We start from the raw sequence: 54,407 nt of genomic DNA on the forward strand, positions 1-54,407 counted from the left end.
CATAAATGTCATTATGCTAAAGACGTATTCAAATGAACAAAAAACTCAATACTCGAGTTTTTCGGCGTGTTTGCAAATAGGTTAGTAGAAATGTGTATTAAAAGATCAAATTTACAAACGGCCTTTTCTTTAACAATATCTAGGTTAATATCAAGAGATATTTATTAAAAAGAATTGAAATAAAGTAAAATCACTGCAAGAAATTATACGTTTGGAAAATACATCCTTTTACAGAAAAGTATTATATCTATCTACTTTTCCCCGTCGGATTCACTTTTATGGCGTGGTTTGTCTGTATTCAGTGCTCGTAAAACTTTAGGATTGTAGCATTTAGGATCTGATACCATACGCATGAACAAGTTTCGTCGGATACGTGCTCTCTGAAGATTGCTACGTTGCTGATCAAAAATTATTTCATCATCGAAGTCGGGAAACACGTCATCAAATTCTCCATTGTTTTCTACCTCTTCTGGTCTGTCATTTTTCTCTGCTTCAATGTTAGATTCGATAGACGCTCGTTGATCAAGCAGTTCAGAGGCTTCTTGAGAAATAATTCGCCAAGCATATTCAATATCTGACTCCATTGCATCTTGTGCACATACACAGAATCGAATGACGTAGTTTTCATTAATCAAAGCAGGAACTGTGTATAACCGGGCACTTTCATTGATCATTCTGCATAACTTTTGGGTCAGAGAGTTTGGTCCCTACAGTTAAAAGTAATGATAAATAAGGTTCAAGCATATATTAGAAAAAGTGAATTGCATAATATTTTCCAAATTATTTCTTTTTCAATTAGTCGCAAATTTAAATTTGACTAAATTGTAGGACGAATGAGGTGAGGTAGTAACCGGCAGGAGCTTATATATGCTATCTGAAACGAAACGTTACACGATCCAATCAAAAGCTATTCATTGAAAATAGAAAAGACGACATCTAGATAAAGAATTACAATATAATATATTTGTAAAGTTCGTTTTCATTGAAGAACGCCACGCATTTTAGGGCATCACTTCTACGAGTGATGGTCATAAAACGTACGCACAAACGGAGAAGTAGTGTAAAATGTATATTTATGTGTTATCCCCAACTGCTCTAGAATGGGGATACCTGCATGTATTCTATTTGGAGATTTGGCTTTCACTGTCACTGTAAACACGTCTCGAATGACCCCAATTTACGACCTTCAAATCTTCAACTGATGACCGTGACTCCTCAAATACAATGTTGCTACAGTTGTAGTTTTGTTCAGCAATTCTGTTCATTATTTTTTTATGTAGGGAGAAGAGGGGTTCGTGTATGGTATACATAATATCAAATAGATCAATACACAAGAATCGTTAATTATTTATCTCAATAATTAAATGAATATTGTACTGAGATTTGAAAGATATGGTTACTATGCCTTAATAATGCTGAAGGCAAAATAAATATCACATGCTTAATTTGTCTGATTATATATATTTAGTCTGATGAAATTACTATTCGGTATTGAAAATATCTTTACAGTCAAAAATGTATCCATCGTCAATAGAAAAATGTGAATCCGTACGAATGATCGTTCTGCTCTCCATACCACCATTTGTCATTTGTAACATATGTCTTATGAATTTAAAAAGTTGCGAGTAAAGTAATAGCAAACAAAAGATGTAAACAAGTAAGTAAACATCTAAGACTCATAAATTTGATTTTCTTTCATTTTTTAGGTAGTGGATAGTGTTAGCTGAATTTAGAATAATGGCCCAAAAAAATATCTGTCATCTAATTAAATTTGTTATGCATCAACAATGGCAATGGTTTTCTCAATTTTAATAGTCATGTCAAATAGAGGAAGATTAATATTTAATTCTAAAATGACAATTACTCATCCTGAACTATCCAAATCATATTTTCTCGCTGTTTTTTTCTGCAATTTTGCTTTTATTAATCATTAAAATGTTACTCAAGTTTAGTTCCATATTACCTTACCTTTAGTCTAAAGCACACCAATCCCATCGTTACCTTCCCCATCACTTCAAATCTCGCATCATTCTTTACGTATGTTTCAAAGAGCTTAGCGAGACGTATATGCTGAAAACATAAATACCACAAGACAGCTGAGCCAGTTTTCTACTACCGTGTTAATAAATCTCAGCTTCATGCAGCTTGAGGGAATTTGTAGTAGAACATCTTGAATTTATAAAGGGGCACTAGCTACTATCTAAAGTATATTTTTTTTTGTTCAATCATTAATGATAGTGAAATAAGGAAATAATAATTCGCTTTTAGCAGCTAGAATTGTTCATTTTTGTCAAATTAAGCAAAGAAACATTGATAATAAAACTGTTATAGGAAAGACTATAATATTGAAACATAGAACCAAAATTTGAAAGAACAACTTATAATTTATGGAACAACCGTGTATTTGAAAAAAATACTAGTCATGAGTAAAACCGGAAGTCCAAAATCTGGTATGGTGGAGTTGAAAACCGACCCAAAACAAATAACCTTTAAAGTAAATAAACAATCTGTATTGATATGGAGGCGTGTGCTCCTGTTGAGATATTATATTAAACTCGGGGAAAATGATAGCATTAAAGTCACTTGGTCGGACTACGATATTAAATTGAGAAAAATCCTTTTAAAGACGAAAAAGCTCCCTTTCAACCTGTGTACCCAATAACAAACCTGTCAAAATCAGTAACGCAGATAGCTGTTAAAGGGAAAAAACTTGTTACTATTACTCTTTATTACACAACATACAATTGCTTGGTACAAGGACAAGTAACACAGAAGTGGGTTGAAACTGAATTCAAACTAATAAGCGATAAAGTACAAGAGATTATGAAAAAAGGGGGAGGGGAGCCTGACCAACTAATAAATACTATGCCTCTAGAGAGTCCATTAAACGTTGATACCCAAGTCTATAAAATTGATCAAAAAGTATCAAATGATTTTAAAGAAAAGTCCAATCTGGTAGTTATTAGAAAAGAAGGAGAAAATAATGACAAACTTTCAACTTACAGTGACTTAGACACAGAACAAAAAGAGACAGAAATTGAACCAGAAGGTATGAATCAGAGCTTACCAGATAAAGATATTATTGAAGTTCTACATACTATAGAGAGTGACCACATTAGTCAAACAGTATCTTTAAAAAATGATGTCCAATCAGTGCAAATTGGAAATAACCAAATTCTAGAAATAACAAAACAATTTGACACTTAACTTGAATCACTAGAGAAAAGGGTTTTTGAATCAAGTAATGGGAAAATACTTGAAAGAATAAATAAATTGGAAGTAAAAGTTGATCAGCTTATTTTACTTTCTGAGAAAATAGAACACAGTTCATAGACAAAAACAATGTCAATACATGTAGTACAAATCATAAATATGATTGAAGTTCTACATACTATAGAGAGTGACCACATTAGTCAAACAGTATCTTTAAAAAATGATGTCCAATCAGTGCAAATTGGAAATAACAAAATTCTAGAAATAACAAAACAATTTGACACTAAACTTGAATCACTAGAGAAAAGGGTTTTTGAATCAAGTAATGGGAAAATACTTGAAAGAATAAATAAATTAGAAGTAAAAGTTGATCAGCTTATTTTACTTTCTGAGAAAATATAACACAACATAGACACAAATAATGTCAATACATGTAGTACAAATCATAAATGTGAAACTGACCATGATGACTGTGGTAAATTTATTGAAACACTGATTGAATTAACAACCAAAATTTCAGGCTTAGAAAGCAAATTTGAAAAAAATGACTTTGAAAATAAAGCTAAACAAGATATAGAAGATGAAACTGAGCCAAACATCCAGGTAAATGTAGACCTGCATAATAAATTTTGTATATTAGAAAATGAACCTGAAGAATCAGAACCAGGAAATAGTCATGTTTCTTACATAAGCAAGAAAACATTAACAAATAATGAAAATGAAAGTTCAAAGACAGAAGAAAGTAAAAAGAATGAAATATGTGACTTAAATGAAAAATACATCACAACTGACTTATGGATCATTGGATCTTCAGTTACGAAACACATAAATCCTAAAGTTATGTACAAAGACAAAAAAGTGATAGTTGCAACGCTTAAAGACAAAACAGTTGGTGGTGCAAAAAAACACGTAGAAAATGAGGGTATAAAAGCTACGGTAACCCTTTTTCAAATTGGTTCCAATGATTTGAACAAGAAAGTCCCAAGTGAAGTATTACAAGAAGTTGAAGACCTAGTTTATACATACCAAAAATGTATACCAACAACAAAAATTGTACTTTGTGAATTACTTCCTAGGTTCCAGAGGAACACAATCTGGAGAAAGATGTATGAAAAAAGGAGAGCAGAGTTCAACTTAGGATTAAAGGAAATAAGTGATCACTACAATTGTAGTTTTGTTACTTGTCCACACCTAAGAGAAGACGATATAATCGATGGAATTCATCCTTCTATCGAAATCGGTGTCCCAAAACTAGTACGATCATACAAAAAAGTTCTAAATAAAATGATGGGGCTGAAGGAGTATTTTGACAATTGGCCGAATAAATCTACTAATCAAAACTACCAAAACAGAAATAAACATGTAAATAAGCAAAGATACAATACAGATAGATATGGAGAACCTTACATGTATACAAGAGAACAAAGAAATAACTATAATTATGGAAAGAATGAACAGCAAAATAGCTATATGTACAGCCAGTCTGGACCCTCAAATCAGAATCACAATGAATATTGGCATGATAAAAGTAACATGCAGGAATCCTTCCATCATAAAGATGAAAATACTCCGGAAAAGCTTAAATGGGTTTTAACATCTCTAATGAAAGAATTGTACAACTAAATAGTTAGATATTTTATTTTATTATATGTTATAGCTACATAGAAATTAATGAAATTTAAACTCATTATTTAGTTTCTATTTTGGACTTGAAAATATAACAGAAAAATAAATAAAAATGTTATTGACCTCAGAATCATGTGAATTGGCAATAACTTTATCATCTAGTCATAATATGAACCATTATTAACTTACATGTTTATTTAGAATAAAGAGAAAAGTCTATGTTTCAAAGGTAATAATAAAATAAAACAACAACAAAGTAAAGCGCTATTTTTGGAATTACTTTAACTTCTTTAGCATTGTTTGAGATTTGATAAAAATGGAATTTATTTTCAATATATACATTTATATTATACACACACAAATTCCATATTAATTAAGGAATTTTAACAGGTCAAACCGTCTACGTATTTGTGTTTATATATCATATACACATGTAGATACATGTATATAAGGGAATGTGTATAGATACAAAATGCTTATCTTGATTTGGGTATATTATATATACCGGTACATATATATTTTAAAAATATATACTTTTTGTTATAAAGCATCTTAGAAAAAGATAAATATGTTCAAATTAAGTTTCATATGAGTTAATATACATGTACTTGAATGGGGAAATTTCTTGCATAATTAAATGTTTTATAAATAAATATGAACACAAAACAAATGTTTTCATCTATAGATTCTATTTCTATATCTAGCTGGAATGTTCATGGATTGGAACAGAACAACAGAGACCCTGATTTCTTGGAATTGATAAACCATGACATAAATATATTGATAGAAACTTGGAAAGGGGTAGAACCTGATGTCCAAATACCTGAATATAATTATTATTGTAAGCAAAGAACTAAAGCTAATAAAGCAAAAAGAAATAGTGGGGTATTATTGTTTACTATAAGAAAAAGTTTGAAAAAGGAATTACTTATCTAAAAAATGTAACCAAATCTCAGAATAGATTGTGGATGAAACTTGATAAGTCATTTTTTGGACTTCAAGATGATTTGTATATATGTGGCATATCTCATTCCACCAAAGAATTCCCCGCATTACAATAATGAATATGAAGGTTTGAAATCAGAAATAAGTTTCCTTTCTAGCAAAGGATTTTTTTTGTTAATGGGTGATTTTAACTCAAGAGTATCTAATTATTCTGATTTTGTAGCAAATGATGAAAACAACATAAATTTGACTCATATTTTACCAGATAACTACAAGTCAGATTTTCAACTGACTAGAAAAAGTCAAGATAAAATCATAAACCCACAAGGGAGGGATTTACTAGACCTCTGTGTTTCTGCCCAACTCCATATTCTAAACGGGAGATTTATTGGAGATTTGTTAGGAAATATGACATTTTTTAGCATGAAAGGATGCAGTGTAGTTGATTATGCAATAACTAATGAAAGTCTACTCTCCTCAGTGAATTATTTTATAGTTAAAACTCCATCATACTTTTCAGATTATAATCAAATTGTTACCCATTTAAAATGTGATGGAAGACTGCCAAATATAAATAATATTTATAAAAAAATAGATTTTGAATTCAAGTGGACAAACACTTCAAAACTCTTGCTTAAGAATGAGCTTAAAGAAAAATATATATATGAAGAATTAAACAATTTTCAACAAACAAACTTTGAAAATACTCAAGATGGACTGAACAGAGCTACAGACTTAATTTCAGACATTTATATAACTTTATCACATAAGTGTATGAGAAAAAGATAATTTAAAAAGAAAAGAAAAAGAATATCTAACTGGACAGTCTCAAAATGTTTTGCATTAAGAAGTACTTTTAATCTGTATAGTAAAAATTAAAGTTATCTCCCTTTGATCAATCTATAGGACTGAAATACTTCTTTTATTCTAAACAATTAAAAACAGTTTCTAAAGTTAAAAAAAGAGAATTTAAACTCAATGTTCTGAATAAACTAGACAACATGTCACCAAATGAAAGCAAGGAATTTTGGAAACTATTAAGAACAATAAAAATTAATAAGGACAAGAATGATGATAACATGCTAGATTTAAGTCAGTTTGCAGATCACTTTAAAAATCAGTGTAAACCTGAAAAAATAGATAAATTTTTTGAGAAAAGTATTTTTGAAGAATTATGCAAAACAGAGAAGTTGCTAACATCAAAAGAAAGTGACACACCAATAAATATATCTGAAATAAAAACACAAATTAAAAGATTAAAAAGTGGGAAAAGTTGTGGACCAGATAAAATATGTTATGAAATTATAAAACATAGTAGTTCTGTAATGTTAACAGCCATAGCTAAATATTTATACTTATATTATCTACCTCTCTATATCCTGAAAATTGGAAAAAATCATTTATAATTCCATTATTTAAAAGTGGGGATTATCTTGATCCTTCAAACTACATCTAGGAATTTCTCTGATGAGCTGTCTAAGTAAATTATTTAATATGGTTATAAATTGTAGATTACTTACTTTATTTGAAAATAATATATGTCACCATCAACTAGGCTTTAAGAAGAATAGTAGGACTTCAGATGGTGTCTTTATTGTAAAGACTGTTTAATAAATATATAAATTATAAAAAGAAAAAGATTTATGGTTGTTTTGTAGACCTAAAAAAGGCATTCGATTCAGTGTGGAGGTTAGGTCTTTTGTACAAAATAACAAAAAATGAGAAAATTGGTGAAAATTTTACAATTTGATAAAATATATGTATAAGAATACTGAAGCTTCAGTGAAATTAAAGGAGAATATATCTGAATATGTCTCTATTGATAGAGGAGTGAAACAAGGGGATTATATGAGTACAAACTTATTTAATCTTTATATAAATGATCTACCAGAAATATTTGATGAAAGTTGTAAACCAGTGACTCTGCAAAATATGTCAATGAACTGCCTTATGTTTGCAGATGACATTTTGTTATTATCTGAAACTCCTGAAGGTTTACAGAACTCTATAAATAAACTAAATTCTTATTGTAATAAGTGGCAGCTCACAATAAATAAACAAAAAACTAAAATAATGGTCTTTCAACAGAAAAACATTTTATATAATAAATATGATTTTTACTTAAATAGTGACAAACTAGAAAAAGTTTTAAAATATAAATATCTTGGAAATATAATTGAAGCATCTGGGAAATTGACTTCATCACACACTGAATTGGCTAAGAAAGGTACTAAAGTTTTGTTTTCTATTTTAAGTATCTTTCTCCTTTAGAAAATGTGTCTATAAAAGTATACAAAAAATTGTTCGAATCACTAGTTAAACCTATTCTTATGTATAACTCTGAAATTTGGTATATGGATTTTTATGAAAAAATAATAAGAGCTGAAAGAAGAGCTCAAATCAAAGACACTAGAACACACCCGCGAAATCGCGGGCATTTAGAGCGTGGTTTAAAGTATGTAAAGTGTTGTAGGAAGAATTTTGTAAAAGATTTATTGACTTGTGAATTTTAAGAAAAGTATCAGAAGTAATAGGTGCTTGGGGACAGGTAAATGTTTTTTTTATTAACCCTCCTTCTTTATTTCCCAAATTCCTATTTTTTTGTTTTCTTTTAATTTCATTATGAACATACATGTAATATATTAGGAATATTCAAGTCAGGGGCCTGTAATTCAGTGGTTGTCGTTTGTTTATGTGTTTTATATTTGTTTTTCGTTCATTTTTTGTAAATTAATAAGGCTGTTAGTATTTTCATTTGAATTGTTTTACATTGTCATTTCGGGGCCTTTTATATCAGACTATGCAGTGTCGGCTTTGCACATTGTTGAAGGCCGTAAGGTGATTTTTAAATGTTAATTTCGGTGTCATGTTGGTCTCTTGTGGAGTGCTGTCTCATTGGCATTCATACCTCATCTTCTTTTTTTGTAAAAAAACTTAATGACTGGAGAATTTCAGAAAAGGTATCAAAAGTCATAGGTAATTTGGGACAGGATAATTGTTTATCTAGCCCGGCTCCTTCTTTTTCCACAAAAGAAATCCTGTTTTTTTGTTAGTTCTCTATTAATTTTAATCTGAAAAACACCTGTTCCCGACGTCCCAAAAAGGTCCTGCTTCATTTACTACTATAAATAAAGTGTATTTTCTTTTAAATTCAATTCTCAGTTTTATAATCAATCCACGGCGGTCATTGCTATATTATACATACACTCTCTATTTAATAAACTCTGTGACGGCCGTGGATAGTAAACTTGAAAATGGTATTAGACAGAAAATACACTTTATTCCTAGTATATGTATTTGTTTCAAAGTATACAATAAACGCAAGCCGGAGGTCTAATCTGAATTAAAATTTCGTTCAATGACTGATATCAGACAGAACATACACTTTATTGGTAGTATTAGACTTGCTACATGTCCCTCCCTAATGTTTTTTCTTCTTTTTTTCAATTTTGCCCCTTTAATAGTTTCACTGCTATAACTAGGAGATTACAATTATACTGACATCTGCAGGAGGAAGCCTTTCTCCAAGGGCAATCAGTAGGCTAGCACTTATCAGTAAACATATAAATTAGTAAGAGAAAAATAATAGAAAGGGAATTGTAGCAAGTAGCAAGTCTATGGTAGTATATATGTATGTTAAAGTATACAGAAAACGCAAACCGGAAGTCTAATCTGACTTGAAATTTCGTCCAATGACGGAAACATATCCGGACGCCTTTTTTCTCGTTTTTCTCCCAAAATAACTCAATCTGGATAATCATATGAATGGATGACAAATGCGATTATGCACTGTACATATAGGACACAGAGGCATGAAAGTTAATTTATTGTGGAAAGAAGAGAAGCGACACCAAAAATGAGGTCTTCTCGTTTAAATGTATAGATGAGTAAATTTGATATTTTAGCAATGATTGATAGTAGCCAAGTAGAGAAGGCACATTTAAAATTTTGCAAATATATACTTGGGCTTAGTAAACAATCTGTCAATATAGCTGCAAGAGCAGAACTAGCTCAGTATCACATAGATGTCTTTATTAAAGTACAATCATTGAAGTACTTAGCAAGAATTTCTAGTGATGAAAATAACCCTTTATTATATGATGCCTTTTGTTTATCTAAATGGCTTAGCACTAATGGTATATTTTCATGGTTTTCATATGTAGAAAATATAGCCAATGTAAATAAATTAGACATAAATAAAATTCAGGATATAAACTATAAAAAAGAGAAGAGTTCATTCTCAAAAAATATTAAAAAAGCTTTGAAAATATTTTCTTTGAAAAATTAAAATTAACTAATGAAACCACTAAAATATTCTTGTACAGTAAAATAAAAACAAAATATGAAATAGACAAATACATTTCTAAAAATAGTTTTGAAAATAGAAAATTATTATGTAAAATGCGAATAAGTGACCATTTCTTGGAAATAGAGAGGGGTAGATATAAAAGAATTCAAAGAGAAAATAGAATATGTAAACATTGTAATATAAATGCGGTTGAAGATGAAACCCACTTTTTCTTAAAATATAAAATTAATAAATCTTTACGTAATCAGCTTGAAAAAAATATAAATAATATATGTCCAGAATACTTTAATTTTCTGAGGGGAGTGGACACAACGCCTGTATAAATATTACTGTTTATCACTTTATATATGATGTTTAATATGTTAATTTTTCTATTGTGTATATTGTATTGTATTGTTTGTATATGCCTTCAACCCCAGGGGTATAAATGTGCATTTCATTAATAAATAAATAGATAATGAATTATTCACTTTCAAGTGAATAACTCGACCTCATTTATCCGTATTCATGTGAACTTTGATATAACCCTTAAAAAGAGATAGAATAACGCATGCATTGTCCGTGCACGGTTTTTTAAAGCAAAAGAATGTCAACATTGAAAGTGAAACAAAGGTAAATAATTTGATTCACTGATTCGATCCACAAAAATGTCATTCTTATATAGGTAAAATCAATTATATACATATGATATATTCTAATCTATAATATGAAATTTAAGAGATCTATAAAAATAAAAATGCACGAGCTGCTTAATTTATTTATATCTATGTTTATGATGACATCGCTAATATAGTCATAGGAGGACAACTCGATATTTAATTAGATGGCGTCTAGACTAAATTCCACAGGAAACGAAGCTAAATATTTTTGGGACCACTTCCTGTAATAGTTTTAGACTTTTGATAGTTTAAACAAGAATGTGTCCATAGTACACAGATGCCCCACTCGCACTATCATTTTCTGTGTTCAGTGGACCGTGAAAATTGGGGTCAGAACTTTAATTTGGAATTAAAATTAGAAATATCATGTCATAGGGAACATGTGTACTAAGTTTCAAGTTGATGAAACTTTAACTTCATCAAAAACTACCTTGACCAAAAACTTTAACCTGAACTTAGCACTATCATTTTCTATGTTCAGTGGACCATGTAATTGGGGTCAAAACTATAATTTGGCATTAAAATTAGAAAGATCATATCATGGGGAACATGTGTACTAAGTTTCAAATTGATTGGACTTCAACTTCATCAAAAACTACCTCGACCAAAAACTTTAACCTAAAGCGGGACGAACGGACGCACAGACGAACGAACGAACGGAGGCACATACCAGAAAACATAATGCCCCTCTACTATCGTAGGTGGGGCATAAAAATGTTTTACATAGTTATAAAAAGAATATGAGAATTTGAGTCAAATCGATGAACATGAATTTGACAGCTAGTGCCCCTTTAAAACACTCACGATTGTTACATATACCAAGGGGTAGATGGGGTACACTAAACACGATAAATAAATGAAGGAAAACATGAGGCACGCATGTCGAACAAAAACGAGAAAACAAGAAATAAAGCGTCGAAAAACGAAAACACGTGAAATAAAAAGGCCGAAAACGTTTCACGAAAAAAACCTTTACCACCCTCATATATTAGTATGTTTGCATGTTTTGCTCATTTCTCGGTTGTAAGAGGTTTTGTAAAACCATAATTTCACATTTTGCGGTCAATAAACAAAAATACTTCGCAAACTCGCCGAATGAATTCATATCTTAATTTGTTTTCGGCTCAACTAGGTATAAAATCTTTGCCACAAGACCTTAATGGTAAACAACGAGCTGAATTGGAACTGACAGCCTTCTGTTTTAGCGGAACTTCCATGGCGGAGTAGAATCGCAAATTTTCAAAAATATCGTTTGTTTGACCAGATCAGGAATATAACATTATAATTGTTACTACTACCTAGCCGAAAGGTGGGTTTTCCTTTCATACCTCCGAAAGACAGTGTTTTCGGTCTAGAACGTACAAGGGGAACATGGTTCATGGTAACAGGAACAAAATATTTATGTCATCTCAAACGAATCGATAGATTGTGTAATAGTAGTAAAATCAAAATCAAAAATACATATAGTGTACCTTTCTTATGTAATGCTGTAAGCCTTCCACACCATATGTTCTGATAACAAACCATATCTTTAATGACCTGAACCGTCGGCTTAATGGTATACCCCAGTGCTGAAAATTCAAACGGAATACAGTCAAATTAAGCGGATAGAACATAAAGTATAAATTTTCCATTTATAGCATAATCAAAACGTCATTGATCTCAGACACTTTTGAACAGATTATACCAACCTTCCGCTATATATGACGGTTTGTCAAATTATTTCTTTTGATTAAAATGTTGAGTTGGAATGTGAACTGTTAGAATAGAGTACTAGTATACAACTTAAATAAATCCATTAACATCCGCACAAAAGGTATAATAAAATATAAGACAGAGTGAATGCGCATTTATTTGTTGGTCGAAAAAAAATATACACGAAGAGTAAATTAGACGATACAACAATAATAATAATAATTATTCTACTCTAATACCGTGGTTGCACTTTTTTTATGTGTACCCAGCTCTTAAGTTGACAAAAACCAGCAATTCAAAATTTAAAGAGATAAAAAGCAGAACATTCAGTATAATTAGTTAAGTACCGTAGCACATCGCAGAGAGGATGTGAGATCAGATTGTTTTCCCTCCGTTGACGAAGGTTTTCCCCCAGATAATAATCGACTATATCACCTCTCAGCTATGTCTTATTTATAAATTTTATTATAAGTATAAAAAAGTCATTTAGAAACCAGTACGTGACTGTGCAATCGATTGAGGTAATATATGTAAACGGAAGCATGTCTGATCATTCCCTTAATTCATTGAAATTTTGGTCAACAGGTGTTGTAGAAAATATAAAAATTGGCAAACATATGTGCATGGCAGCAGATGTAAAAGAGGGACGAAAGATACCAGAGGGACAGTCAAACTCATAAATCGAAAATAAACTGACAACGCCATGGCTAAAAATAAAAATAACAAAAAGACAAACAATAGTACACATGACACAACATAGAAAACTAAAGAATGAGCAACACGAACCCAACCAAAAACTAGGGGTGATCTCAGGTTCTCCGGGAAAATAAGCAGATCCTGCTCCACATGAGGCACTCGTCGTGTTGCTCATAATATAACAAATTCGGTAAATAGTCTTATTCGGTAGGTCACAATCATGAATGGAAAGAGGATTGTAGTTACAACGTAAGGAACATATCCGATTTCATCTGTGAAACGGTTATTCCATAACGGTCAACCAACTCGTGATAGAGTCCGTAAAATTTACGAAGGGATGATTTAAACTTCACCATTTGGAACTCTTGGTTTAATATATGTAGCTGCCATGTGAGTAGCAACCTTCTTTCAAGAAAATCATGATAGGAAATACAAGCACGGGAATATCGTATCAATTGGGAGATTTATACCCCGTATGAAGGTGCTGCTGGAATGTTACTACTTGGGAATAGAACGTTCACAATTGGAAAGCTGAAATCATCTCTTTTGTCGTATAGTTTTGTTTTCAACCGACCCTCATTGTCAATATTTAGATGTAAGTCATATGCTTATATGTTACAAATATACATTACCTAACTACAGATCAAATATAAAATTACCATTTTTTATTCATAAAAACAAGAAAACTTTGACGAGAATTATCTACCCTTGTCTTTCAAACGAATGGACGGAAGAAGTCGAACGGCTACTTAATTCAGTATGATGAATATTGTATGTCGAATACTGCTTAATGGATCATTAATTAATTGAATCAAACAAGTCCGTTACTTTAAAACTTATTAGAAGAAAAAAACCAATGTGTATTATACGAGTCAGAAATAATATCAATTTCTAATATGACGTGCTTTATGAATAAACCCATGCTCTAAATCCAATAAAAAAAATTGCACAAGCGTATATTGACTATTGCAGTATAATGCATTTTATCAAATTGGCATGCATTTAATTTATTTCATTAACTTAAAACACTTCCAAACTCTTAAATGATGCACATGTGGTTTCTAATTCATTTAATACGACTGTATAATGTGTTGCATTCCGAAATTGATATACTTGACCTAGATACGACAACCGTGCATGCTGGCTGTTCAAAAACTCCTCCCCGGTCTGCAAAAAACACAGTGCCAGCTGTTTGCTTCTTTACAAACAAAAAAGAGAGGCTCACTATCGCTCGGACAAAAATAATCACGAATATAATGTTCAAACTATAATAAAGTATAGCTTGCATAAATTATTTCTTAAATAGTTCTCACTTAGTTTTTTTTACAAATTATATATATAGTTTTTCATACATATTACTATCTAATAATACTAACAGGCAATAATAATTATGTATATTATAAAAACATAACATTTACTCTATAAATACACATGCAATCTTACCCGGAAATCCTCTGCTTTATCTTGAGAATAAAGGAATGTCTCTAACGTAAGATTGATAACAAATATTCACATCGTGTGATTGTTACATTGAAAAGGATGATACATATAGAATCTTACTTTGATACCAGTGGATTATCGGATTTATCCAATCTCGATAATAAAATCATCAATTTTACTATCGAGATTGGATAAATCAGATAATCCACGAGTAACTATGTAAGAATCTGTTTCCCTGTTTCCCCTTCGAGTGCCTTTCACATTCAACGAAATTGTCAATTTCATTAACACCTGTTAACATATTTTGATGCATCCAGTTAGCTAAAAAGGGTATTACCCTTTAAATCATCGAGTGATCTTTTGAGATCATTGGCAACCTTACGTTGATTAATATTTTATACAATAGGTAAGGATAAGGAAAGGGATACATTTCCATAGAATAAGAATTTCAGAGAAAAGCAAGACGTCCTAATCGAGTTTTGACCAATGAACAACTAAGATCAATCAAACCACACGTCGATTAAAAGAAATTTAATCATCAGGTCAGGAAAAGGATAAATCTAGTAAGAATTAGAGAAAAGCATTTATCGCACCGCTGATAAATAATGACGTTGTGATTGTTTTAACGCCTTCCCGTAGTAATCCCCTATGGATCCGTAGAGGGGTAGTAAATTTCAAATGGATTCATGATCACATCTACTGTTAATGATGACGTCATCTATTTATGTTGTTGTGTTTCATTGCTTAACTTTTCTACAAATTAAAACGCAGAAAAAAAGGTCCTGCGTTCGATACATTTGTTAAACGGTTCACTACTGACACACGCTTGACCATAAAGGGTGATTACATTCCATAGAAGATTAGGCCTTTGGCCTCATTGTTGATATAACTAACCCTATCGAACCATATAACTTATAATATTTGCCAATTGTGAATGTCCTCAAAACGTTAGAATTTCTGATCTGATAAATCAACTGATAGAATTTTATTATTGTGGACTAACCGATCAAGACATGGATTTCAACATTTTCTGTAACGGATTTTCTTTTAAATGTTTATGTTTCCAGAATGTGTGATCACGACATTAGATTCAGTTCTTTGTAATTTATATACAATCCCTTGAATTGATCTTTATATCATTACCGACTATTGACTCTGTAGACAGTAGTTAGTTTTTCGACAGGTTGCCTACTATGTGGTATACATTCTGGTAATCTGTCCAGAAAGGGCAAATAAAAGAAGTCAAATCAAGCTTATAATCGGTACAATTTGAAAACTAGAGGCTCTCAAGAGCCGGTATTGCTCACCTGACTCTACTTGGGTTTTTGACATCATATAAAAAGATATAAAATTTGGTTAAAAGTAACAACACAACCTCCTAAGGAAAGGAACATTCAGGCTATGTTTGATTTCATTCAAAAGCCCCCCACTGGCGGCTATCTTGGATGATGGATCGGCTACAAAGTAACAACACTTGGTCAGCACCTCATAAGGATCATTCATGTCATGTTTGGTTTCATTCCATTCAGTGGTTCTCTAAAATAAGTCATTTGTATGCATTTCTCATAGGGTCCTATGTTAAACTAAATCCCCTGCTGGTGGCCATCTTGGATGATGGATCGGCTACAAAGTAACAACACTTGGTCAGCACCTCATATGGGACATTCGTGCCATGTTTGGTTTCATTCCATTCAGTGGTTCTCTAAAATAAGTCATTAGTATGCATTTCTCATATGGTCATATGTTAAACTAAGTCCCCCGCTGGCGGCCATCTTGGATGATGGATCGGCTAGAAAGTAACAACACTTGGTCAACACCTCATTAGGAACATTCATGCCATGTTTGGTTTCATTCCATTTAGTGGTTCTCTAGAAGAAGTTCAAAATGTAAAAAGTTAACGACGACGACGCCGACGGACGACGACGACGGACGCCAAGTGGTGAGAAAAGCTCACTTGGCCCTTCGGGCCAGGTGAGCTAAATTCAGTTATCTGTTTTCGATTTTCTATACACGACAAAATCATTAGAAAATAATTATTATTTCCCAAAATTGCAACGATTGTCAATTTGAATATACTTGTTTAGTTGGTCTTACTTGACCAAAATACCAAAAAAACACAGAGTCAGTCGAATGCATATACATTATAAAATCCGGAGTCAATAGTCCGTAATATGAAAATGGTCTATTACGAACACAAGTGTGTAAGTCAACTCTTTTAAACAAGTACAAAATTATAAATCTTCATTTACACAGAAATGTTTGGACTACTGATTCATTTTTTTCTTCAGAAATTAAGAGTTTAAATATTTTTTTAAATATATATTCACCATCGTGTTTATGCTGCAAATACAGCGGGTCGACAGCCATTGATGACGTCAGAAGCTCTTTATTTCTAACCCTGCAATATCATTAACAGAGGTTGCACTCGTATTTATGTAATTTGTGCCTAATCATATTTTCTAAAAGCATTGAAAACCAAAATTACAAAAAAAACTAGTTTGTGTTTGCATCAAAATGCGTTAATACATTGCGCCTGAATTTATTTTAGTATTTTCTACATGCACATGCTCTCATTAGACGAAACAGCTAATTTATAACAGTCCTTTGAAATACCAATTTAATGAATCAACTGTCCTAAGTTAGGTTGTCTTTTGTTGATGTGTTTTTTCTCTCGTTTTTTTTTAATAGATTATACTGATTGACTATTGTGTCTGTTTGTTTTGTTCACATATCGTTGTCAATATTATGGAATCTGATGCGACTATCATACAAGTGAGAGGTTGAGCTCGCTTTTAAACCGGGTGCCATTAACCATTTTCTACATAAGAACATGCATGTACCAAGTCAGGAATATGAAAGTTGTTATTCATTCGTTTGATGTGTTTGAACTCGATTAGGGACTTTCCGTTTTGAAATTTCCTCGGAGTTCAGCATTTTTGTGATCTTACTTTTCCCTGTTTGAATGGTTTTACACAAATTATTTTTGGTGCCTTTTAGAGCTTGTGGCTTTGAGTTAGCCAATGCTTTTTGTTGAAGATCGTACTTTGACCTTTAATGGTTTACTTTTACAACTTGTGATTTAGTTTAAACATATTTATTTATAGTGGATTGGGAAACAAGTTTTGCAAACTTGTGATTTGGATGAAGAGTTGTCTCATTGGCACTCACACTACATCTTCTTATATCTATAAATCAACAAGATTATCTGTACCCTAATAGAAAGCGATATAGAACATACCACATCAGTGAACAGTCAAAATTTACAAGCATCCATTTGTTCGGGTTGCAATTAAACGATGTCGCATTCTAAAAATCAAAATGTCTTTTATTTAGCCATAAAATTACAAAATTTAAGATTGTGTATTAGAATAACAAATATAAAATCTACATTGTTTCGGTTTGTTTAAACATATTGAATTGTTCAAAAGAACAAACGGACTATACACAAGTGTTTTTACTTAGTAACGTCTTCTTAAAAAAATATTTTGGTAAACTGTGAAAATTAATATTAGGATGAAATAACTATTATTTGGAAAATCTACGGAATTTGTGAATTGTGAATTAATCACATTTGTGGAAATTAATCAAAACATTTTGTATGACCATTATTTGATCTTTCACGAACATATCTGCAATGCATAAATTAGATTTCCATGATGCCTTTAAGCAACTTAACATGGATCTTGTCTTAAAATCCATTACTATGCAATTAACAATAAGTTCTTAAGGTTGTTAACCTCCCAATAGTAATAGCAATAAAACAAACATATGGGGCAAAATGTAATGACAAAATCCACTCCATTGACCAAAAGCATGTGTACTGCTAGAACTAGAAAATGACATCAATGGTCTAGCAGTTTAGCAAGCGTAAAACGAAGTTTCAAATATGATGGATATATCAATTGTTATAGTTACAGCCGTGAGAAACATATCTTTAAACCACTATAGTATAACACAACTCGCACTTATCTTTAAGGTGATGTATGTCCCTCTTTTTTGACATCTGAAAAGGGTACTTGCCTCAATTCCACGTATATAGTGTTGATTTTCTGCACATATGAGGGCGTTTCCAGCGTAGGCAGCGTCAACGTGTAGCCATACGCTTTCTTTAGCGCATACTTCACTGAGCTCCTTTAGGTTGTCGAATGAACAGCAAGCCGTTGTCCCCAATGTGGCACAAACCTGTCACAGATAAAAAATAGTTTCATGAGTTGTCACTTATTTCTTTGGGTAAGTGGCACATACTTTTAGCTATTGGCATCTAAATATTGAACTTTTTCTATTTGAAGAATGCAATGCCCAAATTAAAGCTGAAACTTGAATAGTTTTCATTATTCTATGTATGCCCAAGGTAAAGCTGACACTTAAATAGTTTTCATTATTCTATGTTTGTCCAATTTGTTTTGTTGCTACCAAAGTTTTTGTGTATTATTGTTAATATTCTATATTTTCTGTCAGTCATATGTTGAAGAGTATGCAATGTTTACTTGTTTTGTGCCCAAACGTCATTTATGTTTTACTATGCGGAAATGTCTGACCTACGCTAAAAGTTTTAGTGAAAACTGGGATATATACATATGCTTTGTCAGGACTTCTCCCATCCTATAGTAAAACTATCTGAGAAAAGGGTAAACGTTCGGTTGTGGGGGATGCATGAACATTAAGTTATGACAAGTCGGAATGCAGACATCAAATGCGATGCCTGGTGTATGAAGTGAGCCACGATATCTGCCCCTGATGAAATCTTACAAAAACTCTTTCAATTAAGGGTCCGTAGTTTGTATATTGCAAGGCAAACTGTGTAGCCAATCTATACTATATATAGCATTATGTTCGAAACTTCTGCACTTTACCCGTAAATTGTAATTGGTATTTCTGAAATATTTGAAACTGAACTTAATGCACAAACAAATACAAACAATTGGTGTTTTGTCCCCATTCCAAAGTCAAAAGAAAAATGACAAAATTGTACTTGCATAAAACGGAATCAATCCCAAACGACGATCCTCCTGCAATAAAATAAATGAAAAAAATATTAAAAGTGTGCTTTAAGTCTCGTGAAGAGCAATTTGTACATTCATAACTTTAAAAAAAAATCATGCAAGACCGTCAGGAAGAGGATCGCTTATTGTCGCCATTCTTTTAAATTATAAAAGCTTTTTGTTTTACTTTTTTTTAATCTAAATAAGAAATAACACTTGATCAATAAATTTCTCAAGCAACTGATCTTACTATTGACTTTCTCTGCAATTATATGATTCTTTTTTAAATACCTATTTATATGTCTGTTTATTTTTTTTAACACATTGTTGATGTGTTTGAGATTTTGATTTTGCCATTTCAAAATGATATTATTTGATTCTCCTTAGAGTTAGTTGTTTTTTTATTTTCTTTTTCTGTACATAATTCATTTTGTACAATAAATGGCATTGGTGACGTCAATTTTTCATTGTTTGAGTACCAAATGACTTTATATACCATTAATAATCTTATTAATTTGAATAAAAAGATATTACGATGTAACCACCAACGAAATAATAACCTACCACCAAAATATGTTCAATATATCTATGTATATCGTTAAATTTATTTGATTTGTATTAATAAATTTGGTTTACGGTATCCCCAATTACGTGCCCCTTTTATTATTGTCAACAGTAATAACCAATATTATAGGATTAATACGATTACCTCGATAGCACGTTCTAAAACATGGCCTCGCAAAGAGAAGTTTTCATCAACATCCAACTGCCTCATCTTGACAAGACCAATCATACCAGCTTTTTCTACACATGAGTGTGCCTACGAAATAGAAGTGTTTTGAATAATTGAAAAGTAATTTGTCCGTCACTGGTGAGCACAAAACGGATTGCAAACATGCTCGCTTTTATTGGAAATAGTTTTTATATATATATACTAGAACGCATCCGTGATATCGCGGGTCCGTGACTGAATTTAAGTATATAACTATGCGTAAGCCTTATTTCAGTATTATTATTGTCATCTGAGAAAGTCATGCTGATTACACAGTTTTCTCTGCTTTCAAATCTTTCTGTTTGAAGCCGTCGAATATGAATATACACCGTGGAACTGGAACTTATCAATTATTGGTAATATTATTTATTTGGAAAACAAAAGGTCCTGGAATGGAGTATTTTTTAATCAACAACATTGTCCTATACGTGCCAAGAAAAAAGTATAATCACAAAAATACTGAACTCAGAGGAAAATCAATTCGGAAAGTCCATAATCACATGGCAAAATCAAATAACAAAACGCATCAAAAACTAATAGACAAGAAATTGCCTCCGTTGAAATTCTGCAAATATCCCATAGAGCAAATTACATGGATGATTAATATTGACCATTTGGTATATGGTCGTGTTCTTAGCGAGACGAACATAAAGGTCATAAATTTGTTTGTTGAATGAAATTAAATCTGTATGTACGAATGGGTGCCGTAGGAGGTCCACCGGAATTTTTAGCGAGGATTTCTTGGCATGTTAGTTATAAATAAAGTTGAAGTCTTTGATTCGCGGTCTGTTTTACGTCATGCCCGCTTAACAAATTGAAAACTGTACCTATACGCCTTATTTTGAGTCCAGATTTTTAGAATGAATGAATGATCTTAGAAAATCTTACTGATTATAAAATACTACAATAGGTAACAATTTGACAATGATTGATAGAATTTAATAGTGTCAACCCTGTGATAAGTATTCGTAGTGTTATCTTAGAAAGTCTTACTGATTAAAATACTAAAATAAGTACAATTGATTGGTGGAATTTAGTAGAGATAACCCTGTGATTATGACCCGTGTAAATAGCATAATCCTAAATACACCGGTTGGTGGTGCGCCTGTCAAATGCGGAACGTACAGATAAGGTAATAGGTAACAGGTGAATATACTATTGGTATCGGTATCGGGTTCGACCCGGAACTTCTTAATTATTGGCAATAGTAATTACTTGGAAACAAAACTGTCAAAAGGGCCTGGAGTAGTGTAATTTTTAATCTACACCTTTGTACTATATTAGTTATATATAAAGTAGAATTCTTTGATTCGTAATAACGACGTGATGACGGCTGACAAATTAGACCTCGTTATTTTAGTATTATAGATATATATATATATCACAAATCAAAAACGATAGATATATACTACACAGTGTTCTAATTGCAAATATAATTGACAGTTCATTTGGAGATCAATCTGAAAGATTATGTCTGCTGGGAAATAGAAATATGGTCACATGGTGTTGTCAAATCCGACAGTGAAAACAATTGTTATAGACGGCGGTTGTTTGACATACACGTAAAGGTTTATCTAGCAAAAAAAACAGGATTATCTAATGAAAATGCATCTTCCGAATCAGGATTATAATCACAGTTGTGTTTCACTCTGTAGTTGTTGACGTCTGATTTTGTTAGTTTTGATCTTACCTTGGAGTGTAGTATTTTTGTTATATAGATATATGTATGCATGCCAATAAGACAAGTTCGTGAGGTTTAAATACACAGAGGGAATGGTTCATGTTGGGTGAGGGCAATGCCCTTTGCACGTAACAGAAGCATTGCAATAACCATTTGACGGATCCGTAACTTTTCTTATCACAGCGGAACGCAAATTTCATACTTTCATACCCAGCTGACCACCTGTTCAGGACCTTCAATATGAATTCATTGGTAATGTGTTCTTGTCCAACATATGAATACATACATGTATTTCTTTCTGGACATTAAGTATATAAAAAAACATACGTAAACGATTGCTGGAGTTATTTAACCACGTCACTCGTTCTCACTCGATTATCGATTTAGCAGAATATATGACATTAAAGAGGTTATCCGAAGTAATGCTGTGGTATTTTTCGAGTGATTTACTTAGTGTTTGTTGAATAACATAAACTAATTTATTTTGAGCCAAATGAAATCATAAGTACATTTCTTAAACAAATATGTATATGCTGTATATGGGAAACTTTAAATCTGGGTCGATTTGATATCTGAATATTAAAACCAGAGCCAACGGTTAATGATAAACCTAGTTATGATCGTATATTTATTGACAAATTTAAAAAAAAAAAGAGGAAATACATGTCAGCTCTATTATCTAAATCAGTGAAGAATACTTCAATCATAATGACGCAATTGGAATAGTCCATTAGAACAGATCGAACAATATACTTGGACATGAACCGATCCAATATTGTTAATCAGGCCAAGGAATCAACATCTGCTAAATTCAGGCGAACATGAAACGAGCAAGCATTGGCCCGACAACGCTGCAACGTAATAACACTTACAAGCTTTGATGAATATGCTACCAGCTTTGGAAGTAAAATACCGTCATCTACAAATGGGAATTTCCCCTTCAGATCTTTAAGTGTGGTATGTCTTGCTGCTAACAGTGTTACAAGAACACATTCACTGGCTGAACCCTAGAAAAAAATCAAAACAGACTCGTAACTTTGTATTTTCGAGACATTCCCTCTAGTTATAATTAGTAATTCTCACTTCGTCCACAAATATAAAATTTAGAGTTTTTATTTAATTCATAATGTTGCCGTGACACGGTAATAATTATTTTCACGATAAATTATAAAATTGATGATAAGTGGCGATGGATAACCAGCGAAATTCTATTCACATGCTAAAAGTAAACAAAACGTATTTATTTATTGCCGATTTGTCACGAAGAATGAATTTGAATGACATTCTCAAGAAATATCTAAATCAAACATTAAACATAAAGTCAGTTTTTCTTACACACGCTTTTAGTTGGAGATATCAAAAAATGATTATGGCTAGCGAAGGCGCAAATCCAGATTCAGAGAATATGTCATATATGAAGATTTAAGTTAAGTAACTTGTAATGTTTAGAATTTAGAGAATTAAGCTGTGTGTATATAACTGTTAAAAAATAGGAAGTTTATCTAATGCCTTTTTTCCGTATACACGTAAGGTCATGCCAATGTACACGTATGGATGGTGGTCCAAATACTCATATGATCAACATCTATATTGATTCTAACTACTTAAACTGAAGGTGTACTCCCACCATTAATTTTCCCTACTAATCTTTTTTAAATTTGGACTTTTCAAACACATTGTGTGTTTAAAATAAAGAAATATTTGGAATTAGTAAAGTTGAATTCTTCCAGTACTATAGACAATAGTTCATATAAATTGCATTGCATGTGAGAAAATAACCATCACTGGAAGTTAACCAGTCAATGATTTCCCTTTTACTATGTGTATGTTCCGGACCGAAATAACCATCACTGGAAGTTAACCAGTCATTGATTTCCCTTTTACTTTGTGTATGTTCCGGACCATATGAGTATTTGCGTATACTCATATGGTTCGACCGTACGCGTATGGTTGGACCATATGAGTATAATACTCGTTTGGTTATTAACGGGCCGGACCATATGAGTATTGTGACCATATAGGTATTTTGTTTTAAATTACATTATTAAAGTTTCAATAATACAAAATCTTTATCTAAAAAAACAATGATGATTAGATGACAATGTATTATTTTTTATAATTTAAATACTACGTATAATTAAATATTAATGCCATAGTTAGTTTTCATCGCTAATTACATTCTTGCATATAGGCTTGGAGTGACATTAACTTCTACACGGTATCATAGCTTTTTTGCATTTACAAGTCTTGGTTGTGTACGATCCTTTTCATTTACATGCACCTTTTGTTTGCGAGTGAAAAGCTAACCTTTTTGTAGCTGCGTACATTGATATCGAGGTTTTGGCCATTCCGATATGTCTACGGTGTTTTTTAAGAAGCTCTAGATCTCAAATATCGTAGCATGACTGCAATACACCATACTCACAAGATAACTTAAATAAACTATGTTACTTTCCAGTGACTTCTTGTGTAACAGTTCATTAAGAATTTTTTGAAATTTATTTTTTTAAGTCGACATATTGCCATTCACTCGTAATAACAAATCGGTAATGACCATCGGTAATGACCATCGTTATAAAATGTGTTTATTATTTAGTTTTGACAAGTAAGTAATATTAACTGTGTGAAACTTCTTATTTTTATTTGGCTAATCGTTTTATTATAACATTATAATAAAATTACCTGATAAATATATGATAGCGTCTTTATAATGAACGAGTTTAGAAGTATTAAAAGTATACTGTAACAGAGTGTTAATTACCCCGACCATACGCGTACGGTCGGACCATACGCGTATGGTCAGACCATATGAGTATATACCCATATGGTCATGACAATACGCGTATGGTCCAAATACTCATATATGGTCCGGAACTAATTATAACTTTATGACGCAAAAGACATTCATTATCACTGAACTATTATATATTTGTTTAGGGGCCAGCTGAAGGACGCCTACGGGTGCGGGAATTTTTTGCTACATTGAAAGACCTGTTGGTGACCTTCTGTTGTTGTTTTTTCTTTGGTCGGGTTGTTGTCTCTTTGACACATTCCCCATTTCCATTCTCAATTTTATATGATTTAGAACTGTTTTAATGCAGTGAAATATTAGATTTATTTCTATCAACTCAAATCAAGGGACTCTTTGTTTCGACACTTTTTCGTATGCAACCATGCAGATGTGACGTAATATAATTTGGTGGTATTACACCTGCACAATTACCTGTATGACCCCTCCTCCTGTTCCTCCTTCGTGCAGAAATTCGTTAGGAAGGCCAAGCATCTTACCTACAACAAAATTCATTATTGACCCTTTATTGGACATTCAAATCTATTAAGGCTAAACATAATATTCAAATTGTTTGATGTAGCCTACTTACATAACCACATAATATGTAACCTAACAAAAAAATATATGACACAAAACGTTTCAAACTTATTCCCGCTTCAATGTCATTTTCTCGTCTAAACCATTTCTTAATGGTGGCCTAACGTATATGAATTCTGATAAACTGGCAACGTTTGGGGGATCTACATGTGCAATCTAGCAATAGGCAATTGTATATATGATGCACATGCACTTGACTTATATCATTGGTTGAACAGAAAAATATGGGAAGCACCCGGGGGAAAGAAAAAGCGCCTGAGGAAGAAAAATAGCGCACGGGGAAGAAAAATAGCGCACGGGGAAGAAAATTAGCGCACGGGGAAAAGAAAAGGTGCCCGGGGAAATTATATAGATATTTTATTGACATGAGACAACTTTGCGATGAAATTAGTTATGCACATTGATTTTTTTTTAAATTTTAGTCACGTAATTTGCAATTTAAGATAACAGACATTTGTAATAAAGCACAAACACATATATGAATGTTTCAATTTTAACAATAATATATGAATAGGCCTACTATTTCGAAAGACAGATAATAATAGATCACAGTTTATGCGGAAGATTATGGCAAGCCGTTCTCGTCAAAACTATGTCTAAACCATTTTTCGAGAAATTTACACACTAAGAATTATAAAAAAAACACAGTGAGATTTTAAAACTTCAAAACACACACTGAGAATTAAAAAGTACACACTGAGAATTAAAAATAACACACTGAGAATTAAAAATTACACACTGAGAATTAAAAATTACACACTGAGAATTAAAAATTACACACTGAGATTTCATAACGACGCACGTAGATTACAAAAATGAAAAACACACACTGAGAATTGAAAATTACACACTGAGAATTGAAAAGTACACACTGAGAATAGTGTGTATTTTTGAAATCTCAGTGTGTAATTAACAATTCTCAGTGTGTGTTTTTCAGTTTAGTTATTCTCAATGTGTCTTTTTGAAATCTCAGTGTGTTAGCTTCCGATATAGTTCTTCTTTGCAGTGAGTGTTGATTTTTGTTGTTTATCACAATATTATAAGACTTATATTATAACAAGTTTATTGAAAATTTGCATTGACATAACTGAAATCAACTCACTTACGTTACCAACCGGCCAGTAAAGTCAAACCTAGAAATACCCATAGGCTATTTGTTATTCAGTTGAATTTTGAACTGTGAACTGTGAACTTTGAACTTTTGCATTGAAATGGGTAAAAAGAATAACGGTAATGGTAATACCAGGAATAAATCTACTCAGGACTAAAGTAAAAGCAATGATGTCATTGACGGTAATACCTTAGATGATTCGGTGAGTGTAATTGGTGCCATCACAGAAGCCCATAATGTAATTTACAATGCTGACGAAACTATGTTTGGACATCTGTTCGACAATACGCAGTCCAAATCAAATAAGTTAAAAAGAAAACTTTCAACAGTCAGTGACAGTGAAAGTGAGTCAGATTCTGTAAAAACTACAAAACAACAAAAACGCACTAAAAACCTCCAGACAACAGTAAGCGGTAGTGTTAGTAATGTAATTGCGGAAGCTGAAGTACATATGGACTCAAGTATATCTCCCGATGTGCGCGTTCTTAGTCAAATGATCAGTACCTTTTCGCATGATATGCGTAATATGTTTGGCGATATGAATACACGCATTAATGATCTTGAAAGAAATCTAGAGCGAAAAATAACTGTTAAGGTTAATCAAATCATTGATAAGCGTGTCAATTCCGAAATTAAAAAAGTCCGATCTGAAGTCAACGCCGTTGTAGATTCTTTGCGCCTAGATATTGACGAAGACTTGCAAGTGGTAGAGAAAAAACTTGAAGATTTTTCCAAACAAATAGACAATCAATCTACCAGCAATATTGATTGTAATCTAGTTATCCGGAACCTTCCGGAAAGTACAAATGAAAATATCGTATCAAAAGTTTCCGCCTTGTTCAGAGAAGGTCTAAAAGTGCAAATTACCCCAATAAACTGTGAACGTAAACAGAGACGAAGTACGAATACGAGTGGTGTTGTTATAGTCTCGTGCAAGTCCAAAGCAGTTGTAAATGATGTAATGTCAGCTAAATACAAACTGAAATCCAGTCGTCAGTACAGTGATGTTTTCATACACAGAGATCAGACTGTTCAACAACGCATAGAACGTAAAAACTTTCAGACAATCGTAAATGTGTTAAAGTCTGTTGATCCACATATCAATATGAAGGGCGCGGAAGTTATTGCCAGTCGTTTTGTAAATAGCAAAAGATCTTCCAAGAACCGCAATGAACATGAGAGTAGGTGTACTTCTCATACACAACAAAATACATCACGACGTGGAACGAACAATTCAACAAGAAGTAACACTTCCACCTTACATAGTAACACTGGTCATAGTAACTACAACGCAAGAACAAGTCATCGGGAACAGAACAACAGACACGGCAGTAAAAACCACCATCAACAGTCGAGAAAAGGTAGATGGTAGTTATCTGCAGGTTTTTGGAATGTAAATAACTGGAACAAAAACACTAGCTCTGATAATTGTATTCTTCGCTCTACTTGTATAAATAAACTCGATTTAGATATTATATGTATTGGTGAAACTCATTTGAAAGGAGATGATGTATTATTTATTAATGGTTATAAATGGATAGGTCAAAATAGAAAAGCGTTACATAGAAATGCAAAAAATGGTTCTGGTGGTGTAGGTATTTTTATAAAAATGTATTTTTATGACTTATTCCATATTACTATATTAGACACTTCATTTGAAGGTATTTTGTGGATAAACTTAATTGAAAAATCATCTGAATTTGAATTTAATATTTGCATTTGTTATTTACCTCCAGAAAATTCAACACGTCAAATCGATAAAGATGCTTTCTTTAACACTTTAATTACACAAGTTTATGAACATCAAAATAAAGGGCCGTTTTTCATTTGCGGAGATTTTAACAGTAGATGTGGTAATGAAAGTGATTATATTGAGGGTGTTGACAATTTATGTCAAAGAAATGTCATTGATTTTAAGTGTAATTCATACTGTAATGCATTTATTGATTTCCTTATTAGTGCTAATTGTTGTATACTCAATGGTAGAAACTTTGTAAACAATGATTATACATGTGTATCGACGAAAGGTTGTTCAGTGGTTGATTATTGCATTGTACCTTATGATAATTTAAACTTGTTTAAAGATTTTTGTGTTATACGAGCGAATGATCTGGGGTGGTGTTCTCGAAAGTCTCCTAAGATTCGTCCTAAGTTATAGATAAGACCAATTTAAGGACGGACTTAAGATCAACTTAGGACACTCTTAAGTTGTGTCTCGAAGCTATCTCAGACGAATCTTATGTTAGGACGTCCTAAACATATCCTAAATCGAAATACAGATATTTGTTGATAAAACATTTATAAATGACGAAAATATTGAATACAATTATTTACGAATTTTATAATAACATGTACAGAATAAATTGCATAATTACCAATGTAATTATATAAAAAAAAGATTGTTATTTAAACTGGAAAACAATTTGTTTTGAAAAGAGAATTAAATTTTTAGTATAATCGTATCGTGAAACACGAAGTTCAAAGTTTAAAATCATTCACCTTTTCTTTATATACGAGTTAATAACCGATGGTGCGTTTCATTTCATGTTCATTTTCACGTAAAATAATGAGCAAAAAGTGAAATCCAAACTGTATTACACTAGGATGAAGATAGGATGCTCTTAAGACACCTTGTTGGGTGTCCTAAAGTTAGGACGAAAAATGAGATATATCATAAGTTAAGAGAGCTTCGAGAACACGACTTAGGACAAAGACTTGTCATAAGATAGACTTAGGACACGTCCTAACCCTAAGATAGCTTCGAGAACACCACCCCTCGTCACGTCCGCAGGCTTCGACGTGAACAGGGTTGATTTAAAACTAATACCTGATCATTCACTTATTAAATGGAGTATAGATTTAAATGCTTTTATGTCTAATGTACAACCAACAAATGATAAAGATGAGACATTTTCTACGAAGTTTGAGAAATTTGATTTTAATAAAATTCCTGCAAATTTTATGAATACCAATAACGTTTATCAAAATATATGTTCATTAATAGAAAGCCTTAAGACTGTTGAACATCAACAAAATTGTGTAAATGGCATTTATGATGATTTTTGTAAAACGGTTGAATCAGAGATGTCTGATAAAATACCAAGTAAGACTATTTTTGTTGGTGGTAAGCAATCAAATAAAAAATATCGGAATAAGAAACCCTGGTGGAATGAATCTTTGAGTAAATTGTGGTATGAGATGTGTAATGCTGAAAAAGCATGGAATAAATGTAAAAACATGCATCAAAATCAGCTAAAAGCTATGTATGTACAAAAGAGGAAACATTTTGATAGTGAGGTTCAAAAAAGTAAGAGGAAGTATTGGTATGACATGCAGGAGCAATTACTCTCTGAATCTAGCAAAAATCAGCATATGTTTTGGAAAAAGATTGGTAAAATAGGTATTGCAGAAAGTCGTAAACATGTAATTCCTATGGAAGTAATCGATGATGATGGTATTGTAAGTTCTGAATTAACAGATGTTCTTGACAAATGGAAATCTGAATATTCAGAATTGCTTAATCAGCAAAACAGTTCGATTAGGGTTTCTGATTCTTGTACCAGTTTAAATGAAGCGAGTACTTTTAATGATTTTTTGTTGACGGAACCCATTTCGTTTCAAGAAACAGTACATGTTATTGAAAAGACAAAAAGGGGTAAATCTGCTGGCATCGATAACTTACCGGGGGAGGTTTTTCTTAACCAAAGTTCAGCTCTATTTCTATACCATTTATTTGATATCTGTTTTAGATATGGTAATGTTCCTGATTTATGGAATAGAATTATTATTAATCCTATTCCTAAATCTAACATGTCAGACGCGAGAGACCCCCTTTGTTATAGAGGGATCGCCCTTGCAGCAGTGTCTTACAAATTGTACTGTAATATACTGAGCGATAGATTAGCTCATTGGGTAGATGATAACAATGTACTGGCGGACGAGCAGAATGGTTTCCGGCAACAACGTAGTACAATTGACCAATTGTCTAGTCTTACTAATTTGATTGATGTAAGAAAAAAACTTCGTAAATCAACCTTTTGCGCCTTTTTTGATTTTTAAAAGGCTTACGACACTATACAAAGGGATATTTTATGGTATAAATTAAATAAAATGGGTGTTGCACAGACTTTTTGTTCTGCTATTAAGTCAATTTATACAAATGTTTTATGTTCTGTAAGAATAAACGGTCATTTCACAGACTGGTTTGATGTTAACTGTGGCTTGAAACAAGGATGTCCCTTGTCGCCCATTTTGTTCAACTTGTATATTAATGATTTAGTTACATTTCTTAAGTCCTTTGACTGCGGAATAGAAATAGGTGATGAAAAACTATGTATTTTGTTATATGCTGATGACGTTGTAATTATAGCAAACGATGAAAAAGAACTTCAACTTATGTTAAATGCTTTATCTACATGGTGTAAAGACAATTGTATGAAAATTAATGCAAACAAGAGTAACGTTGTACATTTTAGACCGCCATCTATACCTAGATCTGATGTAATTTTTAATTGTAATGGTCATACTATTAAGTTTTCTAGTAATTATACTTATCTTGGTCTCGTTTTAAACGAGCATTTAGACTATAATGTTACTGCAAAAGCCGTTGCATCTTCAGCAAATAGGGCTTTAGGGTTGGTAATAGCCAAGTGTAAACTTTTAGGTGGTGTTTGTTTCGATGTATTTGTGAAATTATATGAAAGTTTAGTTTGTCCTATAATAGAATATGGAGCAGGTATATGGGGTGTAAAATCATATTCTTGTATTAACTCCATTCATAATAGGGCTTGTAGATTTTTTCTTGGTGTAGGAAAATATGCACCAAATGCTGCAGTTACTGGAGACTTAGGTATAACACCTATTTTTGATAAGCAGTGGAAAAGTATTATTCGTTTGTGGTGTAGATTAAATAACATGAGCTCAAACCGTTTAAATGCGAAAGTTCACAAGTGGGCTGATAGTATGAGTATTAAGCATAAGTGTGTTAAAAACTGGAATTTTGTAGTAAAGAAAACCTTCTGTGAACTAAATTTAAGTCATTTATCGTGTCCTGAAAATATGGACACTAACTATGTTATAAAAATTTTTATGTCAAAATTACATAGAAAACATGTCGATAATTGGCATGCTGTTTTGCATTCTGATAAATCTATATCGGGTAGAGGTGGCAATAAGCTACGAACTTACAGACTGTTTAAGGAACATTTTGAACCAGAGGAATACTGCAAAATAGCTTTACCCTTCAGTCACAGAAGTGCTTTCGCCAAATTTAGATGTGGTGTTGCTCCCCTTAGAATTGAAACAGGGAGATATGAAAATATTGTTTTAGAAAATAGAGTGTGCCATATATGTGACGTTTTTATTGAAGATGAAGCGCATGTTTTATTAAGATGTCCTCTTTATGACGATTTTAGAAACCATTTATATCATGTTGCTGAAACTTTTAATGATAATTTTAATACTTTAGATGATAATCAAAAGTTAGTGTTTTTATTCTCAGATGTAAATATGATTCGTGTGTGTGCCAAAACCTGTCATTTAATTTTAAAAAGACGTAGGAATTTTATATATTGTACATAGTATTTTATTTCATATTATGTATTATTATTATCTATGCATTTTAATAGTCTCTTATAATTCTGTATAGAATGGCTCTCATTTTATTTAGTGTTATTTTACAATGTTACTATTGTATAAAGATTGATTGTACTTGTTGAGAGATGAGACTTTAATAAAACATTGAAATGAATTGAATTGTAATTTTCAATCTCAGTGTGTGTTTTTCATTTTTGTAATCTCAGTGCGTCTTAATGAAATCTCAGTGTGTAATTTTTAATTCTCAGTGTGTAATTTTTAATTCTCAGTGTGTAATTTTTAATTCTCAGTGTGTGTTTTGAAGTTTTCAAATCTCAGTGTGTTTTTTTGTAAATCTCAGTGTGTAAATTTCTCGAAAAATGGTTTAAACATAGTTTTGACGAGAACGGCTTGCCATGGAAGATATATAGAATTAAATTTATAACAGTGTGGTCGACGGTAAAACGTTTGTTAGTAATTAAACTGAAAAATTCACCTATAACTTGTTTGTCGTTGGCGATGATTTTATGCTCACTCACCTATAACTTGTTTGTCGTTGGCGATGATTTTATGCTCACTCACCTATAACTTGTTTGTCGTTGGCGATGATTTTATGCTCACTCAGTCTATCAGAGGCCTTCAAGTGGGGGTTTAAATAATCACTTGTTAACACATTTTGATACATAAAATGAAACTTTCTTTTCACAAATCATTTAAGCAATTTGTTTTAAATAATTTTTTTACCATCACTTTATACTACAGTTTCACTTTTAAGAATGATAATGTTCAGAGCTGATATCAATAAATAACGATAAAAAAAAAAGTTTATTCATGTAAAAAAAAAACTTTTAAGTAATGGGGACCTGCGTTATTTCACAAAATATCTTATTGATTAAGAGAACAAAATCATTTAAGAGTGACCTTCTATTTATTCAATGCTAACCATGTGGGCTTTGTTTGTGAAGAGTTCCAGATGACAAAAAAAACATTTTTTTGTTGTTGTTATAAACCATAAGTCGACCCGTTTATTCAGATATTTGTCAATTTGCCTTGGCTCTCAAGTCCAACACTTGGGACAGGAGGAACAAATGCGTCCTGTATGATTTTGTAAATAGATGCATCTTTTAAAAATAGTCGAAAAAAAATTGTCTGTCCAATGGAAAGGTTGAGGCCAAAAAAAGATGAACGGTGCATTATAGAAACATAGAAGCTGGTTGCAAAAGTTGACGACAAGATCTATTTTCAACTTGAGTATGGCCTTATACTATTAACCTGAAATAGATATTTTTATAGCAATTCCCTTGATACGAATACTTGTTGTCTTGGGCTTGTTTTGCTCTTTGGTTGGGTTGTTGTCTCTATGACAATTCAATTCTCATTCTTATCATAGGTATAACTGCATGTACAAAAAAGAATGTGTGGTGTGATAGACAATCATACAAATTCTTTCCAGTGACCAACAGGCGTTAGCAAAATACACACTTTATAGAATGAAAGCTCCAAGAGGTCTTGGCATGCAAAAACAAACACGAAAGTTGAGCGAGAGAAAAACAATAAGGATACCGCATACAAATTAGAAAATGGTCCGCAATATTACTTTTGTCAACTCACTAAGTTGAAATGAAAGACCTGGCGAATTTTGGCCTTTTCAATGGATGTGATGTATGTTTAAAAAATCATGGTTTGTTTAGACATTTAATTCAAGTCTTGGTTTTAAATTATTTGCAAGTAAGTTTAAAGTATTTAAAACAAATAATCACTCACAGAAAGACGTCTAATCCATCTTCAAAAGAAAGAAAAAAATGAAAAGACGACCTATAACGCACAGAATATCATGTCTGTGTTTGGGCCGTATGAGTATTTGGACCATACGCGTATGGTCCGGAAAATATTTTATTTGCGATCACAAAATGCACGAAGTCGTCCATTTCTATGTAAATTGGGTCGATTTGAATATTAAAAAGATGAATGCGTTTCTGTTGCCAAGTGTTTTTCACAAAGTAGTAGCAGTATAGCAGAACAGTTTTACCAATACAATACCGTAAATGCATGCAAATTTTACAAGGTTTAAACCAAATAGCTTTCTTACTATCCAATAACTTTCAAGTACGAAAAAGACAGGGCAGAAGTATATGTTATGTATTTGCAGAACTTTTGAAATTGGATTATGCATTCGTTCTAAAATAATTTTTTTGACCAGATAAAAAAGTTAAAAGATGACATTATTCGACAATCGCAATTGTTAAATATCGTTGACGTCCGAAAAAGATAATCAATCAAAATATGCACTACAATTTTTAAAGCCAGTAAGTCATTCTTTTTTCAAAACACAAATTCATGATTAGTATTTCGAATTATTTTATTTAGGCGTTGAGAACCTTTGGTGACCCCACAGTTTAAATGTCTATATCTATGGGCGTTACTGACGAACGTTCACCTAATCTGTCCCAATCAATGGGAAATTAAAGTGCACCAATCAATGTCCACAGCCACACTGTTACGAATACGATTCTAAAATGTGAGACATCAAAAAAAAGGTTTTTTAAAAACGATATCAAAATGAAAAATGTAATAAAACAACTTAAACACAGATAAATATTAATCTAATCAAAAATAGAAGAGTTACTACGGAACCCGATAAGGGCCATTCAAAAAAAATATTTTATGTCGTTATTACGACATAGCATGTCGTAATTTCGACATAACTTGTCGTTATTACGACATCGCTATGTCGTAATTTCGACATAACATGTCGTTATAACGACATAGCTATGTCGTAATTTCGACATATCATGTCGTAATAACGACATCACTATGTCGTTTTAACGACATGTTATGTCGAAATTACGACATATGGATGTCGTTATAACGACATTTTATGTCGAAATTACGACATGCTCTGTCGTAAGAACGACATATAGCTATATTTAAAAGAATATGTATTATGATTGGCATGAGACTAAATGTCACAGAAATTAACAATTATACGTCATCATAATGCCCCCGCATAGTCAGCTATAAAAGAGGGAGGAAAGGTACCAGAGGGAGAGTCCCCGAAATGCTGTGTGGCAGACATTGTTATTATTTAATTATTAGCTCCCTTGGTAAAACTCCAAATTTCATATTTAATGTATTCTATTGTTAAATAATTTACATGAAGCTTAATAAGTATATTTTTGTTAATTGCATAGCTTTTGCTATTTGAATTCATTGGTTAAAGATATTTATTTATATTGTAAAGTTTAATATTTGCATCGTCGCAACATCTTTGGTTACCTTCTTTGGATACCTTCAGTGAGAAAGCTATGCAGTCACCGATATTGGAAGAATGAAATGTGGAATTATCAGAGTGGAATTATTAGAGGACTGAATTTGTACAACCAAGTCAATCCAAGCTTTCCATCTCCCTTTAAATAAGCGCAAACTACATGGCTTCGTGGTATAAGGATTTATTGAAGTATTGATTGCTCTATTTCTACTTTCAAACGCTGGGCACGCGCGATGTTCCAACAACCCCATGGATTTAAAACAGAATCTTCGAAATTTCATTCGCAAAACAAAATAAAAATGTTAGAAAACACGAATCAATATTAAAACAAATTCAATATATGTTTTGAATTATGTATTTACAGCTTTTGATCATCTCCTAAGTAATATCTAGTATATTTGAGGATTAAAATAAGAAAGATATGTGAAAAAACGGATGTTCCGTCCAACGTTACATTTATGAAAAACTGTTTTAACTCTTGTGATCCTATTTCTTATTCTCTGATCTTCTAGATTCTTGACAGGAACAACGACTTGTGTCGGTTCTTTGTGGCGTTAAAGCCGTTTCTTTTACCAAATTTCATTTGACTCGAATAAAAATAGTAAGACAATAATAATATCTAACAAAATTACATATATTTGCCTCATAAGAGTTCAAATATTGCTGATTCAATACAATCTTCTCTACACAGTCGTTTTTCAAACGGTAGCCATTTTGTCCTAGTTGATATTTCATTTTTCAAAGCAGTTAACGCGTATTTTTTATAATTGATCAAAACAAAAGTTAGATATACGCAGAGTAAAAAATGCCAAGATTCTTTTCTTTTTAACTACATATTTGGGTCTTAAAGTAACAAAATGCGTCCATACATTACAAAACGGTAGCCAATTTACCCAAACGTCTGAAAACTTCTAAAATCCTAAAGACGCTAATTTCTGACGTTAAATGTGCTAAAGTTTCAATTAAATGTTTATGATAATTAAAACAAATCGTGTTATGCAATCTAATTAAAATATTGATCTCTGATTACGTTATACTGCATATGAATTAGATTGCGTGTTATGAAATTTGGAAAATGATGTTGATGATTGCTGCCGAAAAAAAGAATAGTGCATGTTGCTATATACTCCGCCCAGGTACATAGGTTCGACACAGGTTAAATTTTGCAATTTTTATAAATTGTATAGCTTTTAACGATTTATTTAAAAGAGTTTGGAAATGGGGGGAAAATCCCATTATATAAAATAAATTGAAATATATGTTACGGAAGTACTCCGAAATAATTTAAAGTCGTCACTTCAGTTAGGTGCAATCACCAATATCAAAAGACTTAATACCAGTTCACGGAATGTTTTTCTTCGCGATTTGTCCTGCTATTCATGATATAACTGTCATGATGAAAGTAATTCCTGTACTAGCGAAGCCGGAATTTGTGCATGAAATGGAGGTAATTGAAGGACGAATCCCAAACAGCGACAAAAACCGTTTCATCGAATTAAAAAAAAAACGGGATTATATTTTTATTTGCCGTTTTCGCGGACGATCCAGGAGTAGATTACTATATTTTAAAATGTATATATCTGAAGATGACTTGGGAAATAATTCTCAAGCCAAGGTTCAAGTAATTGATTGGGTGTATTTCGACAACTTATGTGCCAGGGAAAATACAATTCTATTCAAATTTAATCAAGGGTAAAATGTTCGATTTACTTGCAGAGTGTCAGATATATTTGTATTGGGGATGAATTAAGATATAGAAATTTTACAGTGACAGATGATATGCAACTTGAAAGTTAAACATCCTATGATAAAAAAAAAATATGAAAACCGTATACATGCACTTCCGTCCCATCTTTCCTTCCTACATTACTTGCGACAGTACTGCATTTTTAGTTGGAATAACTTAAAGGGTTAACATTATTATATCGATTTCCACAACTCGAGGTAATTTTTAATAAAATGACATCCAAAAACGAACAGAATCAGAATCAACCAACACTATAAAAAAACGAATAAAACTTGCAAAAATTAATCGAAGTCCAAAACCCTCTTCGACGCCGCATTTTAATTAAGTATAACGTGTTGTCGGAACATCGTGCCCAACGTTTGAAAGTAACATTAGAGCAATTGATACTTTCATTCACTCTTATTTAAAAAGGAATCCATCTAGTATGCGCTTATTAATAAAAAAAATTAGGATGCTTAGCTGGAAATTAACTCCCACATATTCACATTGTATTATCTATCTCAACTGTCTGTACAGCCATTTTTCAAACTTTATTTTATTAACCTAAAACGTTTTTAATAAAATATATAATTGTCTCACTGAAGGTATCCAAAGAAGGTAACAAAAGATTTTGCGACGATGCAAATATTAAACTTTACAATATAAATAAATATCTTTAACCAATGAATTCATATAGCAACAGCTATGCAATTAACAAATATATATAATTATTAAGATTCGTGTAATTTATTTTACAATAAAATGCATTAAATATGAAATTTGGAGTTTTACCAAGGGAGCTAATAATTAAATGATAACACTGTCTGCCACACAGCATTTCGGGGACTCTCCCTCTGGTATCTTTCCTCCCTCTTTTATAGCTGACTATGCGGGGGCTTTTCTAATTATTGGGGGCATTATGATGACGTATAGTTGTTAATTTCTGTGTCATTTAGTTTCTTGGCAATCATAATACATATTCATTTATATATAGCGATGTCGTTATTACGACTTATCGCACCGCGGGTAAATTATCACGTTGTGATTGGTCTAACGCCGTCACGTGGTGACCCCCTATGAGACCGTAGGGGGTTAGTAAGTTTCATAGGGGGTTCGTGACGCGGTAATTGTGACGTCATCTATTTATGTTGTTGTGTTTCGTTGTTTATTTTACAACAAAATGCAGCAGAAAAATTCTAGCGTGCGATAAATTCGTTATACGGTTAACTACTGACCCCCTACGGATCCATAGAGGGTGAATAAAATTCATAGGGGACTCGGCCTCCGGCCTCACCCCCTATGGATTTTACTAACCCTCTATGGATCCGTATGGGGTCAGTAGCGAACCATATAACTTATAATAGCGATGTCGTTTGCACGACATAGTGATGTCGTTATTACGACATGATATGTCGAAATTACGACATAGTGATGTCGTTTTAACGACATGTTATGTCGAAATTACGACATAGCGGTGTCGTAATAACGACATGTTCTGTCGAAATTACGACATGCTTTGTCGTAATTACGACATAAAATATTTATTTTGAATGGCCCTTATCGGCTTCCGTAAGTTACACATAATAAATCAGCAAATAATGCAGTACTATACATGTACTGTAGTTAAAACAGGGGTCAAAAGCAGGAGTTTGATTTAAATTTAAAACTTAAGCATTAAAACCCTGATAAGCATTTCCATTAAAACAGTTGTAGTTTTATAATATATATCTTTATTAGCATCTGCATAAAAAGGTGTACACCATGCAGTTGCTATTAAAATATTACATCTCAGACACTGATTATTTTTAAGTAACCATGGTAACAAAATATACGTTTTGATCGAGGACAATGTCGTTCATGATTCTTCTATATACTCTCTTTTATATCTATTTACTTATTTATATACAATTTTGAAATCTAAAATGCAAAGTGTAACAACCGGCACTTTAGAAATGTTAGATGTAGAATCGTACATAATCCTAAAATATATTAAGGACAAAACAAGCAAGGCCACAATTTAAAATATTTTGGTTTGCCCAAAACCTACCCAAGGTTGAGACAGTGTGTAGGTAGGTAGGCATTTTTTTTTTTTTTTTTTTTTTGTTTGTTGAGAAATTGAAGTATCGGATGTTAATAAGTCTTCATGCCTATCTGATTAAAAAAAAACTTCCTTCAAATCAGGAAAATAAAAGAATTTGAGTAATTAGGCAGCTTTTTTCTGGGTAGGTAGGTTTTGGTCAAACAAACCTATTCTTTTTTATGGCCCAATGATTTTTTTATGGAAAAAATTCATTGTTATATAATATTATTATTTTATTCTCCCGGGCCCTAATTTTTCTTCCCCGGGCGCTGTTTATTTTCCCCGGGCCTCTTTTTTCCCCGGGCACTCTCGGCCGCTCCCGGGCGCTTTTTAGTAGGACCGATAAAGATAGTCTATGTTGTTACACCGGCCATGTTATGTTGCAATCACTAAGGCAAGCATACAATGGTATACGGTACAAATATACAATTGTAGACATTGAATGTGGTCATCAATGTAAGAAGCATTTAACGGGATGACTATTACTAGTATGTATGTAAATGTTAGTAGTCTGTATACCTACCAAACCAATCTAAGACAACTATTTCTAGTTCTGTACAGGCTGGACTTGCTGCCTGTTTTAAATAGAAATTTGAACAATGTTACCATTTTATATGATGGATTTGAAAAATAGAGATGATATTTTTTTTTACATACTTTATGCAATCCAACAATTCAAAGAATGAAAAGACATCTATAAATTAAGGACGTTTATATATAAAAAGACGTTTACCAAAATGTTTAATTCTTTTTATTTTAGAGCAATCATTTTCAATATAACAGTGTCACATGAACATTAAGAACATTTAGTATTCCGCTCATCATGAAAGGACACTCTGATATGTAGACTTTCATTAATCAACCAATCAAATTAAAGTCTATTTCTATGTGCATATATATGTATTTTGTGTGGTCACTTGAAAGTTTTGTTTTAATGAAATTATTGCAATCTGAATAATTAAGCAAGGATTCGTATAGTAACATTCTTGTCGGATTATGATATAGATCTCTGATTTCGGTCTCTAGCTTCAATCATAATATGTTGGCTATAAATAATATGTTAATCCGTTTATGATTTCTGTCGTCTCACTTAAAAAAAGAGTATAGAAGCGAACGAAGCAGTTTACACATCAATAGATAATAACAAAATCTTGTTTCACTTTACTTAAAATATACCACAAAAGAAATCAATTAAGATTAAGCATTAATTTTTATCAACACTAATTTACAGAACTATTTTGCCTGTGTAGGAAACATACGCACTTGGCGTCATGAAGCGCTATGGCACTCACAAATAAAATAAAGACTAGACAACGCATTAATTTTATTTCTGCTATCTTTTAAGATGAATATACATTAGCATCATGTCAATTTTTTTCTACTAAACAATTTTAACAATTAACGAACGAGATTAAACATGTTAAACTCTTACCCAAATAATTAAGACAGAAAATAATCATTAACATCTTAAACAACCAAAAAGTAGATACGAACCCAAGAAAATCCAACACACCCAATCGCATCCGACAGCATATCTCCAAGAATTGATGGGAAAGAATTGCCAGCTGGGAAAAAGGCGTGAAAGTGTGGATGTTGCCAGTGTGTGATCTGAAAAAATAAAATTAATAAATAACTGCATTTTTTTTGGTGTACTTATCTTTCTTTAAAACAACTGATAGAGATTACAAAATGGTCGAGTTAGGGAGTTTGTTAATTTAGGGATGATGGATAAACAAAAAGAGCAATGTATATACGATTCAAACTAGAACTCGTGTGAAATTACCTTTTGCCTTACATGCAAGATATATTCATTACTTGTTATACTCCCGCAACCTTTGCTTATATATCGGAAGATAACACAAGTATCTCTTTATGAATAGTAACACGCGAATACATGTTCAACATGCCAATCCAAGCTTACTAGTATTTAAAATACTCGAACAAAATGATTTGAAGGGAAAAGGAGGCGGTGTAATGGGCAGTATCAGCTTTTCATTTGTTGTAGTTCTTCCGTGAAGTTGTTATTTCGATTTATTAATTTCAACTCTGGAATCTGATTCAAAAATACTTATTGAGTGCTTCGAAGTGAATAAAATGCAAGCAAATCCTGACAAATTCAAACAGTAAAATTATTAGGCATTGAAATAGACTATCATGCAGCTAAATTTTGATGTTCACATCAGCTCAATCTTTAGGAAGGCTTCACATCAATTAAATGTTTTAAAACGTATAGGCTCATTTTTGTATAGGCTTAGTAAACTTTTATTCTTAGTAATTTAATTTTTTGCCCTTTGGCATGGCATTTTTGCACTGGGGAAAATTCCAAAAAAATAGAAAAGGTGCAGGAAAGGGCACTCCGTTTTGTATATGAGGATTTAACCAGCTCCTACGAAGACCTCTTACTTAAAGCTAAGGTGCCCTCCTTGCAGATCAGACGGATAAGAACAATGGCTCTAGAAACTTTTAAAATTATAACAATATAGCTCCTGAGTGCTTACAAAATTTGGTAAATGTCAAAAAATCTAAATATTCTGGAAATTCAACAGGTAAAGTCAAACCGTTATGATAAAAAAAATATCGTTCAAATTAACTGCTGCTACTTTAAGGAACAACCTTCAAAACCATTTCACGACTGAAAATAGTTTTTCACATTTTAAAAGTCTTGTTCAGGCCTGGAACGGTTTGGAATGTCACTGTTCTGGTTGCAGATAACTCTTGAGCTGCTTATAATTTATGTTGCTTTTGGTTGCTTTGGTCTAGCATGTTTTTACTTTATTCTAAAATGTTTTGCTTATTTTTTATTGCATGCTATGTATGTGAGATTTCAACTTTGTATTACAGGTTGTTTTATACGTCAAAATTGTCTGTTTTTATGTTATTTACATGTTTTTATATTCGGTCAAAAGCTCCTCAGAGCTTGTATTGCTTATTTGTACTTTACCGAATCAAAATAAAGTTTTCTTATCTTACTTATATATCTTATTATTAATTGATATTTATTAATTGTCTTCTTTATTCACAGCTGTAACATTGGGTGTATTGTTGGAATGTGTATATTGCCCTCAGGAAGTATTTTGGTTATTTTTGGGAGGGTTCTCGTCTCATTGATGTAAGTTAGCTTGTTTGCCTTTTTTAATATGTGAAGACAAAAGAAACAAGTCTGCGTCGCTCATCTTTGTGTATGGTTATACTAGTATCAAACATTAAGCACACTCACCAACATTGTATCTAGACGAGAATAGACATCACGACAAAAATCTCTTTTTGTTGATCTCCTATTACTAGTATTGATCTTTTAGTCTGTTTAGTTTCTTTGACTTATTAATAGAAATTGCCTTGCTGTGATTTAAAGTGTTTATTTATCTATTAAAAACTAATAATATTCAAGATAATAACCAAAAACTGCAAAATTTCATTAAAATTACCAATTTAAGGGTAGATACCCATTAATAGGTTGTATGATGCGTCTGAAAATTCCATGACAAATAGATCTCAACCTGGTGAACAAATTTAGCCCATGTCAGATTTGCTGTATGTGCTTTAGTTTCAGAGCTATAAGCCAAAAACCGTATTTTACCTTCATGTTTTATATTTTAGCCATGGCAGACATCCTGGTTAATGGGTGGGTCATCGGATATTTTTTTTCAAACTAGATACACTAAGGATGATTTAGACCAAGTTTGGTTTTATATGGCCCAGTAATTTCAGAGGAAATGATTTTTGTAAAAGGTAACGGACGATGAAGACGGACAACGGACGCCAAGTGATGATCAAATGCAACAGAGAGAAAAAAAAAATTAACATCTGTATCAAAAATCATATCAATTAATATTTTTTTATAAATGTCAAAAAGAAAGGAAAAATAACTCGTTGCAATTAGGAAAGATTTAGATCTAAGTCAGTTTGCAAACCCGAACTTTGTGATTTTTCGCTGACAAACATAATATAATGCGATGAAAAAGATTCATAATTAAAATGCATTCAATTAAATAAAAGTATCGGATCACAGAACTTTGATACTGCTGCCTGCCCCAATTGATTTACACGTACATATTTATATTTAAAAGATAAGCTAAAAGACATGGAAAGAGAAAAAATATTTACTGAACTTGATAATTTGATTTCAAAAGCAGAAATAGAAAAGGCGATTAGTACACTAAAAAATAAAAAAAGCCAGTGGTTTCGACTCAATTTTAAATGAAATGTTGAAGTCCAGTCAAATATATTTTGTTTCTTGTTTTCAAAAATTGTTTATAGTATCTTAAACTCGGGAAATTTTCCAAAAATTTGGGCAAAAGGATATATCGTTGCTTTATTTAAAAGTGGTTCAAAAGATGATCCTTCAAATTATAGAGGAATTATCATTGGAAGTTGTTTAGGCAAGTTATTTGTGAAAATTTTAAACATTCGTTTAGAGAAATTTTTGGCAAGTAGAAATATAACTAAACCGGAACAAATTGGTTTCTGTAAAGGCAGTGATCATCATTTAGTTTTGAGAACTCTTATAGAAAAGTATACTCAACAAGGCAATAAAAAGTTCTTTACGTGCTTTGTTGACCTACGAAGAGCCTTTGATACTGGTAATCATGATGGACTTTTTTATAAACTGAGAAATATTGGAGTCAGTGATTTATTTTATAACACTCTAAAATATATGTATAATAATACTGAACTTTGTGTAAAGGTAAACAAATATTCTGTGACTGAAAACTTTACATCTAACATAGGAGTCAAACAAGGGGATAATTTAAGCCCCACTTTATTTAAAATTTTTATAAATGATATTCTTGACTCTTTTGATGAGACATGTAAAACTGCTATTTTAAATTCCTTACACCTTAATTGCTTATTGTATGCAGATGACTTAGTATTGATGTCAGAAACAGCTGATGTGTATTGATAAACTATATAGTTACTGTGATAAATGGGGGCTCCAAATAAATTTGAAAAGACCAAAATGAAATGGGATGTAAACGATTCTTGTAAAATCATTTTTGTATCCCTCACCCATTTTCTCAAACTTTGGGCTAAAAATACTGACTTCATAGGGCGAAAAATTGAAAACTGGATTACTCAAAAACCGTTCATTGTAAATACACAATTTTTTCACAGAGTTATGTTTGATTATAATATTTTTAGAATTCATTGTTATTTTTCACCAGCATCATATGTTTTGGAAATATTTCAAGAACGAGATTTCAACGAGACTGAACGAGACTGAAATGTCAGAAGAATGCATCCTTAAGTATTATATAAACAATTCATCATTCCGAACCCTCCCTTGATAAGGGTTTTTAGTCAGTGGTGTTCACAGAATAGAAACGAATGAGCTCGATAAAAAAATAGGGAATAATTGGGTGTTTAACATAAAAATTAGAATACATGATAAAACAAATCAAATTTAGAAATTAGAACCCCATTTCAATCGGGACTCATCGTAATAATAATAAATAGTTAAGTCAGTTAATACTCACTCCTGGTATGATATATTTATCCACATCAATCATAATATCGTTAAATTCTTCTCCTTTTTTCGGAGCTCTTTTGGGGAGCTTCTCCGCGAGGTATCCAGGTTCTACATCCGGAGTAACTCTTCTGTTACTTATCGTCTCCATGTAATCTGCAATATAATCCACCATTTCTTTCCCGCGTTTTCTAAAGTCTGATGCATCCATCTTGAAAGTAAGCATGAAAATATTTGTTTGATTCAGTGCCGATTCGAAATGTAGACTTTATCTGGCAAGTTGTAGAACTTGAATGATGTATGATTTGTCCGAAACAGACAATCCTAAAAATTCAAAACTCGTTGATCAATTTGTCGTCTGCAGTTGACGTTTCCAAAAATTAAGACGCCGGTTTTAAATAAACGTCAATTATATCAGTATCATAAATATTCGATTGTCGTTAATTTAGAACAATTAAACAAGAAATGGGAAATTATTCAAGAATAAAGCAAATAATTTGTGATTTCTGTGGTTGACACGGACATTTTTCGATGACTTTTTCTATTTCCGGTGTAGAATTATTGTATATAGATTAATCAATTTATCAAGCACAGTTAATCGCCCGTATGTGTTCGATGTCTGTAAAAGATTTTGACAAATTAAGAAGTCTTTCATTGCTTTGATCATTCAGGTATTTGAACATAGCTAGGAAATGTTTAGTGAAGCATAACAACTTGTAGGAGGAACCATATCCAGACTTCTGCATGTTGAAACCTCTGACTTTTAACATTTTAAAAGGCATTTTGTTTTACAAAAAATATGTCAAACATGTAGTTGTTTGAACTGAGGATGGAAGTAAAATGTGTTCATTTATGTTTTCTATTGCTGACTTCCTTTCAAAACTTGTTTATGTTTCGGTTAATCAGATCAATGAAATAATATTTCTTTATTATGGTTTTCTTTTTTGGTTTTGCTTTAATCTTGAATTTGTGCTCGTACAAAAGGTTAATACTTAAACAGTATTAATATCAAAACATCTATAAACATATAAGTTGATTGGCTATAGTATTAACTTAATCATTATGTTTTTTCAGGAACTTCAAAAAATGGAAAACAATTTAAATAAACGTTTAATAATGTATAAATCAAAACAAAAACTACATTGAAGGGGGTCATTCGGGGTACTTCCACTCAATGGCTTTGAAAATCAAATGGTAACATAAAATAGAGAACGGAATAGGGGAATGTGTCAAAGAGACAACAACCCGACCATAGAGTAGACACCATCTGAAGGTCATCAATGGGTCTTCAATGCAGCGATAAACTCCCACACCGGAGGAGTCCTTCAGCTGGCCCCTAAACATATGGTAATATTATAGTGATAATGGACGTAATACTGAACTCCTAACTATAAACAAACTAAAATTAAAAATCATACAAGACTAACAAAGGTCAGAGGCTTCTGGCTTGGGACAGGCGCAAAAATGCGGCGGGGTTAAAACTGTCCACATATGTCAAACTAAGAGGGCTTCATACACAAGCAGTAGTACCCCGAAGAGAGAAAGAAAAATATGTTATACCAATAAATTAAGTAATTAAGTAATTCAGAGAATCCTAGATTTGAGAAGTTGATAGAATGTATTTCTAAAGCAGGAGGTTTCAAATATTTAGCTCCTGGATAGCGACAGGTAACAAAAGTATCTTTTACATTTGATATTCGCCATTTTTGTCTCGTTTGACGGAGTCAAAAAGCAACATAGGTATGCTGTTTCCGGCGGCGGCGACAGCGTCAACAATGTATAAGTTTGTGATTGGGTCTAGTTAAAGGTGAACCACTGGTGGTAAGTCAAAGATATTTGGTATGCAGTTGTATAAGTATTGGCACCATGGAGATTATTTGGCCCCGCCCCTCAGTTATGGACGACTGACTTTGAATCTTTCGTTTATTTCTATGTATTAGTTTGTGATTAGATCAGTTTATGAGGAACCACTTGTGGTAAGTTAACGATAATGGGTATGCAGTTGTATAAGCATTGGCATATCCCATTTCCATGTAGATTATTTGGCCCCGCCCTTTCAGTCATGGTCTATTGACTTTGATATTTTTGCTTAATTTTCATGTATTAGTTGGTGATCAGGTCATTTTGATTAAATTAATGATATTTGGTATGCAGTTGCAAAAACATTGGCACATCTCATTGGAGATAATTTGACCCCGCCCCCTCAGTTATGGTTTATTGACATTGAAATTTTGCTTAGGTTACATTATAAGTTTGTTTAGGCTTGTTAAAAGTGGACTATTCGTTATTAGTGAATGGTATTTGTTATACAGTTGTACTAGCATTGGCAAATCTCATTTCCATGCAGATTCTTTAGCCAAGTACCTTCAGTCATGGTTAATTGACTTTGAATATTTGCAAAATTGCATGTTAAAGTGTTTCTATTTTAATTTCAACATTTGCATTATCGAAATTACAAAAAAAGCGAGACATCATATCTCTGTGATAACAGTTTATTTTACACTTGTATCTGTATATTTGTCCCAGACATTATAGTTCTTGTGCATAATAAAACGAACTTATCCTGCTCGAAATCCCACTTCCACCTGCTTGTTAGTGAGCAGAAGACTTAGAATAACGGAAGGATTATAGCTTGAATGTAATAGAGGCTCCAGGGGATTGACCACCTCTCCCTTTTTAGATTTTTTTTAATTATGAGAACGTTTTATTGTGTTCTGGGGTTTCCATAAATCAAAGTCTATGTATCTTAAAGACTGTTAATTAAATTGCCGAACATTAAATTAAAAGCAGAATGTACCAAGATATAATGTATAACAGATATGGGGATCCATACATGACACAATATCAGCATATGAACAGCATAAAAACTCAAAAAGCAAAGGAACAGCGCTTTTACTGTTGATCTACATCTCAGTCACAGTGCGGTCTTCTCTATTGAGCTACATCACTGGAAGTTTAAGACAGCTCTAGCAGAGTTTTTTGCTGATTGACGAATAAGTACATGTATCATACATGTTCATTCTTGTACAATTCGGATAATTATATGCCCCTTATGTCATATCAATATGCAATAGAAAAATTCACGTTTTTTAAAATACTGTACATAATACATTCAGAAATTATTCTATTTTGAATTGTTAATGTCACAATAATACAAGAGACAGTACTAATATTTATTTTTCTGAAATATGAAATAATTGGTATCTGTTAAACATGACTTTGTAGATAAAGCAGAATGTGAAACAATCTAGTTTGCATGCACTCAAAAGTTTTGGAAGGCTGAATTAATAAGCAATATTTTCTTTTGTCAATCTGATTAAAACACTGATCCTGTATCCAAGTTTTGTTAAGAAAAAGTTACAAAGATCTTAACATAAGCTCAAATCAGATGTTTTAACAAGATGCTCCACAAGGCGCAGCTTTATACGACCGCAGAGGTTGAACCCTGAACGATTGGGACAAGTATGGAAACAACATTCAAGATGGATTCAGCTCTAAATTTGGATTGTGATAAAAAAAAGTTGAAGGTGTCTGAGACAGAATGAATGTGGTCTAATGAACTTAATTTTTTTGTTGCCCTTGAGCAATTCACTATGCTGTTGAATATTCTTTTTATTTATGAAATCTGAAATGAGAAAAATTACCCCCCCCCCTTCCCCCCCCCCCATTTTTTTTTTCACATCCCCCTTTCCTTTATTCCAAAACTGATCTAAATTCAAATTTCTAATGGAGTTTGCAACAATAACTACTTATAAAATATTAAAATGTAAAACAAGTGGTTATTATCACTGAATGGTAAAGATTGTTTTAATTTATCAGTTGGTAGTAAAAGTGAATATACATTGTATATTGTACATGTTGTATAAAACAATGATTTAAGTTGATTCAACTACTATTCTGGACAAAGATAACTCCAATTGATTTTTTTTTGCTATTGCGCAATATTGTGCAATTACATATTTCTTGCTATTGTGCAATACTGTGCAATTGAAAATACTTGCTATTGCACAATACTCAAAAATCTAAGCACATGTTTAGATTCAGCATATCAAACAAGCCCAAGAATTCAATTTTTGTTAAAATCAAACTTAGTTTAATTTTGGACCCTTTGGACCTTAATGTAGACCAATTTGATAACGGGACCAAAAATTAAGAATCTACATACACAGTTAGATTTGGCAAATCAAAGAACCCCAATTATTCATTTTTTGATGAAATTAACAAGTTTAATTTTGGACCCCGGTTTGGACCAACTTGAAAACTGAGGCAATAATCAAAAATCTAAGTACATTTTTAGATTCAGCATATCAAAGTGTTTAAATTTCATGGATTTCTATTTACTTATACGAAAGTTAGGGTGCGAAAACCAAGAAAAATGCTTATTTGGACCGCTTTTTGGTCCCTAATTCCTTAACTGTTCGGACCTCAACTCCCAAAATCAATCCCAACCTTCCTTTTGTGGTCATAAATCTCGTGTTGAAATTTCCTTGATTTCTATTTACTTATACTCAAGTTATTGTGCGAAAACCAAGAATAATGCTTATTTGGGTCCTTTTTTGGCCCCTAATTCCTAAACTGTTGGAACCAAAACTCCTAAAATCAATCTCAACCTTTCTTTTGTGGTCATAAACCTCGTGTTTAAATTTCATTGATTTCTATTTACCTATACTATAGTTATTGTGCGAAAACCAAGAATAATGCTTATTTGGGTCCTTTTTTGGCCCCTTATTTCTAAACTGTTGGAACCAAAACTCACAAAATCAATCTCAACCTTCCTTTTGTGGTCATAAACCTTGTGTCAAAATTTCATAGATTTCTATTTACTTAAACTAAAGTTCTAGTGCGAAAACCAAGAAAATGGTTATTTGTGCCCTTTTTGGTCCCTAATTCCTAAAATGATGAGACCAAAACTCCCAAAATCAATCCCAACCTTCCGTTTGTGGTCATAAACCTTGTGTCAAAATTTCATAGATTTCTATTCACTTTTACTAAAGTTAAGAGTGCGAAAACTTAAAGTCTTCGGACGACGACTACGACAACGACGCAGGCGACGACGACAACGTGATACCAATATACGCAGTCGTATAAAAACGGAATACTCTGGTTTTGTCAGATGAATATACGCACCTTCAAATATATAAAGGCGGAAATTTCATCTTCTTATGTGTAAGTAATAGGAAACGAAAGTAATACTGAACACAGTATCTGTTCTTTAATTGGTTTGTTTTCTATATGCAGGAATAAAGACAAGAAATTCAGCAACATTATTAAATTCCACAGCCATTCAAGACTTAGTGAAGGAGATTGGCCAGTGTCGCGAGTTATTAATATTGATAGACTAATGAATAAACCCATGCTCTAAATCCAATGAAATTTGTTTGCATATGCGTATATTGACTACTACAGAATAATGAGTTTTATCAAATCATTTCCAACCTCTTAAATAATGAATCAATAATGCACATGTTGTTACTAATTCATTTATTATGATTGTAACGTGTTGCACTTCGAAATTGACATATCTGACCTAGATACGGCAACCGTTCATGCTGGCTGTTCAAAACTCCTTCCTCTGAAAAATCACACTTGTTTACAATTCACGAAAGAGCCTATATATACACAAACGTCTCACTATCGCTCGGGCAAAAATAATCACGAATATAATGCCTACCCATGTTCAAACTACAATAAGATATAGCTTGCATCAATTATTTCTTAAATATGTTTCACGGGTATCTTTTAAAGAACTAGCCTGTATCTATTGTATACGTATACTTATTGAATTAAAGTTTTATTCGATTTGAGAATCTTAAATTTTTAGCCTGATGGAAATGAAATTTCCGACAATGGACATAAATTATATATATACGAAAGGTCAATGTTTTTTCCTTCCATGATTGATTTTAAAATCTAAATGGTTTGATACTGAAAGATGTTTTGCAAAACACTTTGTGATAACGAGATGTTCGAGAACATATGCCTGTCTAACTCTTGTTCTAAATATAAATCAATAAATGCCAAACAAAAATATGTAAAGCTCAACCAACCAAAATCACAAAATTAAAGGCTCCTGAATAACATGTGACATATACCATTAATCCGCTAGATCTCCTTAGATTGAGGCCTTAGATTGAGGAACGAGACCAGTCGAGTGTAGGCGAGTGCGTTAAAATACGACGGTGTTTAACGTAAAAAAACACAACTCTCTTATTTCAATTTAAAAATACATATCAAAAGTTACAATCGATTTATTACACATAACAAACAAAACAATAAATAAATAACAAAGTCTGAGATTCTATTTACAAATAATAATATTATAATACCGCACAATATTCCTAACGAAGAGTTCATTGCTATACCAATTCGTCACTTCAGGGATCGTCCATAACGTAACTGAATACCACCAGTACCATTTAATAATTTGTCTCTTAAGAATTGCGCAAGGGCTGCAAGTGATGCTGAATCTAATTTGTCCATTGTCAGTTCACGTTTTTTATTTTGATTTGCACTGACTCCTATGTGACTTTTGTGTTGTTTCTTATCGATAGATCGTCCCCAACGGAGCTGATGAGAACCAGTTGAAGTTTTGCTAGTGTTAAAAAAGTCCAAGACTTGTTGGTTGGTCGAATCTACCTGACGCTTTTGTCGAACAAAAGTTTGCGTCCCATGGTTGAAGTTCGGAAGCCAAGATAAATCTTTTCCAGCGTCATTCACTGTGTTCTGAAGCAGTAACTTAATGAGTCGCGGTGATGAAGCTTTTGTTTGATCTTGATGCCACAGAACTTCTGTAGGACTGCTGTTTTCTTCTTTCATTGAAACTGGTATACTGCACGCAATTGCACATAGAGAGCAAACAAATATTACAACAACTTGGTGACACATCCTGTAAAATTAGTTATAAATGACACTTAATTATGCTCTATTATATACATTATATTCATCTATATCATTACAAAATTTACATACAATTCATTTATTATATACTTGTATTCTGTTCATGTTTGAAATTGAAGCTAAAATTCCAGATGGGGCCGCTTTATATTTTTTCAAAGATTTATTTTTTCATCAGTTGTTAGATATGCTTTACTCTAATGCATACGTGTCGCCTGTTGAAATGCAATTGCACCGAATAAATCGCCAATTGGCGGTGACAAATCATAACATGCAGTCTTTAAATAATTCTTAATCATTACAGGAGGGTGAGTGAAAACAAATCTCATTGTATTGGATATTCTTTGAAATATATCGAATATGTATATAATTATAAAAATCCAACAACCACAAATTACCGTCAGACTTAAATACTTATGTCTTTTGCATGATATGCATAATTATATGTCTATCGTATAATGCTTAAATAACATTGCTTATATTGTAATCGAAACTGTATACAAAATATATATTCATCTTTTCGGATAGACATGGAATATATTTTCATGTTGTTTTCCCCCCACTTATTGTGACTACCATGTAAATTAAAATTTGAGATTGATATTTGCTTCCTCAGTCTATGTCAAAACCGAGGCATTTAGTATATATAAATCGACTGCGAAAAAATAATTGATTTACAGCAGACACACGTCATGGTGTTTCAACCGTAAATAAATTGCAGGCTCTACGGGCTCATGGTATCTTTTTCAATAATCAACGCTCATCCATTGTATCTATATCAATTAATAATTATAACTCGCCACCATAAAATTTAGGGGGATAATACTGGGAGCACGATCAAACAAAACCATGAGGCTGCATGTTATAGAAAACAAAAGATGTTTTATTAAGTCGAGAAAAAAATGTCCTGGTTGTTCATGCACGAAAGTATGTCTTTTTTTTTTAAGCTATTTATTACTTTCGGAGTAAGTTTAAATAGAAGACAAATTATATGTTTCTGTAAAATTAAGCATAATACGATCTAAACTTGAATAATTTGCATTTTCTAAACATAGTATGTGCTTCAAACGCCTTTTCCGATAGAAGTTTGATCAAGTTATAATGCATTTTGGGTGCAATTATGTTTTCTTATGATTAAATGATTTGTTGAAATATTCCTATTGTGAAGTAAAATTAGAGGAAATTTGACTTCACCAATTTAAAGTTTTAACCACCAACAAATCTTATTTGTATAATATTAAAGTTTTAAATCAAATCTCGATAATCTTACATCTATTAATTTCAATTCAATAATATAACTTTATATTGGTACATATTGGTTAGTTTTGTCTTGTTGAACGTTCAGTTGCCAACATTTCAAAAACTTTTAGTCAGAACAAAATATTTTACATGAATCTTAAAAAAAAAAATATATGAATTATTACAAATTTAAATAATTGTAAACACAACTCAACGTCAATATAAAATATAAATTGATGTTAATTGATATCATAAGTTTTAAATATAAACTTTGAAATAATTTATAAATGAAATCAAATATTACTTCCATGTATATATACATACCTTATTATATTTAAAATCTATAAACTTCACAAGAAGAAGAATGAATTAAACTATTGAATAAATTAAACAATTTAGTATTTATATTCTCCAGGGGTCCTACATTCCAGTTCTATCTTCATCGCTGATAAGACTGTTGGGGAAGCCTCTCGGGGGAGATAACCTTGATAAGAAGGAAACAAAAACACCGTCCAAGGTAAATTATTACCACACGCGGTGGAGGTGACACTCCGGGTACAGGTCAAACAATACTGATACGATGATAAAGTTATTTATAGATTGCTTTTATATTTCACACTTTTAACTTTTAAAAATATTTTTCGGAAAGTATAAAAGTTTTGTCTTTCTTAAATTCTGAAATTATAAATCATTTGTTTATCAGGTATTTAAATTATTCATCTGTGTCAGTTTAACATAATGCAGACTAGTTTGTTTTTTTTGTGACAAATATTTTAAGACGTTACGCTCGATGTTGGTTCACCTATGACAAATAATTGGCTTAAAATAAGAAAAATACCGTAATGTTTTTTGTGTTAAAATCTTCGGAGCACTGAAATTATATGTTTTACGGTGGCTTTTTAGTTTTTATTCTCTTTTGTCAATCAGTTTTCCAAAAACAAACTAGAAAAATCACAATGATTCCGTTTATATTATATATATTTGTTGTGTACGTCAAGTTGTAATGTTGTACACATTATAATTTGTACAGATTTTGCGTATACGTTATCAGTGTTTTCTGAAATGCTTTTAAACACTAATGGATGACGCCAACACACAGTCTTTTGTTTCGCATATTTTTGTCATATTTTCACAACTACATGATACAATCTTATACTGGGCATTGATACACAAAACATTAAAAGACCACACGATGGATATGAATATATGGTATCAAGAGAAAAATAAAATTTTAATTTAAATCATTCAGGTATCCTCATTTCCATTTTGAGGACAAAGAGAACAGCACTAAATGTTAGGTTGAAGTATATAAATCTTAATTTAAAACATTGAACTATAAAAAAGAAGATATGGTATGATTGCCAATGAGACAACTGTCCACAGGAGACCAAAATGACACAGAAATTAACAACAATAGGTCACCGTACGGCCTTCAACAATGAGCAAAGCTCACGCCGCATAGTCAGCTATAAAAGGCCCAAAATTACAATGTAAAACAATTCAAACGAGAAACTAACGGCCTTATTTATGTACTAGTACATTTTAGAAGATAAACCTGTATCACCTGGTACAAGGAGGTGTGTGTCAAAAAACGAATAACTTGTGCAAAAACCCTGTACAATTTATAATTTGTACAAACACTTAC

General features: G+C 32.0%; 1 protein-coding gene across 1 annotated transcript; it reads right to left on the minus strand.

The window, feature by feature from the left end:
* Positions 1-202: 202 nt before the first annotated feature.
* Positions 203-44,840, minus strand: LOC134693670 (aromatic-L-amino-acid decarboxylase-like). The gene is made up of 14 exons (XM_063554564.1): positions 44,640-44,840; positions 40,660-40,773; positions 39,689-39,740; positions 25,242-25,306; positions 22,891-23,025; positions 20,275-20,385; positions 19,560-19,592; positions 18,604-18,765; positions 17,822-17,889; positions 16,911-16,981; positions 14,587-14,606; positions 12,225-12,323; positions 1,969-2,070; positions 203-707 (listed from the first exon to the last, which is right to left on the minus strand). The coding sequence occupies exons 1-14, from the start codon at positions 44,838-44,840 to the stop codon at positions 252-254; spliced, it is 1,689 nt and encodes a 562-aa protein (XP_063410634.1). The 3' UTR covers positions 203-251.
* Between the last annotated feature and the right edge of the window lie 9,567 nt (positions 44,841-54,407).

Source organism: Mytilus trossulus, chromosome 12, assembly GCF_036588685.1.
Source record: "Mytilus trossulus isolate FHL-02 chromosome 12, PNRI_Mtr1.1.1.hap1, whole genome shotgun sequence".
Lineage (NCBI taxonomy): Eukaryota > Metazoa > Mollusca > Bivalvia > Mytilida > Mytilidae > Mytilus > Mytilus trossulus.

Bases quoted from the DNA above. Each gene is read 5' to 3' on its own strand.
- LOC134693670 (XM_063554564.1), bottom strand. From the start codon at position 44,840: ATGGATGCATCAGACTTTAGAAAACGCGGGAAAGAAATGGTGGATTAT. The intron at 39,741-40,659 runs GTTCGTATCTAC...TATTTAAAACAG, and splicing joins GGTGTGTTGGATTTTCTTGG to GCAGCAAGTCCAGCCTGTAC. The intron at 14,607-16,910 runs GTGAATATATAT...TTTATTCTCAAG, and splicing joins TTTGCAGCATAAACACGATG to ATAAAGCAGAGGATTTCCGG.